Raw genomic sequence first — 67,072 nt, 5'->3', positions numbered from 1 at the left:
GAAGACTTGGTGAAGAAGATACTGCTGCTAGGGGAATTATGGTTCGTGCAATGGAGGATATTCTAGCAGATATAACACCTGAAACTGATTCTGTGTCAGTATCATATCTACAGGTTTGTGATGGTTTGCCTTTTGCAGTTTTATCTATTGATCTAGTATCTTTGGAATCCTTTTTGGTCGTAACAATGCATTTTGGGATGGTTATTACAGTTGTACATGGAAATGATACAAGACCTCCTTGATCCTGTAAATGACAATATAGCCATTGTAGAAGACCCAAGGACTGGAGATGTTTCACTGCCTGGAGCCACGGTAGTTGAAGTTAGAGATCAGAAAAGCTTTGTGGACCTTCTAAGGGTTGGTGAGGCCCATCGCGTTGCTGCAAACACGAAGTTAAACACAGAGTCATCTCGAAGTCACGCGATCCTCATGGTATTCTTATGTTCCATGAGTTCTCTTACCTATCTGTATGCCTTTACAGTACAGCATTTCTAGGAAATGATATGGTGATATCCTTTGTGAAGGTAAATGTCAGAAGGTCTGTAAAAGGTAGAACTGAAATGGATGTCAGCATTTCTGGTGAAAATGGCCATTCATCGTCCATGATGGGGTCTTTACGACCACCTGTTATTAGGAAAAGTAAGCTTGTAGTTGTAGACTTGGCTGGATCAGAGCGCATAGACAAGTCAGGTGAGTCTTCTTTTCTTAATGATATGTTGTATTGCTACATTTGTTCTCTCAGCAGTTGCATGTCCATGTAAATGTTCATAGGTCTCTTATAATTTGCAACTCTGAATATTGAGTTACTATTTGCAGGAAGTGAGGGTCATACATTAGAAGAGGCAAAGTCTATCAACTTGTCCTTAAGTGCTCTAGGGAAATGCATCAATGCACTTGCTGAAAACAGTCCTCATGTACCTGTTCGTGATTCTAAGCTTACTAGACTGCTTAAAGATTCATTTGGAGGTAAGGTTTGTTATGCTCTTTATACTTCTTTTTACAAAGTTATTACATTTGCATGTGTGGCATCAAAGGGAACCAGTGGGCTATCTTATAATGAACAGCGGCATTAGAAATCAGTTAGTTATGATCTGTTCTAAAGTGCACTGTTCTATTTTTTTCTTCATTTTTATTCTAGGAGAGCAATTAGGCCTGCAACATAAGTTAACAAAAAGAACATTGTACATATGCTCTTTATTTTAATATAAAAACAAAATGAAGCACTGTGCTAGAAGAATCTTTTAAGAACATATTTGGAAAGAGCATGTCAAATGTCTTTTGGTTGAACATTATTCCCCTGAAATTTGACAATGACACAAGGTATTGAGGCATTGTATATTTGTATACAGTAAAAATGACATTGAGCCATTGGCGTAGCTAGGGAAACAATGACAAATAAAAAAGTTTCACCTAATAAAAATGTTGCCTGTCACATTTATTTGCTCTGATCAAGGTCAACCTGCTATTAAATGTCATAGGTACTGCAAGAACATCATTGGTTGTGACAATTGGTCCATCTCCCAGACATCGGGGGGAAACTACCAGTACAATAATGTTTGGACAAAGGGTATGTCTGCAGATATATTTAATGGTTTTAGGATTTCATCTTCAAGTTATGCAATAGTGACAATTTCTGAATTCTGATTTCGCAGAACTAGCAAAAATAATTGCAAGAGGGTGATTAATGTTTGCTTTGTTTCATGTCTAGGCAATGAAAGTTGAGAACATGGTGAAATTGAAGGAAGAGTTCGATTACAAAAGCTTGTGCAGGAGACTTGATATTGAATTGGATAAGTTAATAGCAGAAAATGAAAGGCAGAGGAAATATTTTGATGATGAAGTTGAAAGAATAAGAGCTGAAGCTCAATGTCGTATTGCTGAGGCTGAAAGAGAGTGCAAAATCATGTTAGAGGTTTGCTTTCTGTCTCATCTTCTACATACCTTTATAGACTAATTAGCCCTTTCACTTTTGTCCTGTATATTGGTGTCACATTTCTTTATAATTTGCAGTCCACATGCCAATATAATTCTGTGATCCAAACTTGTTTTGTATTTTGCTTGGCAAAACTGTAGCATGTAGCATGTTAATACTCCTAAAAAAACAATGAAAAAAGCACCGTATGTTTTTGTATCCTTTTGTTGATTATTTTGAAGTCACGTTTGCCTCTCTAAAATTAATATGCAAACGCTCAAAGCTTTCTATGTTAGTCTCATAGATTGTTTGGATATTCTTATGATAGGGAGTGAATTTCTTCAGTTTAAATATTCCTAAATTAGTAACTTTCTCTCTAACATGCTTGATTGAAGCTATATTTATCTTTTATTTTTTATGCAGAATGAGAAAATGAAGTACCATCAAGAATACTTAGACTCAATAAAAATACTGGAGGAGAAGTGGAAAATACATCAACAATCACCCAAGAAACAAGTACACTTCTAATTCAGCTTTATGAATTAATCAATGCCATGCTGTTTTTTTCCATTATTCCTTGGAAGGAATTTTGGAGTCACATTTTTGTGTTAATTCCAATGTGATTTCTCTCTCTCCTTTCATTTTGCAGATTAAAGAGGCTGAGTCCACATCCAGTGACGTTGGGGAAGTGCAAAATTTACTGCAGAATGAGAAAATGCTCCGCCAATCTGCTGAAGACGAGGCCAGTGACCTCAAGAATCAAGTGTCACACTGGAAAAAGCTGGAGGTGCTGATGGCTAAAACCTGTTCTTTTTCTGTCAAATTATTGCTTCAATGTACTGATAGCAAATTATTGCCTCAATCTTGTAGGCTACAGCTACAGCTGAGGTAGTAAAACTCCGGAAAATGCTAGATACTGAAGCTAGCCAGAAAGAGAAACTTGAAGAAGAAATTGGTGTTTTGAGAAGTCAGTTATTGCAGATGAGTATGGAAGCCGATGAGGTAGGTGTTACTGCCATTGCTAGTTTTTTGTGGGCAGCTGCTGAATTGCATTGCTGGCTTGCATTATGATTGCTAACCTAAACATAACGGTGCTCTTTTCTCTTCTTTTATTTGATTTGGTTGTATCAGACAAGGAGGAGTCTTGATAAAGGAGACGGGCCAGGAAAAATATTTCCTGGTTTAGATTCATTGGTGTCTCAGACTCGAGGTTCACAACCCAGAGAGCAAAGCAATGGACCTAAGCAGCCGATTGCCAAACTCTTTGAACAAGGTATTTGCTTCTCATTTATCAATTTATTTAAAAAATTGAAATCAAGCTAAAGTCCAGTAAATTTCACATGGTTAGGGGTGAAAATTGGTGCCCCTAGGGGTTAACACGGACCCACCCTCTTTATTTCAATTAATAGTGCTAGGTTTCAAATTGTGCCACATTTTGAAAAGCTGGCCCTATTAATTGAACTAAAGAGGGTTGGTAGTGCCTGCTAGGGGCACCAATTCACACCTGACACCCCTGACACGGTCCAGTTTTCACATTCTTCTTTATGTTTTTACATCTACCACCTCCCACCATCACAGTCATAGCCTGAATTCCAATTTCTGCTGTGTTTGACTTGTCTAGTTCTAGTTCCTGTAAGCAATCTCCAAAAGAAAAGTGAGCTAATTGTTAGGGTAAATTTAATTATGGTGATTGGTGAACTCCTTAGGTTACAAGAAATGGTGTGCAAAAGGACCTGTTTTGTTGTGCTATGGTGTTCCCTTTCCATTTTCTCACAAGCTAAAAATACTACCCCCTACCGTGATTCTTTATGTAGCGTATTTGGATGCCAATATATCTGTGCAGACATTCTATTCGCAAATATATGAATGTGATGAATGGTAAAATCACCAGGGATTAAGATGACATTGTGAAAATGGTAGATCATAACTTAAGATAGAATTTTGTAAAACATCCTCTGCCTTTTTTTTGCAGTCCTACCACCCGAACTATTGATGTCTGATATCTCAGCAAAACATGTGCTTAAAGTTTTCCTTTCTCTGTTTTCAGTTGGGTTACAGAAGATATTGTCGTTGCTCGAATCTGAAGAACCTGATGTTCGTGTTCATGCAGTGAAAGTTGTTGCAAATCTGGCTGCTGAAGGTGAGCGCTGCATTTTCATAATGCTTTCTAGCTAGATATAGAGATTGTTTTCTTTTCTTTGTTTGTCCATGGAGTTGCTACCTGAGCATGTTTTCTGGTCATATGCATAATTTTTAAGCATCACTTATCTGCTTCATTCAACGTATGCAGTCTGCATTTTATATGCTAGGGTGTCCATGGCTACCTATGTATAACTATTTTGGATTGAAAGCATATCAACGGGGTCTCATTATTCCCAACATATTTTGTACTAGAATAAAACAGTATTGCTCTAGTGGACTACAGAGTTTTGGCAATATACATAAGAAGTTTTACTTGGAAGCATACTGCTGGAGTAGTGTTGCTGTACAAATGCCCCCACAAAGACTCTTACCTATATCTGGAGTACTTGATTTTACTTGATAAGCTGGCAGCATTGTGTCTTTAAAGCTAATCTCACAGTCATCCTTGTGTACTTCAGAGGCAAATCAGGAAAAGATTGTAGAAGCAGGTGGCCTTACTTCCCTCCTTGTGCTACTTAGGAGCTCTGAGGATGAGACAATTCGCAGAGTAGCAGCAGGAGCAATTGCTAATCTTGCAATGAATGGTCAGTGGGCCAGCAGTGTTTATAATTCTTGACAGAGATGCTTTGATGATGAGCTTATTTCAGTGGTAGACTATTGGTCTCATTGTTAAAATTCATATATGCAGAGACAAATCAAGACCTTATCATGGCGCAAGGAGGTGTAACCTTGTTGTCTATGACAGCATCTGATGCAGAGGATCCACAAACTCTAAGAATGGTTGCTGGAGCAATTGCTAACCTTTGTGGCAACGGTAAACTCTAAATTTCTGCTTTTTATTCAAAAGTTTGGTCTCCAGTAAGAAATTTGTGTCACTGAAGGACACATTCCTCAGAAAGCTAATACTTTGGATGAACCTCCTTTTTTTTTTGGCTGATGGCTATCAGGCTATGTGAGGAACATGATCGTAACATTTAAGATATCCTCATTACTCCCTCATGGGTTCTATCAAAACACAAAATGAAGGCCTACATTTTTTTTAATATGAAAAGTAGTAGTGTATTTCTATGCTCGAGGTTATATCCTAGACCTAATCTTTTGCTTTTTACCAGACAAACTGCAAACTCGGTTGAGGGGAGAAGGTGGAATTAAAGCATTGCTTGGAATGGTTAGGTGTGGGCACCCTGATGTCCTTGCACAAGTTGCACGTGGCATTGCAAATTTTGCAAAATGTGAATCTAGAGCAGCCACTCAAGGTAATTATCTATGCTATGAATGCAGCACAAGAAATAGGAGCTTTCAGAAACACACACATTACATTTAAGAGTGAATCTTCAGTTTTTGTATTGCCTGAGAAATGTTTTATACCATCAAATTATCAATGCACAACCAAAAACTGAAATTTTAATGTTACAATGCTTTGATATGGTGTTCTGACATTATCTATTATGCATTTTCCAATATTAGAAATTCAAATGCTTTATGTGAAATTTTAAGTATAAATGCTTCATGTTCTAAATAATTTTTAGAAATATATCCATACATGTTATTGGGAAGAATGATGGATAATGCGGTTCGATGTGTTTTTGTTGAGACCACTTTTATCTGTGTGTTTTGATCTGGCAATTCCTGAATGCTGTTCCATGCATAACCCTTTTTTTTTCAGGAAATAAGGTGGGAAAATCATTATTAATTGATGATGGAGCACTTCCTTGGATTGTAAAAAATGCCAATAACGAAGCCGCTCCAATTAGGCGCCACATTGAACTTGCACTTTGCCATTTGGCACAACATGGTATCCCTCTCTTTCTCTCGCGTTCGCACACATAATGTTATGCTTACAGTTTGAATTTGCTCTCTTGTGCAGAAGTAAATTCAAAAGACATTATCAGTGAAGGTGCCTTATGGGAACTTGTTCGAATCTCAAGGGATTGTTCTCGAGAAGATATAAGGATGTTGGCACATCGGACATTGACATCCAGCCCCACTCTTCAAGCAGAGATGAGAAGATTGGGAATAAAAATGTGATAACAGAACAAAGTGCAGCTGGGTCTCACACGCTATGAAGTTACATTTCTCGTGCACATAGGAGGTGATGCCATTGCGCTCAATGCTGGTGATCAAGTGCATCATCCCTTGGCTTACCCAATTTTTGCAGGCGTAAAACACGGCACCAGACTGACTAATCAGGAGAGGCATTGTGATCTTGTACCATCTTCTCCTCGAGAGTTTACTTTTCTTGTTTTGAGGTGGCAGTTGAAAATCTTGATAGCAATTCATTTATTTGAATCCTAGCATATGAGGTTACCTCCTTATGTAGTGTTTGTAAAATTATTGCTGTAAAAATATCAAGGCCAAAAGAAGCGGGTTCAGTGTTTGGGTGAGCGAGCTTGCAGATAAGAACATTTGGCTGTGAAGTATACCTGTATTTATCATTGTATAGTTGCTGATCCCTTTGAGGTTTAACTTTATTTACCGCTGATGAGTCGTATGTACTAACTGTTCTTTCTTTCTCTTAAACGCTCGTACTGCCATTTCCTTTACCAGAGCTGCTCGCTGATTATCGTTGTATATAAAGGAAAACAAAACAAAGATACTCCATACCTCTAAGCCAGACAATGACAACAAAAGGAGCTCATCACGAAGATACTCCATACCTCTAAGATTATACAGGTTTATTTCTTCAGAAAGCTAATCAGACGGCATTTAGCCCCGAGAGAGTTTCAGGATGATCTCCATCTTCGTCTTCTCCTCCAATCCATGAGCTTCAGGTAAGCACCAGCTTGTTATGATCGCCAGCCGCGCCTTCTCAATCTTTAGATTCCTGCTTTTGCAGCGTCTGTAATTTGTAAAGTACAACAAAAGAAGCACCCAACTTTGCATTTACTCTTAAAATTGAGCGGTTGTAAATCAACCTTCGTACTGCTATTGTACCAATACATGAAAGTAATCATCATATGGAATGCAATTTATTTATCGGTAACACTACAGTACAGACGTTCCGACGTACGTTTCAATAGTTAAATATTGATATTGCAACTATTGTTTCCGCATGTTTCACAATAAATATGTTCATATTGCGGCGGGAATTTTCTATCCCGAAGTCGAACGACGTAGTCATTTTTTCGCATATTTTTTCGATGTTGCAACTATAGATTTTCGATGTTGCAGATGTGTTTGTTTCGATGTTGCAACGGAACGTCCGATGGAAAAATTTCTATCGGATGTCCGGACGCTAGTAGTGCCGTTTATTTATATAACTAACTGCTTACAGCTTACACATACCTGCTTCGTGGCCTTCTTATCAGATGCCTCATTGACGCCGACCATGCTGAGGTACTGATCTTCGCTCATATGTTTGGTGCCACACATGCCAGCAAGTCCTTGGTCATTCCAATCCGCAAATTCATTAAGGCCCATACAGACATCAGACCCTAATTCGTCAGCCACAGCATTGGCGACATCAACAAACCTTGCAACAGCCTTAAATATTCTAAACCGCCTCGCCTTCCCCTGCTCGTCTTGGTACGTTCGGCCATACTGCTTCATCCAGTCCTCGAACCTTGCTCTCATGGCTTCGTCATCACTCTTCATGCCCTCCTGATCCAAAGCTTCGTTACCATCAGGCAATGCTTTGTTGTAAGACGCCGTCTCGCGTTCCATGTCCTTTAGCGCCTGCATGTAACGAGAGGTACGCATCCGTCCTCATGGAGGGGTCCTCCTCAATGTCCTCCTTCTCTGTCCTGGATCCGTCTGCAAGTTTGAATACGGGAGGGTTGAGGGCTATGTAACATGCAGGAATAATGCTGAAGGCAAGAAATCTTAAGGCTTTTTAACATGCAGCAGGAGGTATGAACATGTGAGAGTTGTCGGCTATGCAGCATGCAGTAGAGAGTAGAGACAAGAAATCTGAAGGCAAGTTCATATATACCTGACCCATCTGTATGAATCACATACAGAATTCCGGCAAATACAGAGAAAGGCGACAGTTAGAGCAGCAGGAGCGCCATGGGCATGTTCGGCCACAAGACCCCTCTGCGCCACGAGGAGCGAAGCAAGGTGAGCCACGAGTGAACAAGTCTTGCATAGAGCCTGAGACAAACGGAAATTACCAAGGTGTGGAAACGCCGTGCTCCCTTCACCATCATCGACCCCGTCGAAGCCTGGACAACGATCCCCGGCGAGGAGTAACTGGCCCGGGCACGGACGCTCTGCGCCGTCAGATTTACCCGGCTGTGCAGGCCATGGGATGCTGCAAAAGCAGAAACGGCCGCCGCCGCCGCCGCCGCGACAGGAGAGCTGGGACGAGCACCCACAAGGTAGGCGAGGTTCCTCTGCGCCACAAGGGAATTATGAGCCGCAGGCGAAGAAAGAAGAGATGAGATGCGCGAGTTGTATACCAGGCCGTGTAGAGCATCTGCTTCGCTCCTCCCCGCCGCCGATCCGAGCGTCCCCTGGGTAGCGATCCCCGGCAAGGAGGAACAGGTCCGTGCACGGATGGTCCCCCGAAGCAGAGAGCCCAGCGACCGCAAAGCCATGGCAGCCACTACGCCGCCGCCTAGCGTCAACTAGGTTGACTTAAACATGCCATACAAAGGTTATTTTTTTGCTTGGCATATATTTTCTTGACTTTAAATGTCATCTACGAAGGTTATGTATCTAATTAGGAGTACGAAGGGCCGGGACGGGCGACACTTCACGGACCGTCCTCTCCTCTGTTTGTCAACCACAAGCAGATCGGCGAGGCTTCAGTTCCGAAATCGGCCGGCCGGTAGTGATGCCGCCGCCGTTGCCTGTGGTGATGCCGCCACCGCCGCCTGTACAGTACGTCCTGTCTCGCTTTCTTTTTCTTTTGTTGGCGATCCATTGCTCCTTACTTACTGGTTGATCTACCATTAGACTTCCATATTGGTCGATCTAGTGTTAGGTTTACATATTAGTCGGTATTAGGCTTACGTATCAATGCTAGGTTTTGTCAATTCCTTGGGGATTGGGATTGATAGTGGGAGGGAAGGACTCGTGAAGTCGTGATCCTTGACTTGGGTGGAAGGTTGGTTGTTTCCTAGTACAGCAGGACGAAATAGTCCTAAATGGAGGCATTATTGTAGATTTCTACTGAAATGATATTAGAAGTTCACAGATTTCTGACCTGTCTTACTTGGACATTACTTCAATTGATCGTTCTTGGATGATAATTTGTTAATCTATAGGCTCACTGCGCCTTTCCCCCTTCAGGTCTGAGAAGCTTGTGGATGGCGCTGGTGAGTCTGCGTCTGCACCAACTCTTCAAGAGCAAGATGTTTCACTTTGGAGGTGATTCTTGACACTACATCATCTGAAGTATTAATCACTGCCCATTCAGGAACAGCACATTGATATTTTCCACCACCTGCTGTGAGGAGCTTGTAGAAGCTGCTGCTGAGTTTGCATCTGGACAAGCTCTGCAAGATCCAGATGTTGCATCATCGAAGGAAGAATCGATTACTGCAGGTCCACAAACAGCGCCACATGACACCGTTAATGGCTCATCTAGTGCTTTCCCATCCAGTTGTGATAAGTTTGTGTCCATACCTACGGTAACCCAACAGGACGACTTGGACAAGCTTTTCAGCAAGTTAACCAACGAGTTTCATGGCAGTTCATCAGAAGCGTCGATCACTGCTAGTCCACGGACATTGCCACACAACACCACCAGCAGCTCTCTGCAATCAGCTTCATCCATTGGATCTAACATTTTGATCCGGCATCCTCCAGATTGCTTTCAGACGTTTTACATTAGGATGGACCGGAGGGGATCTTTTTGTACTTACCCAGATGTGGGTGGACCTTTTCACAGCGTACATGAGGCTGATGATGCTATTAAGCGCTTTCTCGATGAACTGCGTCATGGAGGAAGGTATGTTTTTATTTTTTACTTTGAGCTCGACCATTTCTACGTTGCAAGCAACAATGGTTGTTGTAGTGTTCTCGGAGAACTAAATGGCTGCAGCCCTTTGTATTCTATGCCTTATTTCTGATATACCCTAATCTATTACCATTTATGTACTATTAATGTGGAGTGCTATGGCCTGAACCAGGTGCAAGGAGCAAGATGCATTTTCTCATGGGGATAGGATGAAGCAGGATTGTAAATATTTTCTTGATGGTCCACCAATAGATCCCAATTTGCGAAGGAGTAAGACTACCTATGATGAAGAACGATATTTGATTGAAGCTTTACTGGACCGGTATAATGGTGATAACAATCTCTTCGCGGTCTGCTTTCTCTCCCTCCCTTCCACCTCACCCTCTCTCTCTTCACACACACACACTGATACAATGCTTTGCTGATCTTGTTTTAGGATCTTACAAGATGCTTGTAAGATCTTGCACATCTGATACACAAGATATGCGGCGTAGAACTAGGTAAGTTTTTTTTTTACTTTGTTCTAACTTGTCCATTTCCACATTGCAAGAAACAATGATTAATTAATGTTCAAAGCACTAGATAGCCACAACCTTTTGTATTTCATGCCTTTTTTCTACTCATGGGGTTCATGCAATGGATATACATTACCCTTCATTTACTATTAATAGCGAGGGTTCTTATCTGAATTAAGTGCAAGGAGCAAGATGAATTGTCTTACTTGGATAGGATGATACTTAATGGTCCACCATATCCCAATTCACCAAGTAGCAAGGTTACCTATGATGAAGAGCGATATTTGATTCAAGCTTTATTGGACCAGTATAATGCATGGTGACAACAACTTTTGGGGTCTGCCCTACCCCCCCCCCCCCCTCCCCCTCTGATCTAGCATCTCGCTTTGCTGATATCCTTGTTTTAGGATCTTGCACATGAACTTGAAGATCTTGTGAGGAAGCAAATGCTTTATGAGAATCTTAGGTGGTATTATCATTTCAATTTCACAACAAAGCAACAGGCTGATGATAGCACTGGCAATCAACTATTCTTTGCTGAAGTATCGCATATGCAAGGAGAGAAGGCATGGGAAGTCAAATGTTGCTGCAAGATTGGAGCTGAAGATAATGATGGTATTCATACTTCTATTTATAAACTATCTTTTACATACTCATCACAGTGGTTACAATTATATCACAAATATTAGCACGGAGGAATATTTATCTATATCCTATACGGGATTCATATGTTGGATGTGGTCTTCTCCTTAGTGCTTATGCTCTATATATGGTATGGTCACACAGAGTTTGCCACGCAAATCATTAAACCTTTTAATTTGAATATATTTTTTCCAATAATGTTTACAGATTTTTGCTGAATATAGGATAAAATGTCCAATTATTATAAAAATGAGATTAGTTTATTTGACACGACGACCCTTCAGTTTATGCTTATGAACGGTTTCATGCACATGACTACACTTCATTTATACAATTTTCCTTGCCTTATACTCAACCAGTGTTAACATCTATTTGTGCATGGTTTCCAATTTGGCACCAACCCTTCTGTTAGATGTAAACTTTTTTTTTAAATGAAGAAATCATCTGCAATCCCTATTACACTAACATCACAGTTTGTTCTCCCATTATGTTATGGTTTGGTTGTTCATGCTGTACACATACGTATGCGTGATATCTTAAACTGCTTTATGCATGGGCTTTTATAATATATTTTTTCCTTCAATTAGTCTGTTGTTATTAACAACTATTCATGCATGGTTGATGATTTTGACAGTTATTTAACGAATGTGTTCTTTCTTTATGAAGGTGGTGCACTACTGGAAAGCTCAAGTTTACCTAGGATCCCAATTCCTAGGGAAAGGCAAAGAAACTGCAGGGAAACAATTTCCCTAGCCGTTTTCGTGGGGAAACCTTGGTAGGGAGCATTTTGACGAGGAACCAAGAATGCCCTATGATCTGCAGATGAAATTCCTAGGGAAAGTTTCCCTAGGGTTTAAACTCCCAGGGAACTTTCTGACATGCAAGGCTATCCGACATATAAAGCTACATTCCCAAGGATTCATTTTCTAGGGAAACTGTTGGTGCAGTTTATCTTCTTATCCGCGTACAGCATTGTATTCGAATCTGAATTCAAATTGAAATTTAATTTAAATTAAATTCGAATTCAAATTTGAGCTCAAATCACATCACACGAATAGTAACAGAATAATTCATTCATGGATATGTTACTTCTAAAGTTACACTGATATATCACATTCATGACCGTAGTTGCATCTATGATTACAACCACTATCACGTCCAGTGGTTTGGATAAAAATCTAGCTAGCATCCTAGCACAGCAAAATGAACGTGTCAACCTAGGTCCAAAACAACAACTAGCTGACAATCCCAGTACAACAAAATGAACGGTAGGGAACCTAACCGATTCCAGTAGTGGTGGTCCATATGCAATGGTTGTAGAAATAGGGGGAATCATTGTATGCAGCACCCTAATAATACAAATGCATATACATGTGATCACTTGGATGGACGACGTTCGCCATTTAGGCTTCGATTTACCAAATCTGATTATGTAAGATGATTCACTTTCCATTTTTGCTAATTATAACTGCACGTGGCTTTCCCCAATTGTATAGGAGGATGACTTTGCTACTCGTGATGATGAGTACAACGATGTGGAGTAAACTAGACCAAGGTGGCCTATGTTAGACATCATGCATGGGTAGACATATCCTAGATGAGTTGTGAGTGTGAGGAGATTAGCTTAGAGTCAAGGTATTGACAAGCCGTATCTTCTACGATATTCATTGTAGTGTAATAATGCTAATTACTTGATGATTTGAGTTGTGAGTCCGAGGAGAGACTCAGTGCGGTTGAAGATGGCTAGTCAGTGCTGGAACATCTCATATGTTATTTTGTTTTTAGCTTATCCTGTCTAGACATGTATTTGTTTTTTTGGAGAAGTACTGTTTTAGTTAAAGCTATATATAAAAGAAATGGTTGCTCCTCAGATAAGAAATGAGACACCTATACCAAGAGCTAGCTTATTGTAAGTTACAACATCAACATTCGTGGTTGATAAATTGTACTGATGAAGGCATGCATCTAAACTCAACTAAGTGGCAATCGCGATCATCGCGGATCTGCTGTGATGGCCTGGTGCGTCGTCTCCTTCCACGCGCGCCGCGACCACACCGACGACATACAAGCAGCCCCTCGGTCAGAGAAGTCAAGTTAAACGACGTCAATAGCAGCATGGAGGTAGCGAGCGCACAGAGTGGTGTCGCACTCCCGGCACCGGCAGGCGACAGGTCCCGGCCGAATCCCTGATCGCGTCAAAGATTCGGTCGCCTCCCCCTGGCGTGTCCTGGCGTTGGGCGATCGGCTCCAGCACCCACCCAAGAGACACGACCCTGAGCTGGCTCGCCACCCCGCGGGCGTTGTCGGCACGTACGCCCCGCGGCTGCAGGCCCAAGCAAGCGGACGACCCCAAGAGGCCAAGACCAACCAAACCCAACCCCTCAAATGACGGCTTCACCCAGGCAGCGCGTCCAAGCCCCGCAGCGCCCGGTGTTTCGGGGTCGCACGCGCGTAGGCGTGGCCGGCCCCCGCCAACGAACCTGGCCGGGCGGTGGCACGCAGCAGCGGCGGTGGAGACGTCACGTCGCGCCGCGCGGCCGCCCGCGCATGACCCACCTCCCATCCCGCAATCCCGCACGCGGGTTCGCCCGTCGCCGTCAGCGTCCCGAGCCTGGCCCGACCCCCGGCGACCCGTGCAACGGAACGAGCCGTGATCTCGCGCGCTGGACGACGACGTCGTGCGCGCCGGCGGCATCGGAGGGTTCAGGATTATTCAGAGACGCGGATGATGGATGGGTACGAGCTGATGCGTGCCTCGCCGGCCGGCACACTGTCACGATGATATGGTGGCCGCTGTTCCCACGCGAGCCCAACAACTAGCGGTGCCCGCCGTCTGCTGGGAAAGCGACGGGGAGCGGCATGCGAGTGCGACGGCCGGATGGAGTAGTAGTCAACTGCGCGGCGGCGTCGCGTGCGCCAATGGATGGAGGATCGTGTTCGATCGTTTACCTGCACGCAACAGCAGAGATAGGGTATGTAGAGTAGACTACGGCCTATTAGCAGGCGCGGCCGGCGCGGCGTACGTGCATACAGACAAATATGCAGGCAACACGCAGCTTCTGACCGAGGTTACATGTCACGCACGATCTCCCTCTCCCCATGGCAGCACAGCCTGCAGGCGCCGTACGTCCTCACCAGCTAGCGTCCGGACATCGAAGAGCTAGGTCTCTGCTGCTTCAATTCCGTGCGACGCCGGCCGATCATGTTCTCCGGACGGGACGAGACGGGACGACATCTGCTGTCCGCGTCACGATGCGAGGACGACGACGGACGGAAGGAAAGCCCTACGGCCGGCCGGCCTCTCGACGCCTGCAGGCGCACACGTACTTGCTTGCGTGCGCGCGCAAGGCATGAATGCGTCGCACGCGCTTCTCGTACGCTGCTGCCCGAAAGCCGCTGAGACCGCACGCAGCAGCAGCGAGCGATCGGATCGCTCGATGGAGCCTGCCTGCCCCTGCTTCTGCCTGCGGCCTGCCTGTAGTCACTTCGATCGCATGCAGTGGCCGGGCGGCCGGCCGGCGGGTAGGGGTCCGGGCCGCCGAGGCCACTGTTCGTTTCGCGACCGACGACGCATCGTCATTCATTGTAGGCCCGCCGCCCGATCTATCTATCCCCGGCCTGGCCGGCCTGCCACCGCACGTCGGCCGGCCCGCCCGGCCCCTCTCTGCCCGCCTGGTCGGCCGCGCGCCTGCCGATACGGCACCGGGAGAGCCCGCCCGCGGCCGGCCACCATGGGCGTGGCTGACGACGCGCCAAAACTGCAGCGCGGCATGCCGCAGCAGCAGGCGGCCACTGCTACTGACAAGCATGAAGCATGCCTTGTTTTGTGATACCCCGCCAGGCCGCTGGCTCACCCATTTTTGGGACGGACGCGCCGTGCACGCACGCGTGCGTTCGTCCTCGCCGCAGATGGGGATTAGTGGCTGGATTGTTGGATCGAGCTGCTTGTCCTGGGCGATGGCAGCATCAATAGCAATCCATTAACCACGAGCTAATGGCTAGCCTACCCTGTACCCTCCCATAGGTCAGTGTGTCATAGGAGGAAGAGCCCGTTTTAACAACAGCTTTTCTGTTGAACCATGGGTGAGATTGTGAGAACCAGAGACCATCCGTCGTACGAATCAGACCTCGTACTTGGCCGTGCACACTTGCCTGTACGGACTCCGGATTTGATTCGGAAGATCATCAGAAGGAACTGTAACCAAGTTTCTTACTTTTCAATCAAAGCATGCAGCTCCAGTGGTCCAAATCAGCCATCCCTTTTAGCAAGGCCAGAGCACCAGTTTGAGTCTCTAACTTGGCTAGGTGGGGCCTTTTGATGCAGACATCCATCTTCATGAGTGATCAAGGTACAAATAGAGGGCTCCTGTCAGTACTCCCTCTGCCACCACCAAGATTCTTTTGAGCCCTGGAGGACTTCTTCCCTGATCCCTATATATAATATATATGAAGCTATAATTAATAATGCCGTGAACAATGCTTTCATGCTACATATGTTTGTTAGTGTGGTCAATGTGATGGTGGTGGCGCATGTGTGCTATTATTCAGACATGAGATGTTTGCATCCTGAACTTCATTTTTCTGTGTATGAATTAATAGATGTACCTAACGAACAGAAAAAACAATCAGAAATATCCCAATGTGCAAAGTGATGCCTTAGGATCTATGGGGAAAGGGTGACAGCAACAGTGGTCATTCTTGAGCAAATGCTGACCAGAACTTGGGAAGCCACGAATTCAAGAATTGTTGTCAGCTTCAACATATTGTTGCATCAACACATGCATGAAAACAACCATTGTGGGGGGTGCAAGGGGGGCCAACCAATGTTTTTTTTATTGGTGATCAACTGAATGACAAAATACTACAGTTGGAGTGAAATGACATTAACTCCATCAAGTCATTTCCTAAGTAAAATTCATGGTTTCCTACTTAAGATGATAGTCAGCTTAGAATCTTTCTCCCAGGATCAGCTTGCAGACTACTATCAAATGTTGATCTCACGACGTCTATGCCTTTTATCCATGGACAAAGACTTTTGTGTGTAGTACATAAAACTATGTTTCGTGCCTAAAGGTCATGTAAGAAACTTCATCAGGCATGTTATTTGGAGCAAGACTTTATCCCACATGAACTAGATATAGTCAACCAGGCCATCTGATCGAAAGTAGCACATGCTGGAGTATCTCCATCAGGCAAGCATGGCATAATATCCTATGAATTTTCGTCAACTAAAGAATGTTTAATTTATGATTGTTAATTCTTGAATCAACAAGGTACGTCAAGAGTTTCTTATGCCAACAAGCACGCCAACATGTGTTTTGTGGCTTATGTGCCATTTTCACATAGAAAGTCCCCACTCCCCCATTTCTCCGTATGAAACAAAGAAGAATCGCAACAGTATCACAAGATCTTTGTTAGATCTTTGTTATTCAATCTCTCTTTCTCATGTAAAAAATAAATTCCAAAGTAATAATTGTTCATGTGAGAAATTCCATCATATGGTATATTGAATAGCTTATTACAAAGATGAATTACAATATCCCAAAGGGTCCATATTAGATGGAGTACATCACGGATCATCTATGTTCTATCAAGAGTGTTGTTTTCGAATATTTATTAGTTTCAACAAGGAATGGCATCCCCATGAGTATTCTCAAGCAAAGTTTTCCCCATTACTCCTCATAGGAATAAAAGGATATAATAGACAACCTCATAATATTATCAACAAATCTATATCAACAATTTCTAAAAAGATCAAAATCTTAAGAAAAAAATACACCAAAGAGTTGAACATTTAAACTCTCTCCCATGCTCTACACAGGGAAAATCTAGCTAGGGCAGTTTTATTATAGGTGCCTTATATAAAGTAATTTATTATTAATAATTCATATTAAAAACTACATATTTTTTGTTAAAAATTAAGAATGCTTATATTGAAAGACACATAACTGAATACAAAACATGTTTTTCAACATTAATTAGTGCCTTAGTGTCTAGAACATTATTATGAATAAATGATCAAAGACTTGATAGTCAACTTCAAGTTTTTCTTCTATGAAAATGCTTGAAGGCTTAATTTTTCTATGCCATGAACACTTGATTTATTTTAAAAAGTTTCCTTGGTCTCCACAAAGAAACAAACAAGAAACAACTACAATAGACAATCACACATTGTATATATTGCCCAGCATCTATATCGAAAAAAAATTATAATCCAAGGTGTGGAGTTAGTTCTCTAAGAGAATTGAACATTCCAATGCAAAACTCCTTCCTCCCACTCTCATGTCTAGCTAGCATTTGATATTTATTTGTACACTTGTCAGATGTTCCTCGATTCACTGATATTATAGTGTATCATTGTTGACAAAAATGGCACAAACATATATATAGTAATTCTCAAGTAAATGTTTATTTTGGACAGTTGACCTGGACATAGAATTAGTGTATTTCAGTAATTTCTTCATCATCGCCCATACCGCCATTTTGACATGCATGTGTCCTTGATCACGTTCCAAAGCTCTCCTTTTGAAAACCAAAGATAATAGTGAAAATGTGATACTTGTGATATAATGTCCAATATCTTTATTTGACTATTTCGGTTTTGTAATGTGTGCATATGTCATATAGCAGGTCAATATGATACGCAAGAGTGTTGCGATATACTTATATTTCACAACTATACATGTGTTGTGAAATGCAATCGCTTAAATCTAAAAACATGCAAAACAGTTGCAAACAACAAACAATATAATGTATGAGGATCAACAAATGATGTAGATCATGCATTTGGTATCGATGGCTCAAACTCAACATGCAACTTTAGAGTAAAGTGGAGTGACATCCGTATGAGTCATTCCTCAAGTAATGTCACTCTGGATAGATGATCCGATCCATGAGTCAATACTAGACTCTCTTTAAGGTTTTGTTCCCATTAGTGGGCTGCACTATCCGTGCATATCTTTTCTAGATGGAATTGTTTATAACATGTATCATATGGATATGTCCACCCTACCTCTAGTGTGATTTACCTATGCTTCTCTATTTTCAAGGTCAGAGTCTTTTGAGATAACAAGAGCATTCAAAACCCCCTATCGATTAGCACTCGGTTTTTGGTGCTGTGGCATCAATGTCTCATATAAACTAAAACTTGCGGGTGCTAGTCATAATCTTGTTTATAATGGAAAATCATTTTATGTATGCCCTTTCAAAATAGGAAAAAAAATATTTGTAACGGTAGTATCATCGATTCATATCAGAGGATCTCAAATGATCCGGCCTATCTATCTCGATCTCAGACGATTCGGCCTATCTATCTTAATCTCAAAAGATTAGGCCTACCTATCTGTAAGGTCATTTTCCAATGTAATTCATGTTTATATTGAATAGGTATTCCGAAATCTCTATCTCTCAGAGCTTTGTTTGACATTGCTTAACTTACACTGATTTGCAAGCAAAAATGATTCGGGCATGGTTAATGAGCGGTTCATTAACATTGGGATGTATCACCACCCTTTCTCCACATAATCTCACAGCCACCTTGTGTATCTATCTCTAAAGTTGTCAACTTCCACCACAGTAAACCTCTTTTGGGAGAGCCAAGCATTCCAAAATATGTAAATCTTAGTGCCCTATGTTCACATGACTATATTAACACGTGATGATAAAAAATATATAAAGATCTTTAACGGTTGGTTAAGATTGGGGTGGGCTGTCACTGTATCTCTACTGATCTTTTCCATCATATGCGTCTATCTCTAAGACCAAGCCCTCTGGTATATTTCACACTTTAGATAACGGCTTAGGATTTGAAACTCCCATATCTCTTTTTTAGGGAATAAACTCCCATATCTCTAAGAAGGATATACGTTAGGATACTTATGTGTGTTAGGATACGTACGTATCTCTGAGGCAACCTCCAACAAAGTCCACTTATCTAAAAAGGATGATACGATGCATTGCGAGTCTATCTCATCTACACATCTTGTAGCCCTCTATCTATGGGAGTTAATTCAATGGCATCTCGTTCTTCCAAAAAGCATCAAATAAGCATTTTTGAGAATAAGCCCCCTCTGTCTCTATCTCTAAGGTATCTGTTTTGGCATGACGGCGCCAATGTGCCCAACAAATTAAAGAAACAATTCGAGGACGGTTAAACAACGGGCCGGGCGACGCCGACGCCGGGCGTGGGCTGCAGGCGCTGTGCCTCGAGGCCGGGTGGGTCAACACAGGGGCAGGCACGGCGACGCCCGGGCGCAATCAGACATGTCAGCGAGAGACGTGGCCAGCACCAGCAGCCCGGCCGCGATCAGGATCGGACAGACAGGGACGACTCCCCCGAACCCCCAGTGGGCCCCACACACACACCTCGTGGGTCCCACCTCCCCGCCCCCAATCTACGCGCTTGTCTTAACCCCCCGCGCATCGTCGTCGGCCCGAGACCCAGACAGCGAGAGCACCAGACCACCACACCTCCCGGCCGGCCGCAAGCTTCCCCTTTGACCGCCCGCGCCACCGTCTCGCGACGCACCGGCCGGCGGAACACCTGCTCAGCGGCGGCCAGGAGGTCGTGTGGGGGGGATTGGAGGAGGCCGGCCGCGCGGCTGAGATGGATCCCGTGGCGGCTGCTGCGGCGCACGGCGGCGGGCACCACTTCGCGCCGCCGGCGCCGTTCCACCCGTTCGCGCACCACTTCCCGGGGCAGCACCCGGCGTTCCAGCATTTCCAGGAGCAGCTCATGGGAGCGGGTGGCGCGCCGGCGAAGCAGGAGCTCGCCGACGACAGCAACACCATCAACAGCGCCGGGAGCAACGGCAGCGGCGGCGACGGCGGCGCGGACCAGCACCACCACCAGCAGCTGGCGGCTGCGGCGGGCGAGGAGCAGGCGCCGCAGCCCATGGTGATGCGGCGCCCCCGGGGCCGCCCGGCGGGGTCCAAGAACAAGCCCAAGCCGCCGGTGATCATCACGCGGGACAGCGCCAGCGCGCTGCGCGCCCACGTCCTCGAGGTCGCCGCGGGGTGCGACGTCGTCGACAGCGTCGCCGGGTTCTCGCGCCGGCGCCAGGTCGGCGTCTGCGTCCTCAGCGGCGCCGGCAACGTCGCCAACGTCTCCATCCGGCAGCCCGGGGCCGGGCCCGGCGCCGCCGTCAACCTCGCCGGCCGCTTCGAGATCCTCTCGCTCTGCGGCTCCTTCCTCCCGCCGCCGGCTCCCCCGTCCGCCACCGGCCTCACCGTCTACCTCTCCGGCGGGCAGGGCCAGATCGTCGGCGGCGCGGTCGCCGGCCCGCTGGTCGCCTCCGGGCCCGTCGTGATCGTCGCCGCCTGCTTCGGCAACGCCGCCTACGAGCGCCTCCCCCTCGACGACGACGAGCCGCCGCAGCACCAGCAGACGCCGCAGGGCCTGGCCGGCGGACAGTCCTCCTCCTCGCCGCCTCCGCAGCTGCCAATGGGCGCCGGGCACCCTCACCCACCGCCATCCCTCGCCGACCAGCTCCCTCACAGCCTCATGAACGGCCTCCCGCTCCCCGGCGACGCCTACGCGTGGGCCGGCCCCGGAGGCGGCGGCGGCGGCGCCGGCCGCGTCGCCCCGTACTGATCGATCGCCGGACATGGAAACAGGGAGAGCAAGCAAGCAAGCAAAGCAAACAAGCGCGCGCTGCAATGCAAGCTTCGTCGTCATCGCCATCGACATGCAGCATGGTAGAATCGATCGATCGAAGCTAAGAGTTATTTCATCCATCTCTCTCCCGCTTCCGCTGATTACCCGGCCTCTCTTCTCTTGCTGTTCTTCCTTGGTGTAATCAATCAGCCATGGATGGTTAATCACCCACCCCTGCCTGTAGTAGTGTAATTTCCCCGTAGTGCTTTGGAACTGTTAATCTGCGGTTAATTTTCTTTCACTTCCATTTTCACCTTCACCTGATGAGCTAGCAATGCATGATGCACCGATCCATCGATCGATCTCTGTAGGAGATCGAGAAAAAAAGGAGATTAGTAGTAGTGCCAGCAGAAGCAATTGAGCTTTTAAAAATTGTTTTAATCTGTCTCCATCAGTCCTTCCCTTTGTCTCAGTCTCGAGCCGGAGATCGAAACCAAACCATAGGGAGCTTTGTGCAAAATCAAACGAAGGAGATGCGTATTTTATGGGAGGTGATGGGCGAGTTCGCTGTTGTTTCTCTTGGGTCTGTTCATACCGTGCACACAGATGTGTCAAGGGGAATGGTCACGGCCGGGCCAAGCAGGTGATGGATGGTGGTGGTATCACATGAGCAGCTAGCTAGCTAGCCAACCACTTCGCCAGCGGGCGAACAGAACGGGACGGACGGCGCCTCTGTTCGCGAGCGCACGCACAACCACTTTCACCACCGTATGTGACACACGCTACAACACACACTTGCTATATTTTATGTTGTCTCGAGTGTCAACCGGATCGATGGAATGGAGAGCTTTGTTTGGAGAATCTTCCCCTCCCTCGCGTCGCTCCGAGGAGCGACTCGGGGGCGACCCATCCAGCGCCCGCCGCCGCCCCCACGAACCCATGCTCGGCCGCCACCGCCACCGCCGCGGTAGCCAGCCCCACACCAAGCACTTTCCCACGCCTCGCTGCGAGGCTCTAGGCCGCCGGCCTCCCACCACACCTATCCCCGCGGTGCTGCTGCTCCTGGCATCACCACCCGATGAGGCGTCCGCGGCATGGACGACGCTCTCCGTCTACTGCCCAGGGCTCCTTGGAGCGGGGGCGGTGGGTCTCCTGCAGTCACACACGGGGCACGTTCGAATCCATGCTTCCCTGGGCCCTCCAACTACGGTGCGCCGGCATTCCCTCTATTGCTGCCGGTGCACGATCGGTTCGGGCTTCCTCCCTGCCGTCAAGGCCACTGGTGGGTCGGGATGTCTTGGCCCATCCAAGGTCGTGCTTTTATAGGCCGGGTCACCACACTCCCCTCGGCAAGGTCAGGATGTCGTCGAGACATCCAAGTTCGCGCCTTTCCAGGTCGGGTCACCTAGCTCCCCCTAGCGGGTCACTACTTCGTTGCCGCCGTCTCCAACTAATGGCTTCATGGCGGACGCCCGGCACGACATCCCCATTCACGGTGCCATGGTCATGGAATAAGACGTTGGGGAGGTTACCATGCTGCGCAAGAGGAGGGCGACGCGTTCGTTGGCCCGTCCCCTCGCCGCCCGATGCCAGCTGACCTCGTCAGCTTGTGCTTCAATTGCTTTAGGGACGACCACATAGCTGCCCTCTTTGGTGATGGTGGTCACCGCGGTGGGACGCTCCTGCCGATGGTTGTTGCTCATGAGGCCATGCCTCCTCCAGCCGTCTTCTTCGTTAGTAGGGATAGGAGAATGGGTCTTCATCCTCCCCATGGTGCTTCGGGTCACCGCCACCCCACGGCGGCTGCCGCTACCATGGATCGTCCCCAATCATTGTCGTCGAGTGTTGCTAGGGGCCCTTGGCTCCCCCTCCCCCGTGGTTGTCTTTTGGTCGTTGCCGTCGCCCTTGGTCGTCTTTGGGTTGTTGTGATACCGGTCATTGGCCTGCGGATGTTCCCCATCATCGTCGCCATGGATTGCTCGCTCCCATCCCATCGATTTGGCTCTCATCTAGGCCTTGGTGGTCGGCTGCGTGGAGTTGGTTCTGGGGGCCTTAGCGAAAGCTTTGCCCGGCATTTGCTGGTGTCGACAACGGTTGCGTTCCTTAACGTAGCTCACCTCGCTGGGGGCGTTGTTGCGGCCACCAAATCCATTTGGTTTTGCTAGGTGAAGACTTGGTCTACTCCTCTGTGGACAGACAGGTGATGGTGGCGTTGGTGGTGCTCCCCCCTTGGAGGTGTCGTCCTGCGTGACATTCTCGCTCTACCTCCGCTAGCTCCGGATTGTTAGGCAATCGGTGATGTGCGTGTGTTCATGGTGTCTTATCTCCTGCAGGTTTCAGTCGTCTTAGGTCTTGTTTAGTGTGGTGGTGGTGTTGTGGTTTCCTTTTTCCTGTTGTTGATCGTATGTGGTGGTTCTTGTAACTCTACGCTTTGGGGTCTCTCCTAAAGTTGCATCGTTGTAATTCTCTTCTTCTTAATGACAAACGTACTATGCACGTCTTAAAAAAAAAGAGAGCTTTGTTTGTCACAGGCTGATCAGACCACAGGTGTGTGCTGATGATTCGTTCTCTCTTTGGGCCATGTACATCTTTGGGCCATGTGTACATGGGTTAGTTCTTCCCAGTCTCTGTGGTAGTACTTAAACCCATGATGATGATTAGCAGGGTGTGGGGATTATATTAATCAAATTACCGAGGTAAAAGTAGAGCTGCTTTTGTTGGTGCGTATACACACACAGGTCCCTGCTATAGGTGTGTGCCAGTGCCAGCAATTAGGAGATTTACTGACCTTTTTTTATTTTCTCAAATTTGTGAACATTTGTTCTCTATTAATATAAACGGGCATCGTTTGGTGTCGGTTTCGTTAAAAAACTGGTGAACATGCTGCTTGAGGGAACACCCCCTCACATTCCTGACAAACGGGCAATAGTTTTTGAAAAATAGTTCAATATAATTTCTAAAGTATAATATTGGCAAACACTTCTAAAAATTTGCTTGAAGTTCCAGAAGCCCTGTCAGCCATATCCAGCACCAAGTTTAACAATTGCTGAAAACCTGATAACATCAGTTCTTCCTGCTAGTTCAGCATTTTTAAGCACATTTTAACAAGTTTTGAAGAACTTAATAAGGAATTTCAGAACTTATGCTGTATTATTTTAGTGGGTGCTCGCTAGGTAAGGATACGGTGAACTTTCACTGATCATCAATTTTCATTTTCTTTTGCTCAAGCTTCAGACCAAAGAAATACAAAATTTGTCAAGTAAACTCATTTGTTAGGAAAATCGCTAACAGATTTACTCATGTAGGCTCCGTATTATAAATCATTAACTAGAAAAATATCGGTAGATCTAGTCTTGTGCGCTTTGTATTAGAAATCACTACTTAGAAGTTCAATAATTAATCCAGTCATGTATGCTTTAATTAGTACCACTACTAAAATCTTTATTTGATTCCACCAGATTTTTTACCTTTTTAAAAAAATAGTCCACCAGATTTCATGTCTACATTTCAGATTTCCTTCCAAAACCAGGCTTTTCGTCAATATTTTTTCACCTACTATGACTCATCTGGCTTCCTTGTTCATAATTCGGGGTAAATTATCCTTTTCTTTGAACAAAATCTATTTTGCAAAAATTGGTCGAAATTTCCAGAAAAACACCCCCACACGTTTAGGACAACATTGTCCAGCACGAAGACCGATTGGTTACACTGCTCCAGGACCGGCCATGTGAAAGCTTTTCTTTCGTTTTTTTTTTGAAACTAAAAGCCATGTGAAAGTTGAAGCGAACTTTTGGGAGAACGGTAGGTCTTCCAAATTAACTTTATATATACACACGTGCACGTCTAGTGGCATGTACGATAGAGGTGCTCAGACACGGTGCTGAGGCAAAAAGGAACATTTTTTGCCCAAGTCGTTTACTCTAGGCGATTGTGTTAAACACTACTAGCTCCATCCCAAACTGTTAGTTATATCGTTTTGGTATTTTTAGTTTCATAACTTTATCTATGCACATAGATATATAAACTATATCGAGATAGTACATAGTAAACACTATGTATCTAGAAAAGTCAAAAGATGTATAATTTGGAACGGAACAGGTATGTAGTTTGCATTGGAGGGATTTACTTTGGTGACATGACCACATTGAACATTCGCTCTCTAAGCAACCATGAGTGCCTAAACATTGAACAACCTAACCTCTGATCACGCCTGATCATCTGCCGAGTATAGCTGCTACCTGCATCCAATCCGAGCATTATATCGGGGCGTGATTGGATGGCTGGGCCTCCCCAACCTGCCCCGCATCCGTGAGCCAAGGCCGCCCCTAGTCAGGCCGGTTGCATGCAACGCAATGTGATTGATTGCATGTATGCATGGATGCAGGTTGCTCCGAGCTGCTGCACAACTAGCACTCCAGCAGCTTTTCTCCTCTGCACGCTTCCCCAAGCGGCTCATTCTTGCACCGCACAAGCCAGGCTCGCTGGAAACGGCCGATTCTCACGTTTCCTGGAGCCTGGCTGCGGGAGCATCTTTGCACGCCGAGAGCCTAGCTTGAGCAGTCAACCAAACTAGCACTCTCTGCATCTCACGAGCTTGGTTCACCTCCGTGCGGGGAACCAATCAGGCCCTTAATTACCTTCTCCTTCGGCCTGCTTTGGAAGCACGAGGCAGGCAGGCCCTTAATTACCTTCTCCTTCGGCCTGCTTTGGAAGCACGAGGCAGGCAGGGAGGCACTGTGGCATGCATGCATGGCTTGGGGGGGGGGGGGGGGGGGGGGGGGGTCTGCTCATTGCCATCGCGCGCATCGCAGCGGCAGGCATCTGCATGCATGCAGGCAGGGATCGTGAATGGATCGGCGGATGCGGGCATGCATGCCGCAGAGTAAAAGGGAAGGGGGCAAATGATTCCGGTGGTCGCATGCATGGCATGGCATGGCACCATCTGCGGGTCGCTTGCAGCTGCTGCCTGCCTGTCTGCCTTTTTACTGCAACGAACGACGGGGAGCAAGGCAATACCTTGCGAGGGAGCGGCGAGTTCGAGGCTGATGCAAGGAACAGTGCAGCGGCAGCGGCTGCCTATCTCCAGTGGCAAGGCAATTACCAGGCATGGACGACATGGATGCAGTTGCAGAGGCCGGCGGTGAGGTATGGGCCACCTGAGGAATTGAATCGAGGAGGAGAGGGGGAGGGAGGCCTCGATCCCTCGACCTAGAGAGAGAAACTAGAATGCAATGCAAGCTCTTGGGGAGATAGAGATAGATAGATAGATAGAGATAGAGTGAGAGGGGTGGGGACGATGTGACGTGTGATGCGATGTGTGTGGGTGTGATATGTGTGATGTGAGAGAGAGGGGTAGAGAGAGAGAGTGTGTGGTGGTGGTCAGGGCCTCAGGGGCACACGTGCACCTGGCGCCTTTTCGAGGCAGCAACAGTTGGGAAGGTATGGCGCGCAACAGCTAGAGAGAGAAAGCTATAGCTGCAAGCTGCTGGCTGGGACTGGGAGAGACGGAGAATTTTTTTATTTTAACTCTTTTAATCTAAAATTTTATAAATAACCCCTCCCAATATATATTTGAAGAACTAGTCCTTTTGATCACGCCAAGTATCGTGGCGCGACTAGTTGAGTCATGCCACATGCAATGACCGTGATCAATGTACACGGTGGCATAGGAAAAAAATTAACCGCGATGTGATGTGACTAGCTTCGCCACCTCAGCACCACGTCGTGGTTAACTTTTTCCCTATGCCACCGTGTACATTGATCACGCCATTGCATGCCTCTTGGCGTGACCAAAAGAGCTAGTTCTTGTAAATATAGATTGGAAGGGATTATTTATAAAATTTTAGATTAGAAAGGGTTAAAGTAAAAAAAATTCCGGAGAGATGATGGGATGGGACGGCCAAAAGACGGGAGTGAGGGCGCTACTGGCGAGCGAGCTGCCACTGCACGCGCGGTGCGTCGTGTTGCCGTGGCACAGGCGTCCCGGCCGGCCGGCGGCCATGCGTGCGCAGCGCAGCGCATGCATGCCGCACCCGAGGCGACGATGCATGGCCGGCGGTGGCAGGCGCGACCGGGAGCGAGTCACGCACGGTCGTTATAAAATTCCACAGCGGGACAGGGGATCGGGGACCAGGCCGGGTTATGTGACGGTGCGTGTGAAAGAGAGGTTTTAATCCAACTCCATGCCTAGCCGGAGAGAGAGAGGGGTGCCGACCGGTATTGGAGAGAACGATGACCATATGCTGCGATCCCTGAGGAGGCGACGTCGTACAAGACGATCGAGTCGTCGAGGCCGAAGAGATTTGGTCCGAGATCTCCCTGGCTTCCCCGCTCTCTGCATGCGAGTGCTCGACTGCTGGCTCCTGATTTCCTGAGGAGGAGGATGAAAGGTACCTGTGCCTGTCCCTGCCTGATCGTCGACTGCCACGCCACGCCATGGCCTCGACGGCGACGTCTGCTGCATGCCTTTCGCTCTCATCTCCGGCCGGCTGATTCACGTCGCCGTCGCCGGCCGGTCGGTTCCATGCCCATGTCCGACAAGATTGTGCACAGCATCCATTTCCCGTGTCCCTTTCACCTTTACGTACGCGTACTTTGGTAGCAGGTATTTCAAACCTGACCGAGAGCTCATCGATACGTACGTTTCGTTTCGTTCCACGCCGGTGGGTGGATCGGTCAACGCTGCGCTGGCAGGAGGCACACGACGCTGGAGGGCAACCGATGGCTGGTGGTCTGACAGGTGAAGTGTCAGAACGTCCCTCTTAGTCATCGTCTGTTCATCACTAGATCTCCGAGCTCTCCCAAGGAGAAAAAAAATACTGAAAAGAATGTTGCTGTCAGTGCGTAGCTCCTGTACTGGTACGGGTACTCCTCCTCCTGCGTCTTTGTATACAGACGACGTCATACATGTTGCGTTGTATGCGTGCGCACACGAGTGCTGAAAACGAGGGCACAGAACGTGTGTACGTGTGATTCTAACAACGAGGGCAGCAGGCTAGGCTATAGGTTCGAAATCTTTGTGTCTTGACCAGCAAACCTCTCGAGAGTCCTGTCCTCCCGTATACATACTCAAACAGTCACTCAGTCAAACCCTTTTTGAACTTTTTGTTTGGTTGTACATGTGAATTTTTCAGGGATTCGAGAAGAGACAGTTCAGTTCAGTTCCAAACAATATAGTGCAGTAGCTCATGCATGTGAATGTGACAGTGCTAAGCGATGAAAATTGAAAAAAAGACCCTCACGTCGTACTTGCCACTTTATTTGTCTCTGCAAGTAACCTGATGGCTTTTGTCTGTAACAGAATTTCCTTTTGCGCGCATATTTCTAAAACTAACACACGCTGTGTAGTGTAGTAGTTCTGTGGCGTCTTCTCGCTCTACAGGCAACTGGCTTCTTGTCTGAATTGACAGGGGTTGATCTTGATTGGATGGTTACCATTAACCCCGGCCCCCTCGGTAAGTTAGGGAGCGTTAAGAATATTTGCGAGCAGGATTGTTCCCTTCTTGGTTTCTTGCTATCTGAGACTGACTGATGATGATGTGGCACACACCAGGACAAGGATGGGAAAAAGAAATCCAAAGCTGGAAGAGTGTGTCTAGTACAGTAGCAGAGAAGAGATAGCCTACCTTACCTAGGTGATAGAGGCAGCAGCAGTACATCCTAGGACTCAGAGAGCCATCACTTTGCACTGCAAGGGCAAGTGAATTAGGGGTTACTGCCATGTATCCCTCTCTCTAGAGAGAGAGACAGAGACACAGAGAGGGGCTGTCTGCGTGCAGGTAGTGCTGGCAGGAGTGGCTCAAGGTTGGTTCTTTCTTGCTTGTGCCTGTCTGCATATGATATGTATCATGAGAGAGAGAGAGAGAGAGAGCATGCATGCCCTGCAGGAGGCCTCCTCTTCCTGCTTCTCTCAACCACTCTGATGAATGATGATGTTGACCGGCGCTGGGGCCCGCCCCCAAATGGCCCAAAGTAAACCATGCCTTGTTTATTGCCTAAAGCCTTCCTCTCTCCCTGATGGTTGCTTTCTTGAAGTTGGTGTGGCCAAAAGGCCCTACCTGGGTGTCATTATCCGCTAACAAACTGTGCGCTTATCCGCTCCTGCGCTCTACCGGTCGGCTGCACAGACAGATGCGGACATGCACGGCCTCTGCTATTCAGCCGGGATCGAAGGCAATGCACGGTTTTTTACCCAAACCACTCTTCCTTTCCTTGTGGAATTGGACCCCACCAGCTGCTCTCATTTGCAGGAAGGAACTGTGATGGGGCTGGGTGATCCCAATTCCAGTTCCAGCAGTTTTCATTTCCAAACAAGAGCTGAAGCTCGGTCAAACTGGACGTAGAGCTAGATGGCTTCAATTCTGATTACCGAAAAAAAGATAATTGAGCTTGGCCAAACACGTCTTTGTTTCAGTGAAGTTCCGGTTACGGTATTGTTGTGGGGGAATGGGAAGCAGGCATCAAGAGTCAAATATTGGCAAATAAAATGATAGTTATGTCCAAACACACTATAAGAGCTCCAATATTTCCCAACGGTTATTTTGTGAGTGAACAACGGTTAGTCCTTAGCATTTTTCTTTTCTTTTTCCTCAAACTTTTCTTAGCATGTTTTTATTAAGAGGGAAGCAAGAGCGACCACGACAATCTTAATAGTCTAGACCACCAAGACCCACAAATGAACAAATGCATCATTTTATTTACATCGATACAAATTATGACGAGGATTCCTAACAGGTCCATGATTGGCCAACATCTTTGCAAGTATGTACTTTTTTTTTCTTTTCAATCAGTTTTGGCAAATTGCCAACAAACATAACACCAACAGTTACGATAGACAATTTAATTTATAGGGCTATAAATGCTTGGCCATTTCAAAATAAAAACTGTTGGGAAAGATTATCACTCTTACATTGGCATGACCTTTTTTTTTACTTGAATTCCAATTGTGGTATTATTGAGGGGAAATTTAACTGTTTAAACATGACATCCAGAACTGTTTGCTTAGGGAGCGAAGGTTGGGCACGGCCGGCACCTAGCTGCCGCCGCCAACAAGCTCCCCCACCCTCTCCCAGCCACGCTATCGCCAGAGCCAGCTGCCGGAAGCCTGTGCGGCGGCGAGGATGGTAGCGGCAAGGCCCTCCTCCCCTCTTCCTTCGCCTCCTCTCCCCACTCAACCCCAACACGGTCGTGTCTCCCTTCGCCGATAGAGGTCGCCGCTGGCGCTGGAGGCTGAATCTGCCACACCTCTCGCCGGATCTGCCTACTCACCGGGGTTGGCTCCTGTTTGCCGAAGCTGCCATGGTTGCCATCAGAGGAGCTTCGGTGGGCGGCGGGCGGCAGCCGTGGGCCGCTGGACCCCCCGCTCCGCCCGTCCGGTCACTGCCGCTACCACATGCGCCCACCGAGCTGTGTCGGCGGCGACCTCCTCTTCTCCCCCAGCAAACCCTAGGTCGCCTCCAACGGCTTGCCCGTCACTGACCGCCGCCAGTCTCCCTTTGGCCGGCTCGGTCGCCGGATCCGCCGTCTGGGGTCTTGATCCGCGCGTCCCGGGCTGGGAGGCTTGCCGTTCGGGAGTGGTAGTGGTCCCCTAGCCGCTGGTCACCGGATGCTCTTCCCGGTGGACGGCGTGGCGCAAGGTCGCTCCCCCCTCCTCCAGATCCGCTGGCCAAGGCGGGGGGTTGACGGCGTCGCCGTGGCCCGCAAGGTGGAGTCACCGGATTCACTCTTTCCGATGGCCGACGTGGCGCAAGGTCACTCCTTCACACTGCATCATCGCTCTTCCTCCGGCGGTAGGGGCAGCTTCAGGCCGCCGGTCCTCGGATCCGCTGTCCAGGGGTGCCCGGGTAGCCCCAAGGTTGTTCTCCACCACTACTTTCCCCATAAGGTCGCGGTCATTCTCTTCAAGTTCGTCTCTCTGCTCCATGGGCTACAAGGCTAGAGGCCCCTGGTTGTCGTGATGGCGGTCGCTGGTCTGCTGATGTTCCCCATCGTCGTCACCGTGGATTGCTCGCTGCCATCCCATCGATTTGCCTCTCATCCAGGCCTTGGTGGTCGGCTGCGTGGAGTTGGTTTTGGAGGCCTTAGCGAAAGCTTTGCCTGACATTCGCTGGTGCCGACAACGGTTGCATTCCTTAACGTAGCTCACCTCACTGGGGGCGTTGTTGTGGCCACCAAATCCATTTGGTTTTGCCAGGTGAAGACTTAGTCTGCTCCTCCGTGGACAGACGGATGATGGCAGCGTTGGCGTCACTCCCCCCTGGAGGCATCGTCTTGCATGACATTCTCGCTCTACCTCCGCTGGCTCCGGGTTGTTAGGCAATCGGTGATGGGCGTGTGTTCATGGTGTCCTTATCTCCTGTAGGTTTCAGGCGTCTTAGGTCGTGTTTAGTGTGGTGGTGGTGTTGTGGTTCCTTTTTTCTGTTGTTGTGTTTCTGGTGTTGGTCATAGGTGATGGTTCTTATAATTCTGCGCTTTGGGATCTCTCCTAAAATTACATCATTGTAATTCTCTTCTCCTTAATGAAAACGTGCCCGTCTTAAAAAAAGTATTACTGAGGGGAATATACATAGGAATTAACCATCAATAGTCGGAGCTCGGTGAAAGCGGTGCCACACTGGTATGAGTTCGTGCGGTGATGCTGCAAATAGGGAGACGGTGGGCTGCCACTGTACCAATTTGGTGAGTGGTAACGGCCAGGAGATGGACTCGTATCTGTTGGACTGTCGATTCTGGAGTTGTTGCACATTTTCATCTGTTCCGTCAACAGTATCTGTGGCATCTGTGCGACCATGTCAAAACACATGCCGATCAGCGAGTGGTGAGTGCAATGTGCCGTTGCATTTGGACTTGCAGGTAACATTCTTCGCCTACCCAATCGGCATCCTTCTCAGGGCATCATCTTCTCCTCTGAAGACACATTCTATACGTTTATGCACAGTATGTGAGGTGGCTGGTCACCAACACCACCAGTGTGGCGCTCCGCCATTGAAAGCTACCTCTTCTCCCAACAGTCCGTCACATTGATACGAAGAGATACAGCAAACATGGGCACCTGGTTTCATTATTGAAAACCAACATACAGCCTGGAAAAGGGCACTGCTTGTGTAACTGTAGTCCCAATCCAAAACATGGGCACCTGATGGTACAATACAAAAGCAGTGCACGGGGCGCCTAGAGGCTAGAGCCCTCTTGGTCTTTTTCTTTGCTCTGCAGCTCACTAAAGAATGATACTGGCAGTTAGCAAAAGCATACTAGGTACTGGCGAGCTGCAGATTCAGTGAAAGCTTTGTGCAAAATTTTGGACAGTACATTTCTCTCCAACAAGAACGTTCTCGGGAAAAAGCAGAGCACATGCTGCGTCCGACGCATATGATGAAATGGAAGAATAGGTCCTTCATTTCACTTCAGCCACCATGCCTGCTTATCTTGCTATCTAGTAGAAAATCCTAGAGTTCGAGATCGTAAACTGAAGTTTGGGGTAATGCAATCCAACACACAGATCTGATACAATAATATAGCATATCTACTAGCCAAGTCCCAGATTTCGCATATCCTTCCTGTGACCAGTGGACCCCTCTTTCTTGATCCGAGAAGGCCTGATAATGCGATCGATAATCCCGTATTCGAGAGCCCCTTCAGCGTCAAAGCGCTTCACCCTGGACAGGTCCTCATGAATCTGCAAAGCAAGGAGTAAATGCTTGAGATGAATGGGACTCTTAGGACTGAAAACGCTAATACAATCGTATCGAATCACAAGTGAAAAGATTCAAAAACAAAATCCTCTATGGGATAGTCTCAAAGGAAACAGAATATGGTACCATAGCATGTAATGTAATATGGCATTCTGAATCAGATTTTGGACCTTGTTATGCAATACAACAAACCAGAGCAATGCAAACCATCATGCACCAGACTGGTACATGACGCAACAAAAAAAACTTGTTTAAGCACACATAATTGAAAAAGGTAATTGGTTCATGCAATCAGAATCCCTTGCCTTTTCGACAGAATGACCTGTGTGCTCCGCAAGCTTGCCATACAGATAGTTCTTGATACGAATAAGCTCATTTGCTTCATTTTCAATATCATCAGCCTGCAGAAGAATATATAATAAATAATAGACTCTAAGATGCAGGCATCCGATATTAAATCCGCCTTCTGTTAAGACTATAAACCTGGCCTCGAGCAGCTCCAGCAGGTGACTGAAGTGAAATCCGGCATAAAGGCATACCAGTACGTGAACCCTGGACAATACAGAAGAACAGATATATGTATTATACTAGAGCATATTCAAGACACACAGGCTCCAAAAAGAAACCAATATTAAATAGTTACACCTTTTCACCAGCTGCAAGAATAAATCCTGCCAAGTTGAATGCAAAGCCCAAGCAGTGTGTACCAATAGGACTCTTTAGACTTAGCATGGTATCATATAGTGCCATACATGGAGTAAGCTGCAAAACCAGGGATGAGTTCAGATTAGAATGTAACATCAATTGTTTTGGGGTAACCTCATTTTCGTGGACTCTTTGAACAATTATTTTTAATACTTGAAGCATAAAAATGTACTTTGAATTCAAATTCTTGATGATGGTACTGCTTCCAAGTCACAGAATCATGGCCCCAATTTTTTTAACCAAAAAGAAGAACACCGGTAACATAAGAAAAGACAACCAACATAAGTACAGGCATGGTGTTGGAAGGTCCTTACATCTCCTCCAGGTCCATTAATGTATAGAAGAATCTTCTTTGTATTATCAATGCTGTCAAGGTACAACATGCTTGCCAACACTTGGTTGCTGAATTCTTCATCTATATTGTCCCCGATGAAGATAATCCTTTCACGATACTGCACATGGGCAATTCAATTGTTATCCATGTACAGTGGGCAAACAAAATTGCATCAACTCAAGGAAGCATGAAACCAGGTGCTATGAAGTATTACCAAAGCATTCCATATGTCAAGCCATTGCCAGGTTCCTTCACCAGGGGTTCTGTAAGGCACTCGTGGAGTACCTATAGGCATCATCGAAATACGAGCTCTGGTAGCCTTCTTGTTTGACAACCTATCAAAGGTAAATTAGCATACTCAAGTGTCAACTGTGTCCAACAAACAACGTCAGTCATTCTGTTCTTCTTCAGCTACCTCAAGCGCTAACAAACCTATGGACTGTGGCTTCTTACTAAAACAGTAAGATGGGAAGAATTTCTCTGGTCCTTAACAGATGGGATATCTCATCTTAACAGATTGAATATTCATTGCTCAACATGAGACTTGAAAGGTTAGCCCGCCATGTCTATGGACTATGGTTACTTAATGTAATCAAAAGCACTGCCTGCACACTAACATAGGCACTGGCATTTTCAAGTAAACTGCCACAGCCAAAAATGCACTGCAACAAAACCAACAAGCATAACAGCCACCGGAAATGGAGCAGCAACAAACTTTAACACTGGCATATAGTAATAGTATCGCATCATATCATGGCGTAAAATCTCATTCCCCCAACCTGAGCGCACGGCCCCAGCGAAAGAAGGATCATGTGCCAATGCACACGGATCGGCGCACTCACCCGAGAGAGATCCTCCGGTTGACGGCGGTGTAGAACCCAGCGCTGACATTCGGGCACGACGACTCGGACGAACCTAATCAGCATCCTCAGCCAGAAAATCAAAAAATCAAACACGGAAGATGAACCCGGCACAAATTTCAGCGAGTTTGGTCGGCTCTCGCTCACCTAGCTTGGTCTGCGCCCTGAGCCCGACGAAGACCCTGGTGCCCACGCTGCAAGAGGGGAAAAAACAGAGAAGTCAGGGGGTCAGTGGGGGGGTAGGGTTTGGGCGTCGGCGGGACGGGGAGGAGACGGCTAACCTGAGAGAGGAGGTCTGGCTGGCGGCGGCGCGGGCGTGGAAGCAGGAGGAATTGGCCGGCGCCGCCATTGGAGCGGGCGGCGGAGTGCTCGGGGAAGGGGAGTAGAGCTGGGAGGGGGGAGTGTGTGACCGGGTGGATAACGGGAGACGAAGAGGCGGGCGCCCTTGCATCAAGATTCGTGCAGCACGCGATCCACGTGGATGATTGTGCGGACAAGCTGAACTTAGGCTGATGACGTGGCCAGCTGAAGAAACGAACATTAACGTTTTTGGTTAGGACAGCAACACCCGTTCTCCTATTTCTTCTCCCATCGAAATCATGTTACTTGAGGTAGAAATTCTACAAGAATTTTAACAAGAGCAATTCAATTGCTGAGACATCAGGCAAAATGCCCGTATTCTCTGAATTCAGAATTTACATGTCACAAATGTAAACCTTGATGTTTTTACTGAATCCGACCACAGAGTTCTGCCTAAATTTGAGGTTACAACAAATATGGTAGTCTTGAACCAGCTCCATGCTTCTTTTCGAGTTTTTGTATGTCGAGAAGCTGCCTAAAATATATGAACTTCTGTGCGAAGGCTTTGGCTTCGATTCTTTGGGTTATTGTTTTTTTTTTAAAGCATGTGGCTACCTTTATTGATTTGTCATGATAGTTACATCATTTGCCATTAAGCCAAGGATAAAACTAGGGGGCTCATCGTCCCAAATACAGGAATTTCGTGAAGAGAAAGCAGACCTAGCAAGTTCATGAGCAACCCGGTTGGCTTCCCTATTACAATATTCAAGCGGAACATTATCAAAACCATTCCACAGGACGCAGCAATCATCAAATATAGCAGCAGATGCCGTCGCCGAGTATCCCCCTGCCTTCACGATTTCAACTTGTAGACAATCTGTCTGGATAATAAAATTATTAATTCCAATATGTTGAGCCATCATCAGCCCTTCTCTAAAAGCATAAGCCTGCACCATTGGTGCGTCTACAACGTGAGCAAGATATCTTTGAGCTGCTGCAATGCAAGCACCACTTGTATCTCTTATCACTACTCCTGTGCTTCCACTCCCTGAATCTACGTTAAAACCAGCATCAACATTGATCATCAGCTTTCCTTCTGGTGGTTTCTTCCATCCTTCCCTCATCTTTGTTTTTGACTTCGTTCTTGCCAACAAATAATTATGTGTCAGTGTTGCAATGGATAAGGTTGATCTATTTGGAGATCGAATTTGATTCTCATGTACAAACTGCCTTCTCTTGTACCAGCCACCTGTTAGAATTAGCTCCACTAATCCCACGTTATTCAGATTCGGCTCCCTACCTCCTCTTCGGATTATTTCCCCTAGCAACACTGATCCAGACCGATCAATATGCAAGGCTTCTTCAATCTTGCTCCAGATCCCTAGACTTTTCCAAACTTCTTTTGCTCGATCGCATGTGAATATCATATGTTTAACATCTTCGCAACCACAAGGGTATATAGGACATCCCCCAATGTTCCCAATGTGCTACGCAAAAGACACTCCACAGGCTAGGCAAAAAAACGCCAGCCAGCCGGCAACGAAGGAAACTATCGTACAACAACACGATCTCATCCTAACACTGTTCTAGCCAGCCTCAGGGTACACTCTATAAGCTCGATCTCCTGCTGGTACCGCTTCCCCTTGTCAACACCCTGTCAAGGAAATGAGGAACGCTTAGCCCTCCGAAACAGGGGAACCCTTTGCACTTGCTATGGAGGATACAGTGCGATATGGACTTATCATTAGGCACAGAGAATGGCTGAGCCAAAGTGAAAGTACCTTATGTGGTTCTGTCCTAACTGATGGAGCCGCACGCCAAAGTTTCAGACTGGTGAAAGCAACCCTGCTTGGGCTCGTATCCATTTTATTGTTTTCGTCCTCTGACACTCCCTCAAATTTTGTTTTTGTGGAAGCGAACCAATTGAGTTCATCAAAAGAGCTTTCTTGTTTCAAGACCTACAAATAATGTCAGAAGACAAAGCACAACAAAAGAACGTTAAAGCAAAATTACATGAATGTGGCCTTCAATCAGACCTTGAGAATGGAATGGAAAGGTAGACTGCCAGTCACCAGAACACCTACATAGATAGTCCTGGTAAAGCAAAATAGCGCAAAACAAGCATGGCACTGGAGAACATACCTTCAGGACAAAAGCAACTCCTAGAAGGAAACGGTCGTATGTATGAATGACACTCTTGCCGTCATGCCCCCGTCTCAGTAGTTTATCCTTGTGAAGAAGTCTATGGTCCACCATGTTGCCAATAAGCAATGGAACAATTTGGAAGAAGTCCTTCATTGCTTTAAGCTCATTGCTCTGAAGCTTCTACAAATCATCCAAGGAAAGTTAAGAAGTCAGAAAACAAAAAAGGCCTCTTGCCATACCTTTTTTATAATGTTTGGCAAAACTATATATGATATAAAGCCCAGCCCACGCCCAATAGAATCCTAGCAGAACAAAAAACAAAACCACCCCACGTAGCAAAGCTGTATTGCCAAGCTCAACCTAGCTTGGAAAATATTTAATGGTTGCATAGGAGTTAACAGCACAATGGAAATCATCAATTTGCTGTGGCTTATTGTCTGAGCTCCAGTTGTGATCATATTTATATGTGATATAATTTTTTTGTTGATCTGAACTTGCAGCAGAATGTGCATGTACCTTTTGCCTGGAAAATGGGAGGGCACATATATCGATATTGAACTAGTAACCATATTTTACCAGTAGAAAAATACTTTTGAGCAACACAATATCCAGTGGTACTAGTCCTGAGTCCTAACTACTAAGGTTACAAGATGGTAACTAAGTTTCCTTATCATTGTGAAACAAAGTAACTCTAGCATAATAGGAGAATAAGGCAGGTATCCCATGCAACTCAAAATATTGAACTTTCCACCTATACTACGACACAAAAGGAAAGTTGCCATTGTGTAAAGGTAACAGACAGTGTATAGCAAGACAGACATTGACATTCGGTAGTTCACTGAAATCATAAATTCACTTAGCTTGTAGGGGAAACATTAAAACTAATAATAAACAGTGACTAGTAAGTGAAAGATGGTACCTGTGAAATGTGGGTTACCAATATTGCAAAGGTTTGAATCCTCTCATCCAAAGCTTCCCTGTTTCTTGCCTCCGTATCCAGCATCTTCCCAACTTCAGCAATGTCATCGACTAAACCCACTTTCTTGCAACTTGCAGAATAGCCTAAGTCATAGTTGGATTTTCTTGCATATCTACAAGCATGAGAAAAATCCGGTTGTGAACAAAATATGTGATCACAAGTTCAAACTGTGGAAGTTTAAGACAACACACCTTGAGATGCTGTTGGAATAGCGGGTACAGCCAGCAGCAAGTATTCTCATTAGGCCTAGTGCGTTTCCTATTCTAGCAACAACAGCTTGTACTTGTCCGAGGAAGTCCAGAGTATGATCTCCAAGTCCATGCTTCCCAAAAGCAACTTTTAGTTCTCCATGGATAGCAGGGTGTACACTGGACACCCTGGTGTTCTGATACAAATAATTAACTGAGTAAGATAGTTTAGATTACTAGAATATGATGCGAGCCATACAGTGAATATCCAAATATGCAGGACCAGAGCAAGTATGCATCACTCTGACAGCACATAATTAGCACATAGAACATTTCAAGAGAAATTTTACCTCTAATCGTTTTAAATCCTTCAAGAAATCAAGTTCAGTGTCACTTTGAAGCAATGCATCCAGATCCAAAAACATCCTGTCCAAAAACATCAAAATGGTGTCCAAAGCAGCAGAAATTTGCTGCAAACTGCACATTGCAGTTGACGATGCAATGTGTTCAACACATAAAACTAAGTTTTTTCGGCCTTGACCATCCAGATCATTCTCGATAAACATCTGCATAAATACCAAAAAAAAGGAAGATTAGTTGCTTTAAATGTCTGAACCACAAGCATAAGGGAGATTTTGTTGGAGCTTACAGCTGCAAAGTAGTCAGGTACACGTTAATTGAGAATGTTGCAAAACAGCTGCTGAAATATGTGAAATTTGCTTCTCAGGACATAAAGGAAATTTTTTGAATTCTGACTGTTCTAGTCAGAAAAAGTTGAGATTATTCTTTAGGTTCCCATGACTTGAGAAGAGTTTTCATGGAGAATGATCACTGAAATGCCCTATTTCTATGCAATCAATCTTAGTACACAACATGGAGAATGATCACTAAAATGCGCTAGTTGTATGCAACCAATTTTAGTACACACCTGTTTGGCAATGCTGTAGGAGTATTTCTCACAAAATGAATCAAGATGTTGGATAGTATTTCTGAAATCAAAACCTTGATCCAGAGTATCCACAGTAAGATGGAAATCTTCCAGTTCAACGCCATATTTCAGCTGTCCTAGTTCATGCATCTCTGCATATATCTAGAGTATAATCAACACAACAATCATAAGCAAGCATTTGACAAAATATCGTATGACTTTCTTATCTGTAATAGGAAGAGCATGGTACATACCTTATTATCATAGTTAGGCATCACAGAGTAAGTATAGAACGCAGAATTTAGATGGTTTTCCACAAGCAATTTAACATCAACAAACTTGAAAGGTAATCGCAAGGGCTTCATTCGTAAGTACCATGAAAGATTACGAACCCCAGTCTGCCCATCAGCACAAGTACAGTCTGTGTCAGCACTAAAAGACCGATCAGCACAATTCTCAATTCCTACCATGTATCTTATTACCTTTGTTGGGTTCACAACAACAGCTCCTTTCAAACGAGTAGAATGAACATGAAGTCGGAGATCAGTCTCAATGTCCCTGCACAAAGGAGCAACAACCTCCTACAGAAAAAGAAAATGACCACAATCTTGAGCATTTGTTTTTTTTTCCTGCAAGCAGTAGTTCGTTGTTCTGCTAGTGTACTTCAGCTCAGTTTTGAATTAGGCTTTCACAGAAGTAGGTTGAAGCTGTCTTTCTTTGGTTCCTACTCAAAATGGATTTCCTAAATATCATCAACAGTAGTATATGTGAGCCAAAAAAAAAAAATCTCACCTCCCTCAAAGCATTCTCAATGTCTTCCTCATAACTCTGAAGAGCAACTGGTCCCATGTTCCCAAGTTCGAGGAGTGACGTTCCATCAGAAAATGCATCGACGATATTTCTGTTAACTCAAAAATAATCAATGCAAGGGAAAAGAACAGTTGTGGCTGAGACTTCTCAAATCTCAAAAAGATTTAGTGAGAATGCTTTTGAAAAGTATTTAAGGTAACAATCTGAGGAAACAAACAAAATGAAGAATAAAGAAGTTACAAACATCAAACAGAAGACCCAATCAAAGAATAAGATTCATGCACAAAATAGAGCAGAAAACTTAAAATGCATTATTGCTAATGGTTCATACTAAGCCATGTGGTTATAAGAACATTATGAAATTTTCCTGATATCTTAAACACTTACTGTAGCCAAGACAATTTGCAAGCATCTCCGTATACCATGGATAACCAAGTCGAAAGCATCTCTTTTATCCAATACAAGAAGCAACATTTTGTTCTTTCTTCAATCAGAGACTGGAAATTTGAAAGAACTCTGAACTTTGATAGAAGCTTCCTCACTTTACACAGCTCAACATCCAAGTGACCCTGCTTTGTGGCTACGCATATCAGTGTTACAAACATCAAACAAAACAGATAATCTATTAAGAAAAAAAAACAAGATGATAATAACAATAATTCATTGAACTGAAAATCAAGAGTATGCAATTCGCAACATTTAACACCTGTTCTTGAAGATTGGACAGATCTACTTGTCAACTCAGACTTCACAATATAGTAAGCTAAATCTTGAAGTACGCAAGCAAAAGCAACATAACCACATCTCAAGTTCTCAACCATACCCACAATTTGGTTAATCTGTGTTAACTCAATTAGTCATCATACTACCTTTTGCGTTAAAAATGTCTTGAGATGCAGTTTTATGAATTCACATTCCCCTCAAGCATTATCACAAGCTCACAAGCAAACAAACTGACCAAACACTAGGAAACTAGCATCAAATGTTGTTGGGAATCGGGATCCATGTTATCTCTAAACATGCTAGGCTACATTTGTGCTGCACAGTACCACACAAGCACTAAAATTAGTATTTCCTGAGGACCCTCAAGCCAGCTACAGCAAGATGGTAATAATGATTGAATAAATGTCTAACACACCAGACTGTGTAGAATATCCACAGTAATAGAAAGTGTCAGCTGCCTTGGAGAACTTCCACTCCCTTCAAGCAATTGCAAGGATATCAGAACCTGGAGTAATTCAGGAAAAGCAATAATAAGTATTGTCAGTTCTAGATATAGAATTGTCGAGCTAAAGAGATTAATAACATGTATACATCACGTTTGTATCTTACAGAGAAAATGGTTCACATTTGTAACCGACACTAAGCTGAAAAAGAACCATCATAATCTTATAATAGGCTATCCAGCATGCTCTACAATTTTACTGGCACAACAATTACTAGTCACACAAATATTAAATGCCAACTCCAATACCTAGCCAATTTGTATATCCTTCAGAGACGGCAAAGCTACAGGAAACCTTCAAGTCAATCTGTTTTCATTTCTTAGTGATTAAAACTCATTAAACACCAGCAAAAATTTTGAAGCATTTCCCTCTTTAACTAATCATACAAATGGCGATAACAAAATAGCTGCAATAAGAAACAGGATAGCCAGAGTGGTAAACACATCATGCATACCATTAACAAGAGATGCTTTCAATTAAACAAATAAATGCAATTAAAAGTAATTGAGTTTGTATCAGTGAACTTTCGATTTCTGCATTTGCTGCATATTCTTTTACCAGTTTTACACAATGAAGAAACTGGCCAACAAACAAAGATAACAATTCGCATACTTGTATCAGAAACTGTTCGAAGGTGTGTTACCAGTGAAAGTGAATCAAGAAGCTTTGTCTCCATCTCCGCACTACCTATACCAATACTATTCCATGTCAGAAGTATGGGCATAAAATAAAGTGCACAACAAAGTGTTACACTGTGCAAATAATTGTATGTTTGAACACAATCAGTCACCAAGCTAAGAACCATAAAACTGTATATGATCCATTACAGCATTTTAAAGAAAGGGAAGAAGAGTATTTAGTTGTATATGTGCATACTAATGAAAGATTGTTTCTAAACAGTGGATTGGTGTACAAAAACAACAGATAGTTCCTCTCAAGCAAACAGCATCTTCCAACAGACAGGAGTGCACAAAACAGTACAAATTGTGCCTTATGCTCTGTTTCAGTTATATGAAGCCTCAGGGAACAAAATTGTATCCTTCTCTTGGGCAAAAGAAACAAACAGATAGTCTCACATACCACGTCTCAACAAGCTAAGAAATCCTGTTTTGCTAACTTGATCAGCCTTGGCTATTTCGCTTTGCAGTCTAGTCTGCTTAATGGACAAAGTAACAGAACATCAGCTCCATGAATAAAGGGAAAACAACATAAAGTTTAGGGAGTGGGCAAATGAACCTTCAATGGTACTAGGAGTAGTTCAATATCTGATTGAATGATGTTGATAATGTGAGGAAGACTGCGTACTATGTTGGACCCTCTTGTGTTGAACAAGTCTCCTATGGACTAATATATTAGAATGAGTAGTGTTAAAAAAAAACTGGTGCTTTGAGTTTCAAGAAAAATTTAGCGGTATTTTGTACCTTCAGAGACACAATCATCTGACAAAGAGATTTGGCTTTCTCTCTTCTCAGTGGAACCTTGAAATGAGCATTAGAGAAATCAGGCAAAATCATTTATCAAAAAATCCAATATGATAAAGAAAAAAGAGAGACCACATACAGGTCAACAAAATACAAAGCATACAAGAAGCAAAGGGAAGTTAGTAAGTGTAAGCCTAAAGTACCTTAAGATGCATATGTAGGTCGAGCATAGATTGAACAAGTATGTGTATTCTATCTGCAAGAACTACTCCCTGCACTGAAGCAAAGAAAATAAGCATATGCCTACAGAACTGAGTCTTATAATGCCATGCAATAAGATTCTGCCGATACTTTAGATTCAGCAACATTGATGAAAAGCTGCTCCAAGAAACACTTCAAAGAAATAATCATCAGGAAGTAGTATCAATTGCTTTAAAAACTAAAAGTTAGATAATTAGTAGCAGGCTCAAAAAGTTTTCACTTCTTTGCCAACACAGATTAAGAAAAAGAAAATACAAACAATTTGACCAAAGCAAGAAGCCACTTTCAGATCATGGTATTATGCAGTTCAACCTCAATATATGCCTTACATGTTTGGCAGTTCAATTGAACAAGTAAGAAAATTTCATTAGGAGTCAACTAGAAAGCAGAATAAGTAGAAGTTAAAATATGACCTGCAAAATCTGCTTCTGGAGATGTCGAACCCACTCCTCAGTCAACATCTGCGACTGAAATCAAAACGAGTGAAAACTCAGCATGTATTATAGAGCCAAGTAAATCAAAACTCAGAATGTAGTATAGTACCGATGGATGAACAGCTGACTGGAATGAAACGGACCAACAAGAAAGTGTATCATTTATGGCTTGAATATCCCTGCACATACCGAATAACATTTACATTAAAGTGAATTTTCAAAAGTAAATCAAAGACTGAGCATTGTCAAAGTGATAAGCACAAGCCCATAAAAGTGCTTAGACGTGTGGATATGAAGCAGAGTCAGATGACACCAACATGTTCGTAATCCTTTCAATTAAATTATCTACAAAAACATGTTAAAGAATGGAGCTACATATGACATTCAAGAAAGGAAAAGTAAACACCTCAAATTTTAAAAGTGAATTATGATAAGCTACCTTCTAACCATCATATCCCTTTTTCTCTTTCTAAGCTTAATGCAGTATTTAGCAGATGCTTCTTCCAAAAGTGTACTTATCTAAGTAAGCCAGAACTACGATTACCAGATTTAAAACTCTGCAGATAGAGATAATCTGGAAACAGAATAGTAACAATGGAGACATAAAATGTTTGACATTAGGGATCCTGGTACGGCACTGCTGAGCTGTACATGAAAAGAGGGAAAAATATGCACACCTTGATTGCACTTCATTTAAATGTGCAAGATAGTTATTCTTCATGATTTCAAAAGCTTCACAAGCTTCCTTAATGGGAGGCAACGAGGATAGTGCTGGAGGGCAATAACACTTCATTAAATCAGATAGCACGATGCGCTTTCCACCTTCAATATAGATCACTGGAACCATCTGAAACATCTCTGTTAGTAGTTTCATGGATTTCTTATCAGGAGTTTCATCTGAAAACATAATTCAAAAAATAAAAGTTAGACCACTGCAAATATAAGCTGTAGCATACTATCATTATGTGAAAAGGAAGACATTGATAGGGTAATCAGAATGGGAGAAGCAACACAGGACCATTCTCTAACTTAAATCATTTTTTTGTGCTAAAAAGCAAGGTGAGAAATTTAGTTGAAAAATACTAAGTGAAATGTATGTTTAGAGGAACAGCAGTAATAGAATAACATCATCCATATCTACATCAACAATCAAACATGTAATTTTCTTTTTTGGCATGGTCTATTCTGTATTGGTTCATGTTTTCCTTAATATAAATCAGGTATAATATGCCCTAGGGCGTCTTTTGTCAAAAGCAAAAAAAACAATCAAGAATGTTGACCAAGTACCAGTTGCTGATATGAAGAATAAAAGAAGAGCTACAAGATGGAGTATAGTCTTTCGATCATATGGGAGTTCCTTTGAAGATCCTGAAATCCAAACTTCAATGTTGAGGGGGAGAATGGCAAACAAAACAGTTACATAATAAAGTAAATCTATTGAATAAATTACTAAATTAGGTTCAAGTACATGTTGCTCACCAATGCGTAGAATGATTTCAGAACTGCTTTCAGCGAAGCAAGAATGAAATGCATCTAGAAGTTTCTTATTGGACCTAACAAGGTCTATTGAGGAGCGCAAAGGTGAATCTACTTGCAGTAGTCGCTGCAGCAAAAAAATATGCAGTGAGACAAACAGCACAGCACTTCACGAAAGGTGTTCCAAAAGGAAAATAATGAGTGAAGAAGAAAGTTAATGCACTAACACTTACGTGGAAAAGGCCACTGTCGAATATTTTCTGCAAGTTGTGGACTACTTGATCAAGGAAGTCTACATCTTCAACGGACATACCAAATATATCGACCTCTGATTTCACTTTACTCATCATCCTACGAAAACGGAACCAAAAGCACGTTTATCCATTTTAATAAGGCTGGATAAGGTGGTCTCTAAGATACATGAGTGCATAAAGTATACCCTGGTGTTAAAACTTTCTCAATGAAAAAGAAAGTTATCGGAGTTTTGCCTATCGTTATGAAATTACGTGCTTGTTTGTTTACCAAGTTCCCCATTTTTCATGAGTGGCCGCTGACCCACAGCTGAAGCATTTTTTAATTACTTTGCATATAGATGTGATTCATTTTGCTGACATTAATTTTATAGTTTCCAAGGCATAAATATTCTTTTGTTGTACTCTCTACTCCAATTCTTTTTTTCTGAATTTATACATTCAGTCATCACTCACTAAACACTGCAGTATTCCACTTTTCACTATTTAAGCAGATCACAAATGAATCCCACAAACATTAACCGTGTTGATTCAAATGTTCCCTTAAGAAGATGTGCTTTCAGCATAACATCCGCAGTAAACACTCCCCATATTACCTGAGTAGAATGATCCAGACTAAATGCACTTAAAAACTACTAAATGTTAGTACCTTGAGAACAGGGATAAGTAGCTCTTGACATGCCCATTGTGCCTCAAGATTTCATCCAATAACAGGAATACCGTAAGCCCCTCACCAAGCGATCCAAACACTGTCCTTAAATCAAAATTCCTGAATGAGTTCAATGGCCGAACATTCTTGTCCCGGACTGAGCAGATCACATCAAGTTGCCGGAGCAGGTTCCCAAGGATCATTATCAGCCCATTGATGATTTCATACAGCTCGAGCAACAATGGTATTGAGTGGGCAAACAACTTTTGTGGCTCCCCCTCCAGAAGTGCCTCACCCGAAACCCCCGCATCGTGCCCAAAGAGGACCAGTTGCCGATAGAGACCCTTTGAAGCCTAGATTAGTCAAAAGAAAAATAGATAAGGTAGAATGCACAACCAGGAGCCTTGTGTAGAGAAGAAAGATGTTTGCCTCCCACTGCTAAAGTTGGTAATGGTCTGAAATCCAAACCAAAGCTGCACCAAACCATTTCTAATTAATCACAGCAGGTGGACCCAACCAGACCAACCGACGCTCATTTAAAACCAAACTGATATAAACTAATGAGCAGCTTCCAACCGAACAAAACCACCACTACTACCTCCTACCAGTTCCTGAACATGGTTTTCACTGTCTACCAAGCAGCAACCTACGCTTGCCATGCCATTCGATGTCACAATGGAAAGTTGATCCTTGCGTTAATTAGCATCATCTGGCAACAAATTAGCAGCGTCAGGCATGGTGGGAGAGACGGGCGTGAAGATCTGGAAGGGTTTCCTCACCACACGTGCGCAGACCATTGAAACCCAATCTAAATTGCCCCAAACCAATCTCAGCTAGAAACTGAACCCAAACAAACTAATTCTCAGGGCCAACGGATTCCCACCAAATCAGGCTCAACCAGATCAAAGACCAAACCGAGAAAACTGGTTTTACACCGAACCGTTGGCAGCTTTACCCACTGCTGAGCAGCTTGTGTACATAGGTATGTGCTTGAAGGTGTCAGTGTGTTACACTGTACCAAAAACGACAGTGTAAGCAACAACAAAAGTAGTGACATGTACCCATGATACAAGATTTTACATTATTTCAGGACCGGCATTGCTCATGGAGCACATTGTGAATCGAACAGGCATGCTAATTTTTTTATGAGATGCTTGCCAGAACAGCCTCTAAATCTCAATAGGCTCAATTTACTAAACGCGTCCAAGCAAACCCCGGAATTCAATGTCGAATTTGCAGTTCATCAACTACAGTTGGAAATGGAAGAGTGGGCTTCAGCAGCGTGATCCCAATACAGAGAAATGAGTGGGTTTCAGCGAGGATACCGCATCAGAAAGGCGTGATATCTCGACGCTGGAGTGCGAGAGCACGGCGACGAACTTGGCGACCGCGACGTTGTCGTCGGCCGCAGCGGCGGTCAGGAGGAGGGACACAGCGCCCGCCCCCGCGGGGTCGGCGGGGGCCACGCGGAGCCTGACGGGACCGGAGGGCGCGGACGGGGTGGGGGAGGGTGTTCCAGAGCCGGAGCTGAGTTCCGAAAGAGCGGCGCGGGAGCGGAAGCGCCACTCGTCGACGTGCCGCCGCAGCTTCTCCTGCTGCTCGAGCAGGACTGCGCGTGAGAACATAGGGGCGAGTTAGGGAGCCGATTTAGAGTGGGTGGTAGAGATGTAGGAACCTCAGGAATACTTACGTGAGGCCATGGACGGCGGGGAGTGGTGGCGGAGGCGACGGCGCCGTCCGCCGTCGGTCAGATACCGGAGAGGGGCGGACGGCGGAGTGGTGTAAATTTTACACCGGGCCCCTTCTCCGCAACATATTTTGTCCAGAAAGGATCGTCAATTTACAAAGGAATAAGTCCACGTTACCCCCGAACCCTGCCAGCAGTCGAATGGGACCGAACCCTGCCAGACGTTTGGTTCCACGGATTAAAGTTTAGTTTGTATCACGTCGAATATTTAGATATTAATTAAAATTAAATATAGACTAATTGCAAAATCAATTGCATAAATGGAGACTAATTCGCGAGATGAATCTATTAAGCCTAATTAATCTATGATTAGCACACATTTGTTGTAGCATCATATTATCAAATCATAGACTAATTAGACTTAATAGATTCGTCTCACGAATTAACCTCCATATGTACAATTGTAATTAACATATATTTAATACCCCTAATTAGTATCTAAATATTCGATGGGATAGGAACTGAACTTTGGACTAAACAACCAAACAGGCCTTAAGATACAACCCTAATCTATGAAACCGGACATCAGGATCCCGACCCATGCCAGTCTAGTTTTGGTGTCCACGTCGGCAAAGAGGCCTGATTAAAACAAACCCCCTGCCCTATTTCTCTACCCGTTGGTGGTTCTCTTCCCCTCTCTTCATCTCTCGCGTCAAAACTAGTCCCCGCCGACCATCCTCTCGGCGAGGTTGACAGAGGAAGATGGAGAGCTTGGGGAGCAGGAGTTTATCCTGGTCGAGCTCGCCGTCGATCCATGGTGTCGGAGACGAGGGGATCTCTTGGGCCCTATTCCATATAGGGGCGGTGTCGCCCGTCACCTTTGAGTGCTAGAGAAGAAGGCACCGAGATGTATTATTTCAGTGAGCTGAACCGTGCCAGGTTAGTTTCCAAGATGGTGTCGATTTGTCTGATTTTTCTCTAGATCGGCAAGCTATTTGGCTGTGCAGGTTGGATTTTTCTATGATTTTTTATTGCCGTTTGATGACACCACCACCCCTTTGTCAGGAAACTATTGATTGATTCGAGGGATATGTGGATGACGCGGTAGGCGAGGAGCGAGAGAATGCCATAGAGCGCGGCTAGCGCAAGCAGCACGCGCGTGGAGTCCCCAGTGCCCGCGACGACTGCAGCGGGAGCGGGGCGCCAGCGCGGCGGCGTGCGGGGGCCATCGGATGTGGATGTGAGGGGGCGAGTGGGCAGCCTCAGCGGCGCCGCCACTATCGTCGCGATGCGCGAGCGAGCAAGGATTCAGAAGGGCATGGTGTTGTGCAGGGACCCTCTCGTGACCCAGCCGCCGCGAAGGAAGAGAGAGCTACTGACGGAGAGAGATGAGGGATTAAAAACACGCGGCGTGAAGGGTTGTGCTGACGTGGATGGATGGTGGGTGACGTGGACGCTAGCGCGGATCGAAACCGGCGTGGAGCGGGCTCGGGGGGTTCGTGTCCCTGGTTTGTGCATTTCGGGAGGTTAGTTAGACGATTTTGTAATTAGGGGTTGAAATTTAGACCACCGGAAGAGATGGGGTTGTAATATGGACTTCTTCCTTTTACAAAACTGAAGCAAACTGTGAGGACTTTTTAGTGAAGTTGGTGCACACAGAATTATCTTATTTAGAAGGGAGAACAGTTTCCTTATAATCATGAAATTCTATCAGGCATCTCCACTTGCTTCTTCACCAATTCGAACCTAAAGCAATATCAAATGCAAAACGTAAAAACGGATTTTGTCCATAAGCATCTTGAAACCGTTTTCTCAAAAAAAACCATGAACCGATTCTGATTTCCTAATTTTTCGTACCTCCCGGAAGAGAGAAGGAAAATATTTTTACCAAACGTTTATCTAGTAGAGAAGCCAAAGCCTAAATATTTTGAAGAAGTCAGAGCCCTACCGTACACTGATGGCACGTAAACCTATGCTTTCATGAACATATATTAATTTAAAAAGAACATAATTCATATGATCAAATGATATTATTTTCTAGTCTTGTTTTTAAAAGTATTGTGGCTCCCCTATCATGTCATAATAAATTTAGAAATAATTTGAAAGGAAAAAAAAGATAGTAAAAAGATCCTTTTTCATCTCGCTCTCTTCTCCCCTTGTACTTTTTTTTGCTGGGTAGCCCTTGCACAGTTGCACTGCGAAAATGTTATGTGTTTTTTTTCGCTCAAAGGCACCAACCTTAATTTTCGCTACCAAAAATATAATTTCTCTCTATAGTAGAGCTACATGTATTATTTTTGTAGTTTTTGAATTAGGTGTTGTTTTTCAAATTAAAACAGTATTGTTTTTTATTAAAAAGTTCATCATTCGCTCATTCGCGAGTTCCTTAGCGACCACCGTCTTCCTCCGTTCCCCGCCGGCGATGCCACGCCCCCACCAGGCTGGGGGCACTCGGCGGCACCATAGGCAGATCAAGCTTCCCCTCGCCGACCCATCGGAGGTGAAGCAGGGCAGGTCCGCCACTCGTCCCCGCAGAACGCGTCACGCCTCGTCGCCCGTCGTAACGGAGGACCTGCAGCCGCCGCGTAAACCGTACGGCCTCTTTCGCGTTTATCATGTTCTATTGTGAGGATCCTGTGTCAGGCTATATTGGTTGATCTAGTGTTAGTTAGGTTTATGTATTGGTCGATCTAGTCCTAGGCCTTTTGTTGAAGGATGTGGCAGTGGGTTTCTAATTTCTATCGGATACAAGTAGGGATTGGTGGTTCCTTTGGCAGAGTTGAGATCGGTAGCGAAAGACCTCATGATCATTGCCCTGGGGTGGAAAGGAGTTGTTCAATTGTACCAACAGGAAAAATGTCCTAAATTGATATGAGAGGTTTTATGATTCCTGACCTCTGTTTACTTGGAGATTGAATAGTGATGGTTCTCAGATACGGATTTGTTGGATTGTATTCTTTGTGCTTTCTCCTCTTCAGGTGTGAGGTGCCTGCGGCAGGTGCTTCTGAGTCCATGGAATTGGAGGAGTTGCTCAACATTGCATCACTGGAGGAGTCGATCTTTGATAGTCCACAAAGTGTGCCACATAAAACCATTGGCGGCTCATCCAGCTCGTTCCCATCCAGATGTCAGAAGCTTCTGGCAAATGTTCCTGATTACATGTTTGCTCTAACTCTGCAAGAGCCAGATGTTCCATCCTTTGATGAGTTTCCTGACAATTCATCGGAGGAGAAGCTTGTGGAAGGTGCTGTTTCATCCTTGGAGGAGTTGCTCGACACTACGTCATCAGAAGAATCAATCACCGCCAACCCACGGACAGTGCCACATAACACCATTGATGGCTTATTGAGAACATTCCCATCCAGGTTCGGCAAGCTTGTGACAGGTGCTGCTGAGTCCACATAAGCACTAACTCTGCAAGAGCCAGTTGTTTCATCCTTGGACGAGTTTTGTGACAGTTCATCGGAAGTGTCAATCAGTACCAGTCCACGGATGGTGCCCCACAACACCATTGATGGCCCTCTGCCATCAGCTTCATCTCTTGGGTCTAACATTTTGATCCGGCAGCCTCCGAATTCCTTTGAGGTGTTTTACATTAGGATTGACCGGAGGGGAACTTTCTGGATGTACCCTAATCTGGGTGGACCATTTCAGAGCATAGATGAAACTGAAAAGGCTATCAATAGTTTTCTTGATATGCAGCAGTGTGAAGCAAGGTAAAGTTTCTTGGCTTTGTTCTAGTTCATTTATCTCCATTGCAAACAACTGTGGTGGATTATTGTACTCAAACAGGACTGGCACAACAAAGGAGAATACCTATAGTGAAAAGTGGTATTTGGTTCAAGCTATACTGGACCATTTTAATGATGAAAATAATCTTTCCGGGGTGTGCACCCTCTCCCCCTCTCACTCTCCCCCTCTCTCCCTCTCTCTGATGTTACACTTTGTTGTGTTTCTTATTTCAGAATCTTGCGTATGAACTGGAAGATCTTTTGAGGAAGCAATGGGTTTTGGAGAATCTCAGGTGGTATTATCATTTCAATTTCACAACAAAGCAAAAGGCTGACGATAACCCTAGCACTGGCAACAAATTATTCTTTGCTGAAGTGTCGTATATTAAAGAAAAAGATGCCTTGGAGGTCAACTGTTGCCGCATGATCAAATCAATTGCTGAGGGTATCCCAAACTCTTATCTTACTTAACTTCTACATCGTAGTGGTTAAGTGTACAGTTACAATTTTTTTTTTTGAACGAATGGGCACGAGACGGTGCCTATTTCATTGATAGAGAAGGTTGTACAGTTACAATTTTAACTTCAACTATTGTAGTCTGAAGGAATATTTGTTTACATACATATATACTGAAGTCATTTACTTCATGCGGCCTTTTGCTTAGTGCTTATGCTGTATATATTTCATAGTCATACACTTTTTGCAACTCTAATCAAGAGACTTGAATGTATATTTTGACAATAGCTATGTTGGCGCATAAAAAATGTTGAAATACAGGTTCTGCTTGTGCTAGCACTTCGGGTAGATGTAGTTGTAAATTCGTTGGTGAGTATATGATTTCCAATTCTTTATTATAGTGGCGTCAGTTTTGTGCCATTGTCTTATGTTCGAATATTTCATGTCATTCATGACCACTGCAGTGTACGATAATGTAATATCTCAAACTGTTTCATGCACATGATTGTGCACTGATTGCATACATACAATTTCCCTTACCTTAAATTACTTAGGCAGTATTACCATCTTATCGTGCACGGTTGCTAATTTGGTGCTAGCTATTTTGCTAGATGTTTTTTTCTGTGTGTGTGTCTCATGCTACATATGATCCTTGCAGTTTATGTTTGTGCACTATCTTAAACTGTTCTTTACCCTCAATTACTCGGCTCTTATTAACATCTGTTTGTGCATGATCGGTGATATAGCTGTCTCTTGCATCCTTTGTTTATGAAGGTGGTCACTGTTTTGGTTGTAAAAACAATGGAAGTCCTGATATGCAGCACCCCATTGAGACTGATGCATACACTGGTGGTCACTTGGATGGATATTTGCCATTTGGTTGTGATGATTTAAGCAGTTCTGATGATAACGTATGACGATTCAGTTTCCTGTTTTTTTTTTCCAGGATAACATATTTGCTACTATATTGCTAACTGCATGCGCTCCCCCTCTCTTGTACAGGATGGTGATGGCGATGATGAGGAGGAGGAGGAGGACGACGACGACGATGACTAAGGGCATTCGAGGTAGGGTAGGTTTGTATCTTCTGTGTCAAGAAAACATAATGTTTCAGACTGGGAAAACAACTTGTTTTCCGTGTCTAATATCTAGTTTACTTTTCTGGAGGTACTATATTGTAGTGTGTTGTTTCTTACTTGATGACAACTGAGTTTTCTGTCCGGTGTTATTTCTTACTTGATGATTTTGTTAAGGGTCTCAAAGCAAGCGTGGTGGATGCATCTTATAGGGTGTGCCAGTACACAGTTGCAACTTATCCTTGTATCCGCTCGTGCTGTTTTGCTTTCCATTCTGTTTGCCAAACGTATGTGCATGCTATACGATATTTACAGCTATACTTTTGTTTTTGGTCACTAGATCATGGAATGGGTGGATTCCTGCATCCTATTGAGCTAGTGCAGATGATCAGAGTTATCCAGAGGGTAGTTTCTCTGCTCGGCATGTGCTTCTGAATTTCTGATCGGACGTTGGTGTCAAGATCTGTCTCTCAAATCGATGTTGTACAGATATAAATGGGACAGTTAAGAGTCAATATGCCAATGTTTTAGAACGGTTCTTATTCGGATAAGAAATGAGTGCCATGGGTCTGTCAGAGTAGTTGTCATACATGAATAAGATGTTTTCTGTTCCTCTCTTTTTTTCCCCTCTCGATTCCTCTGCTGGTAGCCTGCTACTATGTGTCTAGGAATACTATCAGTTTTTTTGAAAAAAAAATCAGGCATGTTATGAGCTCAGTGCTTCAGGTGCAATAACAACACCAAACTTCAGAATTTGCTGTTCAAAGAAACTGCAAGATATTATATGATACATTGTCCCCACATGTTGGTTCTCTATTGTTCATCGTATTATGTTGTTGTGGGCACACAAGAATGCTAGATGAAGGGCCCCTTTGGTAGGGTTTCTCCACCGGTTTTTGTGAAGCCCTAGTAACTTCAAAATAGCTCCATCGTCGAAGTCAGAAAGAAGTCACAAAACGACTTACACTAAAGAGCAGGAGCTAAGGAGCTAAAAGAAAGTGACTTCACCAGCTTCTCCTCCCTCTCCAAGTATTCATTGACCATAAAATTACTTTATTGCCATTGAGAAGCCGTTTTACCAAGTATTATTCAAAATGACTTCAGCTCCATCAGAGAAGCCACTCCACTATAGAAGCTGGAGCCGGAGCCATTTTGACACGAGCTACAGCTCTACCAAACGGGACCCAAGCAGATGTGAGAATTTCCGAATATTAGCCATAGGGCCTAAAAAGTTTTTGGGCTCGGCATGGATGCAGGCCTGATCACAAGTATTCACATCCTCAGTGACCCAGCCCATTTCTTTTTGAGAGTGACGTCATGCGTTCGCAGATTCGCACGAAGCACAAGAGCACTTTTGATTATTGTTGTAATAAAAAGATTCATGCCATGTAAGAGTGGCATCTTGCATCACCATCGTTATAATGATGTTTATAAAACTGCAAAGGCAAAGTTGATTTCGTTATCACGACTAAACTATTTCGATTTTAAATGGTGTCATTATTGTTGGCATAGCACAAACAGTGCTGTCTGCGAGACTGGCATAAAGAAAAAAAAACAAGGGGAATTCCAGTGCTGAGATTGAGAGATGCCCGTGGACCACAACCTGTGGCCAACGCTGAGACTGATGAGATGCCCGTGGAGAACGACCTGTGGCCAACGGTAATGGAAAAAGATTGCCAGATGCCCAAAGCATTTTTGACAAAGTTTTGACAACCCCAAATCGAGTCCCTATCGTACGATACGTCTGTTCATCGCTGAATTCCGGGTCGGGTCCAATGTCACGGGTCAAATGGGACGTGTAACAAGAGAAATTCAAAAGGAAGTTGCTGGTGAGCGGTTGTGCTGGACTACATTTTTTTTTTCTAAAACGAACAGGAGAGCTGTCAATTTTTTATATTAAAAAGGAGATCTTCCTAAACGGGAAAAAAATGTATACCTGCCGCTTCGATTAAGAAAATGCACTAGTGTTTGGAACAAACAACGTCTTACGATGACACTTATGTGTGACCAATTAAAGTGGAAATGGAAATGTGCTTCGCTCCTGCCATCATCCAGCATGATAAGTCGTCTCTAAAAGTAGGACTCCTGCCATCATCTAGCATGATAAGTCGTCCCTAAAAGCAGGATGAGAATACATGTAGAAGAGCTGCGTATCTTTATCCGAAAACGATTAATCATGCTGATAACTTGAGAATGATCTTATACGCATAAACACCTGTAGCCTTTTTTCCCATAATGTAATGGACGGTGCCAAGTGCCTCTGTTTTCTAGACAAAGGCAGATGTGTTTGTGGCTTTGTACAGGTGGTAAGGAAGATTGAAAAGCATCGTGCTCCTGGGTGAACTGTTACTTTCCTCGACAGAGTTGCACGTTTGATTGGACTAGAAATTTTCTTTGGAACAAGCATATATTTTTTTCTATACTGCACCAGAGCCAGATGGTGACCAAGGTGGCGATGCAAAGTGCCACTTGGCCTCCTCCTTTTCCCCTGCGTACCTAACATGTGCTTTTGAATCTTTGATCGTCCTCTTGTGCATTAGTTTTCAGTGTAGTTTAACAGCTTCAAAGTTAAGCTGAAATCAAGAACCAGTGCTTAAATCTACGATACTCAATGCTTATGAATAACTACGATGATTTGCAACAAGATGGAGCCACAACAAAAGGAGTCATCAATATTACGTGTATACTATGTTCATTTATGGTAACCCTACTTACTTTTTGAACTTTACTTTCACTTCATAACTCACAAAATAAGATTGAATTATTCATTCATTGCTAATTTTATCTTTTACTTCTATCAAAATCAAAAATATAATCAGTGAAACATAGCACGTCAATCCGTCAGCTATATCTACTGACACCAAAAAGTCAATAAATTCCTAAGCAAAAAGTTATACAATGCTAAGATGATCATTATGATAAAAAATTGTTTAAGTTTAATATTGTGAGCGATCAATTTAATTGTAGATTATATATATTTTATTTGGTTCGATGCTACTTTAAGCATAGTCCATCGATGCTACTTTAAGCATAGTTAGATAACAAATTTGCATTTCATCATTATTTTAGGTTAACATCTTTAGTATCGGCGCTCCTCGTGCGCCAACCTAGCTGGTTTTGGAAAATACCACCTCGAACCATGTGTTATGTGCCATCCTTTATTGTCGGATTTAGTGACGACAGTCCACCAGGGGTTACTCGGGTGGTAAATTTGTAGACGGGGAGATCGTGAGACCAAGAACTCGAATGGTAACACAGGGGCGCAAGGTTTAGACAGGTTCGGACCTTCGGAGAGTAATACCCTACATCCTGTGTTCTTGTGGATTGTATTGCTAGTATGGTATGCGGAGAGTTGAGACAGGATGTGTTACCCTCGGGAGCGTCCCTAACTGCCTTATATAGGCTGATGGCCTAAGATTACAATTAGTTAGGATCTAATCCTAGTCGGTTTGTTACATGGAAAGCAATCTAAGTCGGTTAACAACAAGTATCCCGTGATATCCCGACAGAATCCGTTCACCCGGCATCCGGACTTGTGCTCCACGTATCTTCATACCTTGGCTCGCACGGCATGATCAAGCGGACCACTTGTCAGGACTGACCAGTATCCTGGTCAATGAGGATCCATAGGTACCCTTATCCCTCACTCATCCTCAACTACGCTACCCATCAACTACGGAGTCATGGATGGTTCCAATGATCGCTCTAAGGACACGGTCTCCTAAGTCTGTGTGTAGTTGTAGATCTGGTTATGTATGTGTGGTGCGAGTGGGGTGTGCGTGTGTTGAGTTGGTGTGCATATATGAATGGATACTACAGCTGTACGCAGACGAGAAGCATTGTACGCGACGAAATAAGAAGCTGTACGCAGATGAGAAGCATTGGACACGACGAAATAAGAGGATGTATGTAGATGAGAAGTATTGTACGCGACGAAATAAGAAGCTGTACGCAGATAAGAAGCATCGTAACCGACGAAATGAGGAGCATCGTAGTCGACGAAATGGTATTTTTCAATCTTTTAATTGGCCCAACCCTATCTCTGTTTGCCTTGGCATTTTGTGGGTTTGTTTTTTGCGAGGCATTTTCTGTATTAGGCTGCTGCGCCCTCGGCCACTCCCTTCTTTTTCGTTTGAAGCGATATTTTTTGATTTTATGTGACGCCATACACTAATTTTCTTTGTCTTTTTCTCGAGGACACTAAACAAATAAATTCTTAATTTTTAAGTTTTCGTACTGTGTTTTTTGCAAAAAAATTAAATTCTTAATTTTGAACTAAAAACTATTACCCCGCAGTACTTGCACCGTGGAACAAGAAATCGAATATGCCTAGATGCGCTAACTCTCGTGGAAACCAAAGGCGCATCGCAGCTTCCCCTCCTCCAAGCAAACCCATGCGCGGAGGCTGACGGGCGGGCTCCACCTGCTCACGTGTTGGAGATCCGGCGCCGCCAGGTGGTCCCGCCCCATTCCTCCACGGTCTCTTCTACAAATAGCCCGGCCGGCTGGCGGCCCCCGATTCGAGTGGCGAGGCAAAGCACAAACACGAACATCTCGAGAGAGAGAGAGAGAGAGAGAGAGAGAGAGAGAGACCTTTTTGGAGATAAGGAAGGATCGGCGGAAGGAGATGGCGGTGACGATCACGTCCGTGAAGGCGAGGCAGATCTTCGACAGCCGCGGCAACCCCACCGTCGAGGTACGTGGTGAGATCGATCGAGGGGAAAGGGCTCCCAAATTTGAGCCGATTTGGTTGTGTTTTCGATGGCGTGGTGTCGTTGCGCTGAAGGGTTTTTTACCGTCCGAATCTGTGGATTGATTGGTTGTGCTGTGTGTACAGGTGGACGTGGGTCTGAGCGACGGCAGCTTCGCGAGGGGGGCCGTGCCCAGCGGCGCATCCACTGGTACGTGTGTTCTGATCCACCCTGCATGACACGAGAGTGCTCTGTTTCGCTGCGATGATGCTTGCATCGCTTGATGTGGGGCGAATTTTTTGGTGAAATTTACTCGATGCTGTGGTTGTGTGGCAATAAACGGTGCGTTTTGATTGGCTGCTTCGGTCCTGCATGCGGCGTGGCTTATATTCATTTTTTTAGTAAATACAGTAGGGGATGCCCTACTGTGGTAAATATATTGAAATAGTGTTAAAAAAAACTGTACAGGAAGAAAGAAAAGAGGTTAGAAAAGATCGAGAAGAAGAAAGGTGAAAACGACATCTAAGAAAAAGATAGCACGAGAGTTATTTAGCGGAAGGAAGAGCTCTTTTATCCCTTTTCAATATGTGAGGTCAAGGGTGCCTGGTTAGGATTTTGGGACTGTTTTGCTTCTTAAAAGCCAATCAAAAGGCTACCTAATTCATAGGTGCTTTGGGCAAAAGCAGATTTCTCCTCAGTACAAAATCCATTGCATCTCAGCTCCTGCTTCCTCCTCCTCTCCCAGCCGCGGCGGCCCTCCTCTCCCAGCCGCCACCGAAGGTGCACCTCCTCCTCCTCTCCTAGCCGGCGGTGCCAGTGCTCCTCCTCCTCCTCTCCCGGCCGACGGCGGCGCCCCTCCTCCTCCTCCTCTTCCGGCCGCAGCACCCCTCTCCGCGCCCACCACTGTGATGCCGTGGAGAGGGAGGAGGAGGAGCATGGGAGGTGGGGTGGAGCAGTGGAGAGACCGGAGAAAGGTCTGCTCGTCAGTGAGAGAGGAAGAGGGGGACTATGAATGACATGTGGGGTCTGCTCGCTACTTTTTTCAAAAGCTACAGCTGTTCCACCAAACGGCTTTTCCATAGCTCACACCTCACAGCTACTTTTTCACAGCTCAAAGGTTACAACTATTTTTTCAAAAGTCACAGCTCAACCAAATACACCCTAAATTGGCTACACCCTAAATTGGCTGGGACTGGAGGTGTGCGTGGTTGTTTTTGCTGGATTTGAATGGTATATTCTAATTGTTGTTGTCGAGTCTGTTCTGCAGCTCTGCGCTGCTATGATGCTGGATGCCTATTTGGAACGCTAGTGCTTTTACTATAGGAATTGAAATACTTCCTGTAAAATTTCTGTCTTCAGGCTTTATAAAAAGCAACTTCGATTCAAGTATAGAGCTTAAAATTGCTTAGAAAACATGTCAGCAGAATCATCACCGTCATGACATGGTGAGCTGATCTGAAAATTTCTAACTGTGTGGATCTGTTAATGAAACAGAAGACGACTTCTACTTTTGAACGCTACAAGTATGCTTTCCATATAATATAATTTATTTATCCATTGATCTTAATTAAGCTATACCTCTCTGAAACATACTTCAATCGTCAAGTATAAGCATGATGTTGTTTTCAAATAATACAGAAAGAATGCACTGCCATTGAGACCATGGCTGAAGAGTACTTGTCTTATGGTTCATGAAACAGATTTATGTGTGATACCATGCCATGTTTGATCATCTTGACACGTTAGCAATATGACTTCTTGCAGTATGTCAGCTTTCGCTCTAGCCACCATTTTTTCACATTTTGAAGAAGAGTGGCTTCTGTTGTTGACTCAAAGTTCCACATGCATTCTTTACATCTATATGCAGAATTTTGACTCTTTATTTTTGGAAAATTGGCCTCAGGAATATATGAGGCCTTGGAGTTGAGGGATGGAGGATCTGATTATCTTGGCAAGGGTGTTCTTAAGGTTAGTTGACCTGCCAATTGTTCCATTCATTGTGAGTGCATTATATTAGCACTATACGCCCATCTTGTATTTGCAATAAATTGATTAGTGAAACCCATTTGAAGCACTTTCAGTACAAGCGGAATCAGTTGAGTAAGTGTTGCTAGGTAGCCTGTGGCTTAAAGTTTGCTTCCACAGTTGACCTGTGGTTGCAACCATTCTGTTTTTTATGGGTTGTTTTCTCTGTTCACATTGGACTAATAAGTTGAATTATCTTTTGTTAGGCCGTGAACAATGTAAATAGCATTATTGGACCAGCAATTATTGGAAAGGTATGCATCTCAATTCTCAAGTGAGATTATTTCATTGATGTGAACCCAAAACACATGATAGCTAGCTTACCAGTGAATTGTGCTCCAGGACCCCACTGAGCAGGTTGACATTGACAACTTCATGGTTCAGCAGCTTGATGGAACCTCCAACGACTGGGGCTGGTGTAAACAAAAGGTAAGGAGGAGATACTTATGTTCATAAACTTGACTTGCATCTTGCACTATTCTTACTGATTTCCTTTCATGTTGCTTTGAATCTACAAAGCTTGGAGCAAATGCTATTCTTGCTGTGTCACTTGCTGTGTGCAAAGCTGGAGCCATGGTGAAGAAGATTCCTCTTTACCAGGTCTGTCAATGTTGCAACCATGATTCATATTATGTTTGTATACACAATTTAGAAGGTTCTGAAAGTCTACATATTGGCAGCACATTGCAAATCTTGCTGGAAACAAAACTCTGGTGCTGCCTGTACCTGCTTTTAATGTGATCAATGGAGGATCGCATGCTGGAAACAAGCTTGCCATGCAGGTAGCTTAGTTTCAGAAATGTAATTTTCTCAACACATGCTTCAACTATCCTCTCTGAACATTTTTAACTGAAACAGGAGTTCATGATCCTCCCAACCGGTGCCTCCTCATTCAAGGAGGCCATGAAGATGGGAGTTGAGGTGTACCACCACCTGAAGGTGAGCAACTAATGCATTTATTGATGTATCTTAAGTCTGGACCCTTGGGAGTGTGTAGTCAGAATGTAGCTTCTGTATGCAGAGCATAATCAAGAAGAAGTATGGTCAAGATGCCACAAATGTTGGGGATGAAGGTGGCTTTGCACCTAACATTCAGGTAATGTCCATACGCTTTCCCATGCTGCTGCCATAGGCAGGCACAAAAATTGCTACTTGTATTAAAAATAATCATAGCATTCATTTGTCTAACAATCCAATTGCTATCAACCAATGTATGCAGGAAAACAAAGAGGGCCTTGAGCTGTTGAAGGCAGCTATAGAAAAGGCTGGATACACTGGAAAGGTATCCCCTCTCTTCTCTACTCTGCTCACAATTCAACCTTTGCATATTGTTAATTCAACTCATCTATGGCAGGTGGTCATTGGAATGGATGTTGCTGCTTCTGAATTCTTTAGTGAGAAGGATAAGACTTATGATCTTAACTTCAAGGAGGATGTGAGAACTGCAATTTATTATTATGCTTTTATTTACTCATATGCCTATGATAATAAATGACTCTTTATTTATATTAATGTGCATTAACTTTTGTGCGCAGAACAACGATGGTTCAAACAAAATTTCAGGAGACAGCCTGAAAGATCTGTACAAGTCCTTCGTTTCTGAGTACCCTATTGTCTCCATCGAAGACCCGTTTGACCAGGATGACTGGTCCACCTATGCCAAACTCACTGATGAGATTGGACAGCAAGTGCAGATTGTAGGAGATGATCTTCTTGTTACTAATCCCACCGTAAGTAACACTTAGTGAATTGATTTTCCTACTAATCCTTGCAAAATACAATTTTTGACATTACCTGCTTGACCTGTACAGAGGGTTGCCAAGGCCATCAGTGAGAAGACCTGCAATGCTCTTCTATTGAAGGTAGAATCATTGCTATTTTCTATTACAAATATTTTCCTGGGTATGAATTACCTGTATTGTTAGTGACTTAACTACTGACTAATGCCATCACTACACGGTGACAGGTGAATCAAATCGGCTCGGTGACTGAGAGTATTGAGGCTGTTAGAATGTCCAAGCGTGCTGGATGGGGAGTGATGGCGAGCCACAGGAGGTAGGCGTTGTAGTGCTTTCTGCACTTTTCAAAACTTAGCATTCCAATTTGATCTGTTTCACTTATGTATCTTCTCTTTGTGCAGTGGTGAGACAGAGGACACCTTCATTGCTGACCTCTCAGTTGGCCTGTCTACGGTACTGCTGTCAACTAACCTAGTAACATACACATCAGACACTTGTGAATATTATCTTCACTCGTAACATCGTTCCCATGTATTGATTTCAGGGTCAAATCAAGACAGGAGCCCCCTGCCGTTCTGAGCGCCTGGCCAAATACAACCAGGTGAGCACTTGCGCAAGGCTTCTTGGAAGTTCCTCTTGGTTACTGAAACCATGCGAAGCATTTCCAAACCTGGTTAGAGTCTGTATTCTGAACAAACATTGCCATTGCCCGTTTGCAATTGCAGCTGCTCAGGATCGAGGAAGAGCTCGGTGCCGCGGCCATCTATGCCGGAGAAAATTTCAGGGCACCAGTGGAGCCGTACTAAACCCTGCCAGCTTAGAACCTGGAGAGGATGAGCATGTGTTCTGGTGTTTTCGGTGCAGGGTCATTTTGATACGAGTCTGTACAAGTAAAATAAGGGTAGGTTCTTGTGTACCATGAGAGCTTGCTGGGTCATTTGCTTACGTCATATCACCAATGGCTGGACTATTTCATACTAGTGGTGGTTTTGTCGCGGGATAAAAAATGTCTACATTTTTTTTTTGAGCTGGTCACTGAGTGGCGATCTGCACTCGTCGTAGTGTTGCTGTCCAAACTGAATTCTTGTTTTTTTTTATGTCAAAAAGCTGTGTTTTGCCGAATGCGAGCTTCTGTACTCCGTTGAACCATTTTGTACTCCGTTGAACCATTTTCGCGAATACAGAATGGAACCGTTGCAGTCGCAGTCCATCGATTCATTGCTAGCGTGAATACTACGGCTGGGCAAACCATGAGTGCCGGGGACCTGAGCTGTAGAATCAGCAAATGTGCTTCCAATAGACGACAGAGGACAGACTAGGGATTCCAATAGACGACAGACTAGGGATGACAGTGACATCAGATATGGATGTAGGGAACAGGCCAGCAGTGAAGGCTAAACAAAGATGAACCATCAAACATGATGTTAAAAAAAAAGAAGAGGCCAACTCAAATTTATGCACAAATCTGTGGAACTTGCAGTGCTCCTTTGCTTCATGAGAGCTGATGCACAGTCCAATTCAACAAATAGCGATGGCGGCTCATGATAAACATGGTAACAGTAGGAGCTTCACTAGATTGAGCAACAAACAGCATGGCATGCCAACCTTACTGTTGGGGCCTTGGGGGGGCATGTTGTCTATTTGCCTCACTGAACTAGAAAACCTACATTCAACCCGTTGATTCAAGTTAACACATGAAATCGATGGCATAGTCAGCCTGCCATGGGGCGGTGTTGCCTAACTAATGATTGCAAGACCAGAATGAGCTACCACAGCAATTTTGTCAGCCTACTCGTCCTCCTCCGACAATACACTCCAGATCATCCTGCAGAGAAACACCATACGTGGTGATTAGTTTCTCATGTGCTAGTTGCAGACCTGCAATAACTGTCAAAAATAGAGGTAGCCATTATATCCTTACCAGAACAAGGACAGGAATAGGAGAACGATGAGACTGACTATCTTGAAAAGACGTCGCTTCTTCTCACGACCAAGTTGATTAAATATCTCCGTCACATCTACTAAATGTTGCCGCCGCTGGTACCTGCAAAGGCCATAAAACATATGAACTTATTCATTGCAAATGCTGGAAGTAAACTGGATTGTCGCTTGCTCGAAGTAGTTCAATAATTAGTTCATGGTCACTGTCTTAACAACCAGAAAAGGTCCTGAAAACTGGACAGCTTAGTAACCACAAACAGCAAGGAGAAACTACATCAACTATATCAAATGCTAATAATCATTGACATGGTACTGTATCTTTTGTTGCAGTTGCTTTTTGCACCTTTTCTGTGGCTTAGGCAGTTAGGGGAATGAAAAAGGAATCTTCTAAGCTTTACAAGTCTACCAAAGGTAAGGTTTAGGTTGGCTGCAAAAGAGGTCTTCTTTTCTTCTCAGATGAGGTACTCTATTTTTGGTCAGACATACAAATTATGTTTTCTTCATGCTAATTGCTTGCAGAGCATGGTCACTTTGAAGACATATGTGATTCCATCCAACTGTGTTATATTTATAGGCTATTCACTAAATGCATTCTAGACTTTCCCATACCAAATAGCATATATCACCAGCAGTGCAACCTAACCTGTTCAACTAAAACAGGGTATATACACATGTTCACAGTTTGTTAGATCACTCACTAAGCACAACCAACGTATGTTCAACAAAACAGAACAAGAGGTAAAGCACAAGTGAATGATTTAATTTATTACCTATGTAAAACCGTGCCCTACACACATTAAAAATTTTATGCTTCCTAATTAGTGCTATTAACAAAAGGTGTTAAGTTTGTAGCACTTTGAGCCAGTTAGTGAGCATATGAGTAGCATTTTCCATTTGGGTTAAAAATATACAAAAAAAATATCTGTGGTACCCCCTGAATCAAGTAACCGTATTCAGGATGTCATGTGCAAAGTACCAAGATTAGAGTTAGAAGCAGCAGACACAAGACCTTGACATATGTTTTTTTTTCCAATCCAAGAATTTGTGACTCAACAGCACAAAAATAGATAAATTAGTTCAGAGCACCTATTTCCTCTTTTCTATTGGTTCTCAGTATGACTAGCCAGCACAACACATTTTCCAACTTTCGACTGCCGGTTCACTCTATCCATATTAGGTTGATAATTTAGCAACAATGTACAATCAACAAGATGCTGACTCCATGATTTCACATTACTAAAGCCTACAGGATCATATTAGTTTTTTTAAAAGGTAGTTACGAGAAAAGCGGCACTTACAGCGTATAATTGTAGTACACCATTGGGACAGAAAGCAAGAACATCGCCCAATGCCCAGATAAGAGGAACAATACGCTCAGAAGTGCTTGTAATATGAATTCTGGCATAACCACTTTATTTATTCGAGAGGATGAATCAAACGGGTTGATATAGTCAAACTCAAGATCTGCCAAGCACATCAACTGCAAAAACAAGCGGAAGAACCAAATTATTAGGGATAATTCAGGCTGAGCATGCTTGTCAGTAAAAAAACGTGAGAAGAAAAACCATCCAAATTCGTCCAAAGGCAACATCTGCAAGGCTAGAAAGCCTACTAAGTATGAACCTGGTGTAAATTCCTACCAAAGGTCAAAAATTGTACACAAAACAAAAATATATGCATCAGAGATCTGACAAATACATCGCGCATCAATCACCAACCAGTTGGAACCATCACTAGAACACAAGAACATCGAAACCACATCCTGATTCCTCCTACACCAGCCAAATTGAAACTAAAAACTAAATCATTCGGATTAGCTACTCGCTCCAGACCTAATCCACTGAAAATTCGACCGAAATGACATGTAAATCCGCCACCCACTCTCTACACATCCGCTTCAATTTCGCGAGGAATTGGCCAGAGAAAGATCCTACAGAAGTCCAGGCGCGGCTAGGGATGCGGAGCGCCGGGGGCGGGGCTGACCTGGTAGATGACGAGCACGATGAGCGCGACGACGAGGAAGAACGCGGTGAGCCACACGAAGACCATCTCTGCCTTCCCCCAACGACCTGGCCCTCCGGGCGGCGCGGATGCCTCGCTCTCGCTTTCTCTAGGGGGGAAGGCGTCGCCGGAACCCTAGCGGAGCACCGTGGCGCCGCTGCGGCCGCCGGCGAGGTGGTCGGGGGGCGGGGGCGGGGGCGGTGAGCTGGAACGCGTGGGGTGGAAGGCGAGCGGGTCGGTCGGTCAGTCAGATGCGCAGTTTGCGAGGGGTTGCACGGCACGTGATAGCTAGTACCCTGTTAACCCATTCCTTTTTAATCTACCCTGTTAACCTTTCAATAAAGCCAGGCGGATGTCATGAATGAATGATAGATCGGCACTGCTAGGACATCCGATCCGTTGCAGCATGAAGAAAGGCAGGATGCAACATCAGAATTTACCTTGTGCAACCTAAAAGGACAATGGTTTACTAAGAAAATTTCTCACCACAATAAATGGAGATGTTTCATGCAACTTACAATCCAAATCTCCATATTTTAGTCAAAGAAGCAACTCTGCAAATTAGCTATTGAAATATCAAAAACACAGCATGCAACATCAACAAGAAGTCTGCCATTTCATAGGCTGCTTGTTGCGATCGCCGCCGCGCGATGTCCGATTGGCGGTGCATCTAGTGCTTGCCGAATTCACCAAACTACTTGTTAAAAAGAATGGAGAAAAAGAGAACGGTTGGGGAAGAAGGAAGGGAAGGAAAAAAGCGATGTTCTATGTTGGGGTCCGCTCACGTGGAGAAAAAAAGGAGGAGCAGAGGATGCGTCATCGTGGGGACAACAGCCGGTGCGTCCGATTTTTTTTTAACTGCGTCGGACGTACGGATGATAACTCTACCGTTTTTGCTATCTTTTATATCATTTCTTCTTTTATATTAAGTCTTTGCCAGGAGCCGACCCATAAATCGGCCATGGCCCGGGCTTAACTACTGTATGCCGTCGGTGTCCATGCACAGATCAAATCGCGAAGGAAGCGAGCCAGCAGACGGAACGTTTTGTGAACAAGCATGACATATCAGCCTGCTGAGGTCCTGTTTGAATACAAACTCCTAAAGTTTAGTAGTGTACTAAAGTTTAGAACCCTCAAATTGCTAGTCCTAAAGTTTAGTACAGGGCTGTTTGGATGGACTACTAATCTTCAGGACCTTAGATGGAAAATATCATTTTTACCCCTCAATTATTCCTCTAAACTACCCCTGCACTGTTCACGTCATTAATACATGTGAGGGCAATAGGGGTAAAGGGGGACTTGGGGACCACTTTTAGGAGACATAGGATCCATTAGAGCAACTCCAAAAGACTGCTAATTTTATCCCCAATACCTCCTTTAGGGACAAAAAGAGAAAAAAGAACTCCAACAGTCCACCAAAAACTCCCCCAAATATTAGCAACGCGAAAAAAACACCATCCGCCCCGCATATATTCGCGTCGGCCGGTCTTCCCCAATCCGCCTCTCTCCCCTTCCCCGTGCGCATTTTTTCCCGTCGTGCTGTGCCCGGACTACGGCGACTCCATCGAGCGGGCGGCACCGGGGCAGGCTGACGGCCGCTAGTGGTGTCCATCCGGAGCTTCAAGATCTGCTGAGGTTTGATGTAGCTGTAGCTTCAAGATCCGGCAGGACGAGCAGCAGGGCGGCAGCATCGGCGGCGGGCGGCGGCGATGCGCGCCTCGCGCACTACGGCGGGCGCCTGCACTACGTGGCCAGCGACGGCGCGCAGCTCAAGGTCTGAGTGCTCGATGACGACGACGGCGGCTCCTCACCTGCTGCGCTCCGGTGGCGCCTGAAGCACGCGGTCAATTTTTCACACAGATTTTAGCCTTACACCACTGTTCAATTTTTCTTTCTTTCTTCTGCATAAGTTCTTAATTTCTCAGTTCAACTTTAGAAACTTCCCATTCTTACAGTTGCATAATACTCACCTCATATTTGTATTCACTTCAGGTTCGAGGAGATAGAGTAGAAGCACAAAGCTCGAGAATGCCCATGGAGCTTCAGGCAGTGCGACAAAGACACACTGAAGATAGCTATGGTGAAGTATGAAGAGACTTTTGGACAAGTAAAGCTGAAAGGCTTCGATCTCTACAACATTCCAATTTTAGTGTTTGGAGAGTTGGAGGAACATTCTTTCTAGCAACAGAAATTCTTGAATTAGTATAAAAATACTGTAGTAGTGAATGGGTGTTTACAGGGACTCAGCTACTGAACTATTCCTGCTCCCATATTACATGTTGTAGTGCTCATAATTCTTGAAGATTGTCGGTAATTATAGTGCTATAAGAGTTTGGATTCTGCGTACCTTGAACTTC

The 67,072-nt window shown here is 44.5% G+C and overlaps 9 protein-coding genes across 18 annotated transcripts in view; 5 read left to right on the top strand and 4 right to left on the bottom strand.

The window, feature by feature from the left end:
* Positions 1-6,529, top strand: part of LOC117852330 (kinesin-like protein KIN-UB) — a 9,001-nt gene extending 2,472 nt beyond the window's left edge. Inside the window, exons 4-19 of the mRNA XM_034734373.2 lie at positions 1-113; positions 211-432; positions 525-690; positions 817-966; positions 1,479-1,567; positions 1,709-1,912; positions 2,336-2,428; positions 2,562-2,699; positions 2,783-2,914; positions 3,044-3,185; positions 3,960-4,052; positions 4,513-4,638; positions 4,743-4,868; positions 5,167-5,310; positions 5,721-5,849; positions 5,922-6,529. The exon at positions 1-113 is cut by the window's left edge and continues 73 nt beyond it. Of these exons, the coding sequence (XP_034590264.1) occupies positions 1-113; positions 211-432; positions 525-690; positions 817-966; positions 1,479-1,567; positions 1,709-1,912; positions 2,336-2,428; positions 2,562-2,699; positions 2,783-2,914; positions 3,044-3,185; positions 3,960-4,052; positions 4,513-4,638; positions 4,743-4,868; positions 5,167-5,310; positions 5,721-5,849; positions 5,922-6,082 (2,228 nt within the window). The 3' untranslated portion in view covers positions 6,083-6,529. The remainder of the gene's footprint in view (positions 114-210; positions 433-524; positions 691-816; positions 967-1,478; positions 1,568-1,708; positions 1,913-2,335; positions 2,429-2,561; positions 2,700-2,782; positions 2,915-3,043; positions 3,186-3,959; positions 4,053-4,512; positions 4,639-4,742; positions 4,869-5,166; positions 5,311-5,720; positions 5,850-5,921) is intronic.
* LOC117852331 (uncharacterized) lies at positions 6,011-8,637 on the bottom strand. Of its 3 annotated transcripts, XR_011897968.1 has the most exons (6): positions 8,455-8,637; positions 8,167-8,388; positions 7,986-8,089; positions 7,340-7,807; positions 6,478-6,878; positions 6,011-6,391 (listed from the first exon to the last, which is right to left on the bottom strand). XR_011897968.1 is itself a non-coding variant. In XM_072293011.1 (5 exons), the coding sequence occupies exons 4-5, from the start codon at positions 7,751-7,753 to the stop codon at positions 6,864-6,866; spliced, it is 444 nt and encodes a 147-aa protein (XP_072149112.1). In that variant the 5' UTR covers positions 7,754-7,807; positions 7,986-8,089; positions 8,167-8,388; positions 8,455-8,637; the 3' UTR covers positions 6,674-6,863. The 3 variants fall into 3 exon arrangements, 2 of the variants coding, with proteins under 2 accessions (XP_072149112.1, XP_034590266.1); XM_072293011.1 differs by lacking the exon at positions 6,011-6,391 and having other exon boundaries at positions 6,674-6,893; XM_034734375.2 differs by lacking the exon at positions 6,011-6,391 and having other exon boundaries at positions 6,674-6,878; positions 8,455-8,592.
* Positions 8,638-8,736: 99 nt separating this feature from the next.
* Positions 8,737-11,058, top strand: LOC117852332 (uncharacterized). 5 transcript variants are annotated; one of them, XM_072293002.1, is made up of 6 exons: positions 8,737-8,878; positions 9,290-9,367; positions 9,464-9,950; positions 10,132-10,289; positions 10,396-10,459; positions 10,882-11,058. In XM_072293002.1, exons 2-6 carry the CDS (start codon positions 9,307-9,309, stop codon positions 10,910-10,912), a joined length of 801 nt encoding a protein of 266 aa, XP_072149103.1. In that variant the 5' UTR covers positions 8,737-8,878; positions 9,290-9,306; the 3' UTR covers positions 10,913-11,058. The 5 variants fall into 5 exon arrangements, with proteins under 5 accessions (XP_072149103.1, XP_072149105.1, XP_072149104.1 ...); XM_072293004.1 differs by having other exon boundaries at positions 10,132-10,309; positions 10,882-11,021; XM_072293003.1 differs by lacking the exon at positions 10,882-11,058 and adding an exon at positions 10,631-10,798.
* An 8,487-nt stretch (positions 11,059-19,545) lies between these two features.
* LOC117851878 (AT-hook motif nuclear-localized protein 18) lies at positions 19,546-21,030 on the top strand. Its single transcript, XM_034733788.2, has one exon. The coding sequence runs from the start codon at positions 19,722-19,724 to the stop codon at positions 20,706-20,708; it is 987 nt and encodes a 328-aa protein (XP_034589679.1). The 5' UTR covers positions 19,546-19,721; the 3' UTR covers positions 20,709-21,030.
* Positions 21,031-31,982: 10,952 nt separating this feature from the next.
* Positions 31,983-34,740, bottom strand: LOC117851983 (ATP-dependent Clp protease proteolytic subunit-related protein 2, chloroplastic). Its single transcript, XM_034733905.1, has 9 exons — positions 34,582-34,740; positions 34,448-34,494; positions 34,283-34,355; positions 33,655-33,775; positions 33,421-33,558; positions 33,047-33,163; positions 32,885-32,953; positions 32,707-32,802; positions 31,983-32,385 (listed from the first exon to the last, which is right to left on the bottom strand). Exons 1-9 carry the CDS (start codon positions 34,647-34,649, stop codon positions 32,236-32,238), a joined length of 879 nt encoding a protein of 292 aa, XP_034589796.1. The 5' UTR covers positions 34,650-34,740; the 3' UTR covers positions 31,983-32,235.
* A 470-nt stretch (positions 34,741-35,210) lies between these two features.
* LOC117851982 (uncharacterized) lies at positions 35,211-47,206 on the bottom strand. Of its 2 annotated transcripts, none has more exons than XM_034733903.2 (26): positions 47,059-47,206; positions 46,694-46,977; positions 45,369-45,721; positions 44,702-44,819; positions 44,472-44,595; positions 44,280-44,360; positions 43,670-43,889; positions 43,102-43,171; positions 42,972-43,025; positions 42,501-42,569; positions 42,298-42,354; positions 42,113-42,220; positions 41,957-42,029; positions 41,520-41,563; positions 40,789-40,878; positions 40,038-40,219; positions 39,633-39,741; positions 39,323-39,421; positions 39,095-39,238; positions 38,841-39,002; positions 38,263-38,478; positions 37,916-38,109; positions 37,665-37,836; positions 36,743-36,922; positions 36,382-36,558; positions 35,211-36,254 (listed from the first exon to the last, which is right to left on the bottom strand). In XM_034733903.2, exons 1-26 carry the CDS (start codon positions 47,066-47,068, stop codon positions 36,171-36,173), a joined length of 3,474 nt encoding a protein of 1,157 aa, XP_034589794.1. In that variant the 5' UTR covers positions 47,069-47,206; the 3' UTR covers positions 35,211-36,170. The 2 variants fall into 2 exon arrangements, with proteins under 2 accessions (XP_034589794.1, XP_034589793.1); XM_034733902.2 differs by having other exon boundaries at positions 36,743-36,925; positions 47,059-47,205.
* Positions 47,207-49,396: 2,190 nt separating this feature from the next.
* On the top strand, positions 49,397-53,108 carry LOC117851812 (uncharacterized). Of its 3 annotated transcripts, none has more exons than XM_072293009.1 (5): positions 49,397-49,933; positions 50,034-50,941; positions 51,021-51,231; positions 52,017-52,153; positions 52,245-53,108. In XM_072293009.1, the coding sequence occupies exons 2-5, from the start codon at positions 50,717-50,719 to the stop codon at positions 52,296-52,298; spliced, it is 627 nt and encodes a 208-aa protein (XP_072149110.1). In that variant the 5' UTR covers positions 49,397-49,933; positions 50,034-50,716; the 3' UTR covers positions 52,299-53,108. The 3 variants fall into 3 exon arrangements, with proteins under 3 accessions (XP_072149110.1, XP_072149109.1, XP_072149108.1); XM_072293008.1 differs by having other exon boundaries at positions 49,399-50,941; positions 52,245-52,309; positions 52,659-53,108; XM_072293007.1 differs by having other exon boundaries at positions 49,399-50,941.
* Positions 53,109-56,830: 3,722 nt separating this feature from the next.
* LOC117852367 (enolase 1) lies at positions 56,831-61,895 on the top strand. Its single transcript, XM_034734429.2, has 17 exons — positions 56,831-57,014; positions 57,156-57,219; positions 58,913-58,977; positions 59,241-59,288; positions 59,377-59,463; positions 59,554-59,634; positions 59,715-59,816; positions 59,893-59,973; positions 60,056-60,130; positions 60,254-60,316; positions 60,389-60,469; positions 60,570-60,764; positions 60,846-60,896; positions 61,001-61,089; positions 61,175-61,226; positions 61,318-61,374; positions 61,499-61,895. The coding sequence occupies exons 1-17, from the start codon at positions 56,946-56,948 to the stop codon at positions 61,577-61,579; spliced, it is 1,341 nt and encodes a 446-aa protein (XP_034590320.1). The 5' UTR covers positions 56,831-56,945; the 3' UTR covers positions 61,580-61,895.
* A 302-nt stretch (positions 61,896-62,197) lies between these two features.
* Positions 62,198-64,978, bottom strand: LOC117852368 (protein cornichon homolog 1). Its single transcript, XM_034734431.2, has 4 exons — positions 64,698-64,978; positions 64,013-64,194; positions 62,695-62,817; positions 62,198-62,598 (listed from the first exon to the last, which is right to left on the bottom strand). Exons 1-4 carry the CDS (start codon positions 64,761-64,763, stop codon positions 62,562-62,564), a joined length of 408 nt encoding a protein of 135 aa, XP_034590322.1. The 5' UTR covers positions 64,764-64,978; the 3' UTR covers positions 62,198-62,561.
* Positions 64,979-67,072: the final 2,094 nt, after the last annotated feature.

This window comes from Setaria viridis, chromosome 4 (genome assembly GCF_005286985.2).
Source record: "Setaria viridis chromosome 4, Setaria_viridis_v4.0, whole genome shotgun sequence".
Classification (NCBI taxonomy): Eukaryota; Viridiplantae; Streptophyta; class Magnoliopsida; order Poales; family Poaceae; genus Setaria; species Setaria viridis.
This window is presented reverse-complemented; position numbering and strand designations above follow the sequence as displayed.

Coding starts and splice junctions, on each gene's coding strand:
- LOC117852331 (XM_034734375.2), bottom strand. CDS start 8,592: ATGGCTTTGCGGTCGCTGGGCTCTCTGCTTCGGGGGACCATCCGTGCA. Junction 8,090..8,166: donor CACGGCGTTTCCACACCTTG/GTAATTTCCGTT, acceptor CTCGTGGCGCAG/AGGGGTCTTGTGGCCGAACA. Junction 7,808..7,985: donor GATTCATACAGATGGGTCAG/GTATATATGAAC, acceptor TCAAACTTGCAG/ACGGATCCAGGACAGAGAAG.
- LOC117852332 (XM_072293002.1), top strand. CDS start 9,307: ATGGCGCTGGTGAGTCTGCGTCTGCACCAACTCTTCAAGAGCAAGATG. Junction 9,368..9,463: donor CAAGATGTTTCACTTTGGAG/GTGATTCTTGAC, acceptor AGGAGCTTGTAG/AAGCTGCTGCTGAGTTTGCA. Junction 10,460..10,881: donor GATATGCGGCGTAGAACTAG/GTAAGTTTTTTT, acceptor TCCTTGTTTTAG/GATCTTGCACATGAACTTGA.
- LOC117851878 (XM_034733788.2), top strand. CDS start 19,722: ATGGATCCCGTGGCGGCTGCTGCGGCGCACGGCGGCGGGCACCACTTC.
- LOC117851983 (XM_034733905.1), bottom strand. CDS start 34,649: ATGGCGGCGCCGGCCAATTCCTCCTGCTTCCACGCCCGCGCCGCCGCC. Junction 33,559..33,654: donor TTGACATATGGAATGCTTTG/GTAATACTTCAT, acceptor GCCCATGTGCAG/TATCGTGAAAGGATTATCTT. Junction 33,164..33,420: donor TTAATGGACCTGGAGGAGAT/GTAAGGACCTTC, acceptor CTGGTTTTGCAG/CTTACTCCATGTATGGCACT.
- LOC117851982 (XM_034733902.2), bottom strand. Junction 36,926..37,664: donor TGGTAACCCACATTTCACAG/GTACCATCTTTC, acceptor GATGATTTGTAG/AAGCTTCAGAGCAATGAGCT. Junction 36,559..36,742: donor GAGTTGCTTTTGTCCTGAAG/GTATGTTCTCCA, acceptor CATTATTTGTAG/GTCTTGAAACAAGAAAGCTC.
- LOC117851812 (XM_072293009.1), top strand. CDS start 50,717: ATGAAACTGAAAAGGCTATCAATAGTTTTCTTGATATGCAGCAGTGTG. Junction 50,942..51,020: donor ATGAAAATAATCTTTCCGGG/GTGTGCACCCTC, acceptor TTCTTATTTCAG/AATCTTGCGTATGAACTGGA. Junction 52,154..52,244: donor TAAGCAGTTCTGATGATAAC/GTATGACGATTC, acceptor TCTCTTGTACAG/GATGGTGATGGCGATGATGA.
- LOC117852367 (XM_034734429.2), top strand. CDS start 56,946: ATGGCGGTGACGATCACGTCCGTGAAGGCGAGGCAGATCTTCGACAGC. Junction 59,289..59,376: donor GACCAGCAATTATTGGAAAG/GTATGCATCTCA, acceptor ATTGTGCTCCAG/GACCCCACTGAGCAGGTTGA. Junction 59,635..59,714: donor AGAAGATTCCTCTTTACCAG/GTCTGTCAATGT, acceptor ACATATTGGCAG/CACATTGCAAATCTTGCTGG.
- LOC117852368 (XM_034734431.2), bottom strand. CDS start 64,763: ATGGTCTTCGTGTGGCTCACCGCGTTCTTCCTCGTCGTCGCGCTCATC. Junction 62,818..64,012: donor GTGTACTACAATTATACGCT/GTAAGTGCCGCT, acceptor TGGCCTTTGCAG/GTACCAGCGGCGGCAACATT. Junction 62,599..62,694: donor CTATTCCTGTCCTTGTTCTG/GTAAGGATATAA, acceptor GTTTCTCTGCAG/GATGATCTGGAGTGTATTGT.